Consider the following 72,089-nt stretch of genomic DNA (forward strand, 5'->3'; position numbering starts at 1 on the left):
GGATTTAAGAGGAAGAGAGAGAGCGTAGAGATGTATCATAAATGTAAAAATTGACCTAATATGTCTCTATTTATAGGTATAGTACCCTTAGCCTATTATTTACTTTTATTTTATTATTTTATAGAAAGAAACTCTATTTTACTCCCTATCAAATGAATAAATAAAACATCATTTTATTTTCTAAGAATATATATTTATTTTATTCACCTTAAAATCATTATTTTAACTAATAAAATTATTTCTCATTATTTATTTAATTACAAAAATCTCATTATTTTCCTAAAACTCTATTTACTTTTAAATAAAATATTTTTTTAATTTACTTTACGAAAAATAGGGTGTTACACATCACAACATCCCTTGCTTATTGTCACTCCAGGCTTAGTGCTACTCCCAGGTTTAGTGTCACCCCAAACTTGACATTATCACAGACTAAGTGTCATTCTGAGTTTTTGGGTATTCCATGGCTTAATGCCTAGGGCTTCTTATTAATACAATTTAGGTACCCGATGCATCACACCATAATTGAAAATGTAGTAATGACTAGCATAAAAACATGCATCACATTCACATAGGATGACTAACTTTATGGGTTAGGTAATTGTTTGATATATGTGGATTGTAATGATTTTAGATTGTGTGATGACTAGTGTAAGTACAAATGTTTGTGATATTGATATGTGATTCTTCTTGATATTGATGACTAGCATACTTGCCTACTATGTATTAAATATAGTTTGTTAATTAGTCATAAAGTATGGGTGTACAAATCAATAGGCGCATATGTTAAGGACCTAAGGTGTTATGTGTATGTTTATTCTCCCACCTTTATTGTACTTTACTACAAAACCTCACTCCTCCTTATTTATGTTTTCTTTGTTTTGCTTGGTTTCAAGTAGTGAACGAGTGAGAAGGATCACAACTACCGAGGGTTGTGCGTTGTTATATGTTTTGCTTTGTGTTTTGTTTGTTGTGTATAGTCTATCTGTGGGAGCTTGGATGTCTTAGACTTTTCTCCTACCTTGATGTAAATATTTGTGACTTGTTATTGTGGGTACCTTGTCCTTTCGTTTATGAAAAACTTATATCTCCCAAATTTGTATTATTGATGTTCTTAGTACTCATAAATAGTGAAATGCTATGTACTTTCTTTTGCCATATTCTTTCTTATATAGATATATCCTACTCTATATGGTCTTCAATCAGGTATCTAAGATTATGAGTGGTGTAAAGGCTATGGCCTTTCATTGGTCCCATTATGTCTTATTTTAAATAGCATAATATGTTATTAAGTATTAGAGATGTTTGAATAACCGTTTATATGTTGTTGTGTATATTTCTCAAATAATCATGTGTTAAAAAAATAATCCATCGTTTATTCTTTTAAGATAAGAAAGTCTCTTGTTCAGAAGATTGAAATGATACATTGTCCAACTTGCAAAAAAAATTTCCATCTTTTTCTTACATTTGAGAGCTCCCGACACTTATCAAAAGACATCACTATAAATTATTGATTTTTATTGAGATTTTACACTATAACTCATATAATTAATGATATATTAATAATAATATAAAAAGCATGGAATCCCTCAAAAGTAAGAAGGAAATAGTGATAAAGATTAACAAATGAATACTTGCATCTCAAATCAATTTATCAGTTTAACACCTTCAAGTAATCAATGCACAAGTAAATGCCTAACGAAATGTCACAAATAAGTATACACAATCGATTGTACATCAAAGGGTGAAACGAGAAACAATCCATTGATCTCAGTACAATTCTTACTTGAAGGGTATGTTTAAGTCTCTAGTTTGTTTGCTCAAAACATCTTATCTTTGTAAGTTTCCCTTCTCATGGAAAAGCCTTGTTTGATCAAGCTTTAGTTTAAGATTCTTGACACTATGTCAGGACAATCTTGTGCATGCAAATTTATTGGCCTTAACAACCTCTGAATTTCATGTTAGTGTGGAGTACAAGTAAATGTTAAGAACAAATATGGAAATCCAACATAACAAAAAATTTTCATCCCATCAAAATGTAATTGATCCATGTATCTTAGCCCACCAATAAAAGTAAAAGGCAAGACGATACATTTCCAAGATTTGATGGTTAGGATTGATTTTGATCTTGAGAATTGTGCAAACTGCTATGTTTATCAACTCTTAATTGTTTTATATGAGTTTGGATGTAAAATAATCTTTTGGATTTCATCATGATATAACCATTAATTACAAATTGCTGAAAAAGTCTTGATGGCCTTAACGATGTCTCTCATTCATCTAGTCCAGACTGTAGTATGAAACAAAAAAAAAAAACTCTCTTATGGTAACTTTGTTTCTTTTTATGTCTTGAGATGCATGTATTCATCTTTACCATAGGAAAATAAAAGTGGATATTACGAACCGAAATATCTTGCATGTAACTCATGGATTCTTTGAAGTTGACCATTTTGTGTCTCAAGTATTATAACTCTATTCAATGGAGCATCTATATCACTAGGGATAAGTGCAACTACTTCAAAAACAATTGGTAAATTATAATTTCTCCCATTAGTGGCTTTTTAAATAAAATTATGTGTAGTTGTGGCATTAAGTCTCTCCTTAGTCATTCTTAAAGATTCAGCTAATACATTGTGTTCATCAAGCATGGTCTTCAATCTAGTCACAATTTTTGAATCATGACCACTTTGAAATTTGTATGTAAAGTGTGAGGTGAAGTCCCACATCGGGTAGAAATAGAAAAGTTGAGCACCATATAAGTGAGGAGAAGACCCATAAACCTGAGTCTTAAGGTCTTGGGTTAAAGTGTAGTGTTGAGTTCACTTATATGGTTACTTTTTCTTGATATTTACCCCCCTCGGATTGCACAACACAAAGTTAAAAATTGTTACCTTCAGGTTCATCAAGAGAACGGGTGGAATAAACTTCTAGCACCTTTAGAGATACATATTGACCTTCTCAAATAATAGAGTTAAAGAACAATTGAATGGATTATAATAACAATTACTCTATTTAATGTAACATTTAGTGGGCTTGAGTACTAGTTGGTAACTATTTCAAATTTATAAGTTGTAACATAAAAAAAAGTGTATTGAAATGAAAAAATAGCATATATAATGCATTAAATTGTCTCTCTATTAAGATAAATATACATATAAAAAAATTAATATATGGATAAACAAAATTTAATGTAGTAACATGGAAGGCTCTCAATTAAAATTACTAGTTTCTATTAGACTGGACTTGGTCAAGAACTCACCACTACTTCTTTATCATACTCTTCATCACTAAATGATTGATACATGAAGATATTTGACACAATACAAATGGCCTCACCTTCATTTGAATAATGCATGAGTATTTTACAAATTAAAGTCTCATGTTGACCTTAATTCTTTTATCCTAACCTAGAAAATAACTGAAAATAAATAAAAGCTAGAGCAAAAACACTATTTATACTGGTTCACTCAACCCGAGCTACGTCCACTTCTCCATCACAAATAGTAAAGGGTTCCACTAATCACAATTTATTACAAACAAGTTTTTACTCTACTACTTCTGGCTACAACAAGTATTCCCTATGTCACTCCTAGCTCACCCTTAATCTCCCTGAGATTAATAACATCTAAGTATTATTTGAACACTAAGTCACTCTTGGTTTTTTATACAATAGTTTGAATGAATACAAGATTCAAATCTTTCATAGAGAGGATATATAATTAAGTTTGAATACTACAGATAAATTTGCTAAGCAAATAATAAAACTTTCTAAATTCTAAAGATTTTGGCGTCCAACACTTTTTGACAGAGTCTCGACACTTGTATTATCTCAGTGAACTCTTCTGTTGTTGATTGTTAAGGATGCTTTAATGGGCTTCATAAAAGATATCTGTTGTGGTATCTGCATCTTGCTCAAATAATTGTGTTGTCAACAACTTGTTTTTTCTGTTACGTGACAACTTGTTGAGGAGAGATAGAGAAAGGGGACAAAGGTACAATGCTCTTACAACTCTTTGCTCCACTACTTGTACTAATGATTATGCCATCGATAACATTCTCTTTGTCTCTGCTTTCATACACTTGAAATTCAAATGTCGTAATAATTTTACATCATACATCAAGAGGAGAAATTCAAATAAAAGAATGTTCTATGAGCGGATCATCTTCAAGATTCTTTCACATAAGGCTAACTGTTTGGACGTTAACTAACATAATATAAATCATTGTGTAAGTTACTTATGTCATTTTTGGACACGTAAAGACACAACACACAAGTACTGGTTTTCACAAACCATTGGACATTTGTTTAATAACAACGCATTAGACACTAAATAACATAGTTTAATACAACATGTTCCATTAGTCATTGGACGATCAATTGTAAAAGCATAAGGGTAGAGATTTTTACCATACGAGCTTATATTAATTTTGTCTTGTTACACTTCACATAAACCATTAGTTTATCAATAATTTATATCTTTTTTATCATCAAAATTATAGGTATTTTTAAATCGTCTAGATGTAACATATTGGACCGTCCAATTCTAAGAATTAGTGATGAATGTACCTTGAAATGCAGTGCCACATGAAGAAAAACACACCATGTTACCATTTTATTATATTTTTTCTACCAAATTTATCCTTTTAAACCCTTATCTTACACCCCCCATGTTTGTTAGTTTTATTTTCGTCATATCATTATTGTTTTTTAAATCCTATCTAAAATTTTATTTTCATCCTATCTTTATTGTTCTTTAAACTCTAATTTTGAACCCCATCTTCACCCATATTTCATTATATAATATTGTTTATATTATTTGTAACATTATAAGCTGCAATGACTCTTGAGTGATTTAATTAAGGTATGTTTTATTACTATTAGAAATGTCTTTCCAGAATAACATAAATCTATTTTAGAAGTGTATTTCCAAAGAACTATGATACATAGTTATGGAAATATATTTCTGGAATAGGTATATATTATTTTGAAAAGACATTTTCGGAAGAGAAAAAGGAGGATCTTATGACACTCTCTACCCCGACATACATATAAATAAGAAAAACATATAAAAATGCAAAATTAATTAAAATAATTTTATTCAATTAACATAAAGGAACTTATGTGAGTAAAAGGGTCACATTCGCTTTAATATTACCAAATAAAACTTATTAAAAATATATCCGGCTCAGAACAAGGCTGTCAAAGTTTACAAAAGAAATTTTGTTAAATCAGTGAGGTGAAACAAAATAAAATAACATCATGCAATTAAAATAAAAACTCATTCTCAATATCACATCCTATCAGAACATTGTGTTTCAGCGTCCTCTAGTGCGAGGTTCTTTAAAGTCATCCACCTAGTCGTCTGCTCCCATGATCACACGGTTCGAGATTATCACAGGATCCAAACACAAATAACACACAGGGAGTGAGTTATCACATTTTTAAAAAATACAAATAAACAAAGATGTAATCAAAATAAATTATGGGAGTATTTATAGCATAGCTCAACTTAATACAATCCACGTCACTTCACCACTTTATCATTTAAAATTCATTTTTCAATCACCAATCACATTACACATGAATCACACACTCGGGTCAAAACGAAATAACACTCATCAATTTCATAATAAACAATTAGCAAGCGTTATGCAACAACTATATTAAGACTCAAGCCTATATGCAATGTGATACCATGTGAGTGAAAAACCACAATGGGGCACTTAGGAGTACATAACAAAACACACCATACAATGGGTATGTCAGGTCATTTTCACTAAGTAAAATCATAAGGTGACTAGTTAGGGTCACTCTGTTTTGCGAGAATGCTCCAACCATATGGGACCAACATAGGATTAAAGGAGCACTCAATTTATCAACCAGTTCGCATCAGGACATCAATTGGTTCGTCAAACACAACAATATCGTATTTATAATCATAAAGGAAAAATTATAATTCAATAAAAATCCCAAATAAACCCAATTTAATCCTCTAAGGATCCCTACAAATATTAATTCTAACCCCAATTGCGATAAACTCAACCTTTACCTCTAAGTGGGCTCACGTGTGTATTTTGGTAGTGATAGCAGCATCTCTAGCAGTTGCCCAAGATTCCTCAAGTTTTTCCTCTTGTTGCTCTATTAGGGTTCTAAAGGTGGTGTCCAAATTTCACAACGATCCAACGGTTGAAAAGTCCAGGATCATAGTTTTACTGGAACAGGTTATGGATCTCTGCGGAAAAAGAGAAAACTATGATGTGAAGGGCATTTCTCTTACCTCAGATATTATTTCATAAATTCCAACGGTTAGATTGTTCAAAATGAGTTTCTAATCTGGTGCTCAAATTGCATGACGATCTAACGGTTAACAAGTTCCGGATCATCATTTTATTGAGACAGGTTTGGGTGTATGCGAGAAAAGAGAAAGTTTTGGGAGAGGAAGAAGGAAAAGCGTAGAGACGTATCGTCAGTCTAAAAACTGACCTAACGTGTCTCTATTTATAACTAGGGTACTCCCATCCTATTTTTCTTTATTTTTATTATTTTATAAACAAGAACTCTATTTTATTTCCTATCAAATGAATAAATAAAATATATTTTTTATTTTCCTTCAAATCATTATTTTAAATAATAAAGTTATTTATCCTTATTTATTTAATTATAAAAATCTCATCATTTTTCTAAAACTATTTATTTTTAAAGAAATAAAATCTTTTTAATTTATTTTACGGAAAATGGGTGTTACAATTCCACCCCGCTTAAAAGAAGTTTCATCCTCGAAACTTTGCCGAAAGATTAAGAAGAAAGAGATTACACATCTGGTTCTCAAGACCAAGTTGTGTGCCTAGTTGAAGCTCCTTTCAGTGACTTCAACCACAAGACTCCTCTGCACTTAGCGACTAAATCTGGTGATCCTCATTTACTCAATGGTAGTATCTCATAAGTTAAGCTTTCTCACGAGAGTGACATCTCAACAATAATAGAATGTGAATGACATACTATTTGGAGTGGTAATATCATAGGAGACACTGATGACAATCTGAAATGAACAAGCAAATACAAGGAAACATGATTAATCACATGGCCCACTTTTTTTTTCAAACATGAGACCATTAAAAAAAAGGTATTTGTTTCAAGACTTCAACGTTTAACCAATCCTAGTCCATACGTGACTCTCGAGAATTCATGATTTAACTACCCTTGGATCTAGTTTTTTTTCCTCAACATGATCTTCCTCACTTTGGTATGCTTAACTCATAACTCTCATTTAAGTTCAAGGGATTCTAACGGTTTCCTACCTAATACTAACTGGGTGTTAACTGGATAGGCAAAACAGGCCACTCCCCACTTTCGTAACTTGTTCAAACTTAAGGTAATCTTGACACATCTATACTCACACCACTATATAAATTCGCACGTAAGGTTAAGGGTCTGACTACTGTTTACGATGTCTAGCTCTCTAACTAGGACACTGGTCACATCAAGGGTTTCCTACTCAACCTCCAACTACTAAGCTAGCTCTAACAATTGAAAATAAACTCACAACAAGATTCTTAAGAATTCTACCCATCTATTCTACCTCAAATTTAACTCCAAATATTCTCACGACATATCATACTAACGGTAATGCCTCCAAAACGTGAAAGCGAATACCATGGCTACCAACTTTAGATCGTGCGTATGACAAATTCTTTTATGAGTTTTAAGCTGTCGAGAAAACATTGGCCGCTACTTGGTCTTCTACAAGCACTCCTCTAAACTTAAAACTTACTTTGAATATTTTACTGCTCCAACAAGGACCTACTCGGCTAAGGTAGCACTCAACAGTTTACAGTAGCCGACTTCTCTATGAACTTAGGGTTTACTCCCTACAGGGATCTCACCAGAAAGATTAAACTTACTTGAGTCATCTCTAACAAGGGATAAGGTTAATTCAAGAAATCCTATAACAATGTCCTGGTTCGACTACTAGTTAAGGGCGTCTTATCTTAATCTTAGGTTTTCTCTCATCTCAAAATCTGCCCAAGAAGGATTTATAGTTTGTCATCTAGACGTAGCATACTATAAGGGTCATCCTCATCTAACTAAAATGCATAACAAAACTATTAGCACTAAACGTGATTCCCAAAGGTCTATAACAACCTTAAGATACACCCCATAATCCAACTTAACTGGAAACACACTAAGCACTAATCATCGAAACCACTACAAGAGCTAACTAAGGGTGGGAGATCCTGTCATGCATTCCACGAACACACAGGGGCATCGATCTTGTCAAGACATGACCAGGTACACGTAGAGGCCACGACAAGTACTAAGGTAGTCATCGGAGCATCCTCAGACTTTTCCCAGATTAAGGTAAAGAAAACTAAGATATATCTTGCTAATCATACAACTATCATCACTAATCCTTTAGGTCACCTACCTTACGCAAGAACACTCACTCTCGAACCCTTCCATGCATAGCAATTAACACCCTACTAACTACCTTACACTCTTTTTAAGGTTTCACACTAAACTTCTTAACTATTCTTCACAACTTTTCCAACTACTCTATATTCTTAAACAACTCTATACCAGACATCTCCTAGGAACTACGATTACAAGTTTCTATGGGTACTACACCTACAAGATTCTCAATCTTGCACTTAGGTGGTAACTATGCACATCCTCAAGGAACACAGGTACAAGACTTACTAAGTTTGACTTTTGTCTATAGGTAACAAGGATCGTGTCTACTCAAGTATTTCCTCTCGAAACACCTTAACGTGATTGGCAAGGGCTAAGTCTCTCTCTATTCGTAACAGAAGTAACAACATGACAGATTATCAAGTAGTTTAACAAGACATGATTGGAAGATAAGCAACCCATAACAAGATGAACACTCGATTGATTAGGAAACAATAGTTTTAAATCAAGAAAGATCATTCATTCAGAATCAACAACAAATATTCCAAATGAATTCTATAAACGAAAACATGACCATAATGTACACCCATATGGAGACGTTAACAATCGCTTGATTGTGACAGAAACATCAGTAATAAAAAACTATTTGATGTAGGCTCACAACACAAAGAATCAATTATACTTGGGCTTGCAAGTATAATCGAGTTACTTGACTTCAACACGCAACACAAGAAAATAAGGTGTACTAGAACTGGAAGGTACGGTTAAAAGAGTATTCCTTATGAAATATATCTCGATATGAGTCATCGAACTATAGGGTATTAGCATCTCTAAGAACAAGAAATCACAAACAACCATAATATCTATGTAATTAAGGTAGAACACTATACTACAAGCATACATAGAATTATAAGGTTCCTATAATAAGTATATAATGTACATATAAGAAGTAAGAATTAAACAATCACTAAGGATGTATTAAGGAATCACAAACTTCAACAACTACATTCATGACTACACATAAAAGAAGGGAGTTAAGTAGTCGTGTGTTTACACATCAAGAAAGACACACTCATCCAAGGCATATATACGATTCAAAAGGTTTTCACAACACTAATCCACACATCAAGAGAGAAATAAGCTTATTAACAACATACACGCAAGAAGATAAGGGTTAATTAAGGCATTATCAATCAATATCAAGACTATGCATCACCTAACGGCTTGTCATGATGTCCAACTGCACTTCACAAATTATAGAGATTATCAGTCTCATAACTCATGACTCAATAGTGGATTTATGGTATAACAGACATTAAGGATGCAATGCACATCACAAGCATCATTTAGTCTCATTTAATCATGCAAAGGAAAATACAATTAATAATTCAAGCATGCTCAACAAAAGCATTCATAAGTAATCGCACAGATAGCACACCAGAATATGGTAAGCACATAACACATTGGTCGAAAGGTTCGACCTGCTCTGATACCACTAAATGTGACACCCTCTACCCTGACATACATATAAATAAGAAAAACATATAAAAATGTGGAATTAACTGAAATGATTTTATTCAATTAACATAAAGGAACTTATGTGAGTAAAAGGGTCACATTTGCTTTAATATTACCAAATAAAATTTATTAAAAACATATCCGGCTCAAAACTAGGTCGTCAAAGTTTACAAAAGAAATTTTGTTAAATTAGTGAGGTAAAATAAAATAAAATAACATCATGCAATTAAAATAAAAACTCATTCTCAATATCACATCTTATCAGAGCATTGTGTCCCAACGTCCTCTAGCACAAGGTTCTTTAAAGTCATCCACCTAGTCATCTGCTCCCACGAACACAAGGTTTGAGATCATCACAGCATCCAAACACAAATAACACACAGGGGGTGAGTTATCACATTTAAAAAAATACAAATAAACAAAGACGTAATCAAAATAAATTATGGGAGTATTTATAACATAGCTCAACTTAATACAATCCAGATCACTTCACCACTTTATCATTTAAAATTCATTTTTCAATCACCAATCACATTACACATGAATTACACACTCGGGTCAAGACATAATAACACTCATCAATTTCATAATAAGCAATTAGCAAGCATTATGCAACAATTATACTAAGACTCAAGCCTATATGCAATGTGATATCATGTGAGTGAAAACTCATAGTGGGGCACTTCGGAGTACATAGCAAGACACATTACACAATGGGTATGTCAAGTCACTCTCACTAAGTAAAATCATAAGGTGACTAGTCAAGGTCACTCTGTTTTGTGGGAATACTCCAACCATATGGAATCAACATAGGCTTAAAGGAGCACTCAAACCGAGTGTCTTTACCCCCAAGGCCTAGACTCCGAAGAATCCGTTAGGACCTCACCTTCCTGATTCAGGTCCAACCCCTAAAACAATTTTTGCACGCAACCACTACTCATGAATTATACAATACCCACGACCTCACACTCGTGTTTCAAACACGTTTAACACATTGTGCTACAATTTAACACTTTAGGTTCCTAACTAGGAGTCCTACACTTTTCCTTTAACACTGCGCATAAACACTTTTCTCAAGATAAACATCATTCGGGTTATTGTATAATTCACAGTTCATAATACAAGTATTGTCACATCAAGTGTTAACCACACACTTATTCACAATCAAATCTCATGTCCACAATTTAACATATCATAATGTCACAATCCACCATCACATGTTTACATATATCTCACAAATTAACACATTTTCAACTTTACACCTATACTCAATTTCAATAACAATATTATAATCTCAAAGCAACATGTAATCCCACAATTCATTACATATTCAATTTATTATTTATACACAATTTTAATCACAATTTCATAATCTCAATATTATAATTTATCATGCTCACCTAGTAAATCTTATCCAAAATACAAACAATTTATACAAAAATGTTTCTCGTGACATGAGAAGTAAAACTCCTCAAACAGTTTCACATAATCATATCAAAATCAAGGAATCAAAATCATAGGTAAAAAAAATACGAAAACACCAAGAGCACTCAATTTATCAACTAATTCACATCAGGACATCAATTGGTTCGTCAAACACAACAATATCGTATTTATAATCATAAAGGAAAAATTATAATTCAATAAATATCTCAAAATAAACCCAATTTAATCTTATAAGGATCACTACACATGTTAATTCTAATCCCAATTGTGATAAACTCATCTCTTACCTCTAAGTGGGCTCACGTGTGTATTTCGGAAGTGATAGAGGCATCTGTAGTAGTTGTCCAAGATTCCTCAAGTTTTTCCTCTGGTTGCTCTATTAGGGTTTCCAAGCATTAGAGCGAAAGAGAAGGATTGAAGCCTCCATTTTACTGTCTCTGTGAAAGGAATATTTCTCTCTCTATGGATATTATTTCATAAATCCCAACGATTGAGATGTGAGAAATTGGGTTCTGAAGGTGGTTGCCGAATTTCAAAATGATCAAATGGTTAGAAAATTCGGGATCATAGTTTTACTAGAACAGGTTTTGGGTCTCTACGGGAAAAAAGAAATCTATGATAAGAAGGGAATTTCTCTCACCTCAAACATTGTTTTGTATATTCCAACAGTAAGGTTTTTCTAAAATGAGTTCCGAACCTGGTGCTAAAATTTCATAATGATCCAATAGTTAACAAGTCCGAGATCGTCATTTTACTAAGATAGGTTTGAGTGTATGCGAGAAAGAGAGGGTTTTCGGAGAGGAAGAAGTTAAAACGAAATTGAGAGGAATAGGAAGCGTAGAGACGTATAGTCAACGTGTCTCTATTTATAACTAGGGTACTCTCGGCCTATTATTTATTCCATTTTTCATTATTTTTATTATTTTATAAACAAGAACTCTATTTTATTTCGTATCAAATGAATAAATAAAATATTTTTTTTATTTTCCTTCAAACCATTATTTTAATTAATAAAGCTATTTCTCCTTATTTATTTAATTATAAAAACCTCATCATTTTTTCTAAAACTATTTATTTTTAAAGATATAAAATTCTTTTTAATTTATTTTACAAAAAATGAAGTGTTACAAATCTAATGAATGTAACCCTTTAAGGAAAAAGGATATAATGGAAAATTAGAATATAAAAGCAAATGATGGGGGTGTACTTAGGAAAATTTAGAGATGTAAATAACAAGTGCCCCACATCAATCCAAAGTCCTAATTCCAATCCTTTCCCTATACGGGCGTTGCTAGGTGCACCCAGCAATTCAATGAAGTACCCAAAATACCCTTCATTTAAAAAATAAGTTAATATATTTTAAAAAAAACACTTTTTCTTCCGCGCCTGTTTCTTCTTCCCCTTGCTTCCGCACTTGTTTCTTCTTCCGCGTGCACCTAACAATCTCCATTCGTGCTTCTTCTTCCCCGATATTGGCTTATTCCCTTCTTCCTCCGCACCCTCATTTGCTTCTCCATTTCAAATTTGGTTCCCTTCATTTGAATCTCATTTTGTTCTCCCCTGAAGTTGGCATCCTCCATTGAAGCTGTTGTTCGTTTCTTCTGCCATCAAGGTTAGTCTTCTAACCTCCTCGTATCTGTTTGAATGGCGTAAATGGCCATAGTAACCTTAGGATAGACGAAATTAGTGACCTGTGGTGGTGGAGGTTGAAGACGAAGGTTCTTCCGCGAGAAGAACCTTCTTCCGCGTGTGTGAAAGTGGCTTTTGGGTACTGTAGTGGAAGAAGGTGTTCTTCCGCGGGGTCATGCGGAAGAAATGTGGAAGGTTCTTCCGCGGATTCCTACGGAAGAAGGTTCCGCAGGATCTTCCGCGTGATCCAGCGGAAGAACGTTGTCTTCTGCGGATCCCGCGGAAGATCCTGCAGAACCTTCTTCCGCAGGCTACATTTTGTTGTCGCGGAAGAACCTGCGGAAGCTTCTTCCGCAGGGTACATTTCCTTCTCGCGGAAGATCCTGTGGAACTTCTTCCACGGATCATGTTTTGCTGTGTATTTTGTTTTTTTGCTTTTTTTTAGATTATTCCTGAACCATGATTTTGTTCATATTATTAGCTAGTTTGTGTTATTTAGTTGCTATTAAAAATTGCGTTTATATGTAAATTGAAATTATATTTGGTGTGATTTTTATATGCATTAGGATGTCTAAATTGAATTGTTAGGATGTCTAAATGACTGTGTCCCTGTTGTTGCCTTTCCAAACATTTGTGGACAAAATTATAAAGACTCTACTAATCCTAAAACTTTACAACTGTGAATCTTAAAGATATGTACCTTTTGTACAAAGTTTAAACCTCATACAAGGGCATATACTATAGACTGTCACCATGTGCTTATTATATGTATGATTGGAAGTTCAAAACATAAATTTCAGTCTAAAAAACTGAGTGTTAGGGGAAGAAGAACTCCTCAAATGGAGACACGCCATTAATTATATTTCGGTACTTGATTCTAAATTTTTGTTAGTGACATTCTATATTCTAATCCCCCCACATATATCAGGTAAATGTGCATATGTGTACTTTGGTTAAATAATATTGACATCAATTCACGCGTGACAACATAATGTAATGACAATTAAAAGTTATTAACACAAGTGATTTAATAGTTGAATCTTTTTAATTAAGATCTGGAGTTTGATCTTTGACTTGATCATGAAATCACAATTAAAAGTATAATTTATCTTAAAGTGGATTAACGAGGTGAAACAAAGATAAATTGATTTCTAAAATAAGATGTCTTAAATACTTCATGGGAATTCTTTTGATATTGAAAACAAATTTGTCTAATCTGATACCTACACAATCTAAGCATTGTTATAAGAATGGGAATTCAAAGCTGATACCATATGAGATAAGTAGAAACCGGTGAATCACAAACATGCCCATCCAATTGATTACACGCACCTTACCCATCCAATTAAATGAAACAACATAAACTAAATTGTATTAGTCATGAAATGATACATTTGGACACAGTGACATTAGAATTAGATATGAAGATATATCCTTCTTAACAAGAGGCCCTACAAAGTTTTCAACCTTACATGCAAATAGAGGTTTGAAAACTTAATCTACGTGAGGACGTCACAAAGAGACCTGAGGATGTGCCTCAAATGCATGAGGATGTTCCTCATGTGTCTGATGCCACCCCAGAGATGACAGGCGCCGCCGATGCTGTTCAGACAGAGGGAGTGGCTACTAATGGGAGCTTGGGGTCACCTGCTGCAGATGAGGGTTCCTCGGTGGACCACACGACCCATCGATGTTGACCAGTTTTGTTGAGCATGTCGCACACAACATCTGGAGTGGACATGTACGTAGTTTTTAATGTTGACTAATTACATAAAAATTATTTGTAGTTGGATTGTTTTTTATATACACGTTATTATAAATTGTTATTCAATTTAGGAACGACCCGATCTGAAGTTGGTCTCCCATGGTAGAAAAGTAGATAAAATTGGGAGACCAACGCCTGAGATCGAAGGCATGATTGTTGCCACCGGATTGAGTCCACTGATCAGGTGTTCTGTTATCACCACTGATCCTGGACTCATATCCGCCTTCGTCGAGAGGTGGCATCGCAAGACTAGCACGTTCCACCTGCCAGTAGGCGAGTTGACGATCACGCTGGATGGCGTGGCGTCACTCCTACACGTTCCCATCACTGGCGCTCTGCATACGTTCGAGCCGCTGGTTACTTCAGACACGATTGGTCTACTGACGGAGCTTCTTGAGGTCAGTCATGAGGAGGCTACATTTGAGACCTGATAGGCTGATGGGCCTCATGTCCGGTTGGGGTGGCTTCGGGACTTGTATGAGAGCCAGTGCAGGGCCAGATGATGGGTTGTAGCAGCTCACACGTATCTGGTCCACTTGGTGGGTTGTACTCTTTTCGCCAACAAGAGTTCAACCCATGTACATGTCGTGCACCTGGAGGCTTTCAAGAACCTGGCCCAGGCAGGGGGATTCGCCTGGGGAGCGGCTACATTAGTCCACATGCACGAGCATTTGAACGACGCGTCGCAGGCCTCTACACGGCAGCTGGGCGGTTATATTACACTTCTCCAGGTACGTATTATTACTGATAATTTAAATTGAAGTAGCATTGCATCTTTTTTTTTATTATTGATGTTGACTATGTGTTTGTAGTGTTGGATATACGAGCACTTTCTTACAGTGCATACATGCGTCGTTCATGATGCTTATGATGAAGGGAGCCCACAGGCCTGCAGGTGGCTTACGGGTAAGGCTCATATGACGGGGATCAAGGGAGCCCCGTATCGGAGACGTCTGGATGCCCTAACTGTAACTGACGTGTGTTGGATGTCCTATGCTGAGCACCGGGGAGTCAGGGGCTTTGACTTGATATCGTCGTACACCAGCCAGCTCAGATGGGGTCAGATTGTGGTGTACGTTCGACCTGAGCGGGTTCTTCGACAGTTTGGCTACCTTCAGACGGTCCCTCCGCCGCCGGTTTGTGATTCTTTGACGGGTGATGATATAGATGACCGATGGCTGCATTTTTCAGACCATTTGGTGCCTTTAGGGGAGCTCTGTGTAGTTCCTGGACAGGTGGCGCCAGACTACATGGAGTGTTTTTTTTGGATATCGCACCCATTCGTCACGCGCGGACCGAGGAGACTGCTGAGCCGAGACATCTGCCTCCCTCTCATGATGAGGAGTTCGTCGAGCCATCCATCCCCGAGGTTTCAGTCGCGTCCGATCTCCCTACGCATTCAGTGGTAAGCATAACTTCTGTAGTTTTTCTTAATTTAAATTTTTTAAAAATGTGATACTGACTTTGTTATTTTGACTGTGACAGGTTGACTACCAAGGATGTCAGGGAATGGCTGAGGATTTAGGAGCGATTGTTGAGGATTTGGAGCGGGTCATCAACCTCAGGATGGTCACTGAAGGCACTGACTTATATGACTTCATGACTCGTTGTCTGAGGAGAGCTAGAGGTGACGCCGCAGATGGAAGTCTTAGGTCGCGCCAGAGACGCCGCATAGATTAGGATTTATATTTTTATTGTACTTAAATTATTAATTTTAGTATTTGTTTATGTATGTGATAAAACACATTTACTTACATCATTTATGATTTATGTTTGTCTCTCTATAAATATATGGTTTGAAATTTAAATATAAACCACACACATGAGTCACATTTATAATGGTATTTGAATATATAAAATAAAGATAAAATAATTTAACAAGGAAATAATATCAATATATAAATATTACTTGTTTTAGGAAAAGAAAAAAATTGTCATGTTGAAAATAATATGTTATTCCATTCATTCAAATATGGAAATAAAAAATAAAAATTATGACATCACAATTTTATTAAAGAAAAAAAATATGGTGACTAAGAAACTTTAAAAAAATAATCAAAACATCTCTATTTTTTTGTTTTCAGTACATCTGGTTTATCCCAATTTTGGTCCAATTTGCTTTGTTATTAAAATTTAATTTGTAATTTAAATGTTAAAATTTATAACTATTCTGAAATTATATAATTTAACCATATATACGTACAGTAAAGAATAAAAAAAGTTGGTTTAGGGTCTGTTAGAAACATGTCTAAGTATCCCTGTTCGAGCATTTTTTAAAATTATGTGGGAGCTGCTTGAGACTGTCCAGGGCCACTATTTGGCATGTTTGCACGTCAAGGAACCAAAAAAAAATAAAAGTAGCACCCCGTTCCATCGAATCACACCTCAAACCGAGGCACCAAAAATAAAAAAAAGTTGGTTTTCGGCCTGTTAGAAACATGCCTAAGTACCCCTGTTCAGACTTTTTTTTAAATTATGTGGGAGCCGCTTGAGACTGTCCAGGGACGCTATTTGGCATGTTTGCACATCAAGGAACCCAAAAAAAAAATAAAAGCAGCGCCCCGTTCCATCGAATCGCACCTCAAACCGAGGCACCAAAAATAAAAAAAGTTGGTTTTCGGCCTTTTAGAAACATATAACTAGCATTCAGTTGAACACAAATATAACAATTTGACACACTAACATTTATTCATGGAACAATTCATTAATTACATGAACATAAATCCAATGTAAATATAGATACATAAATATTACAAGTTCAGTGTCCGCTTAGGTCTACGTGCGTTGTATTAATTGTCATTAAGCTTAAGTAGTGTGGCATTCTACCTACATATGCAATTGGCCATTGTTTTGCCTCCGGATACGAATTTCTTGACCACAACAATGCCATAGGCGGTAAGGGACAACGATCTTTCAGATAAACCTGTTGTAAGTGAAATTACAATAATAACTTAAACAAACAAACCAACTCATTCAATAATTGAAATTATTTGAGTAAACGAATTTTCAATGGACCTGAACAAAATGACTGCCAAACACATGACCGACGCATATCATGCGGTGTGCAGAAGAATCGGCCGGTGGTCGACTTCTGAGAGGAAAAAATGTGAAGCTCTGTTGTCGTGACAACGATACAAGGATTACATTATATCTTGACGCAATTACATATCCCATATCCGTTATATCCATCCATTTGTCCATACTAACTGATGCAAGCTCCATTGGAGCTTGTAGGCCTAGGATCTTCTTCATCAATGGATTCTTTTGCTTCTTGGAAAATAAATGGCAGCGGAATGGAGAAGGAAGAGAGAGAGGAGACGCCACTTCAAGGAGAAGATGAGTCTAGAAGAAGCTCACCACCATAGGAGGCCATGGATAAGAGCTTGGAGGAAGAAGGAGATGAATGAAGGGAGAGGGAGAGAAGAGCACGAAATTTTGTGCTCAAAAGGAGCTCTGAAATCTAAAGTTAATATTCAAATGCTCAAAGTTGAAAAAAATACACACACATGACCTCTATTTATAGCCTAAGTGTCACACAAAATTGGAGGGAAATTCAAATTTCACTTGAATTTGAAATTGAATTTGTGGAGCCAAACTTTGGAGCCAAAATTTCACTAATTATGATTAGTGAATTTTAGTTATGGTTCAGCCCACTAATCCAAGATCAATTCCAAAATTCTCCACTAAGTATGCTTAGGTGTCAGGAGGCATGAAAAGCATGAAGGACATGCACAAAGTGTGACTATATGATGTGGCAATGGGGTGTAGTAAGCAAATGCTCACCCCCCCTCTAAAATTTAATTGGATTGGGCTTCTACCAATTCAATTAAATTTATTTCCAACCACACACATCAAATATCCACTTAGTGCATGTGAAATTACAAAACTACCCCTAATACAAAAACTAGTCTAGGTGCCCAAAAATACAAGGGCTGAAAAATCCTATATTTCTAGGGTACCCTACCTACAATATGGAGCCCTATATACAAGGACCAAATATAATGACATCCTAGTCTAATATGTACAAAGATAATTGGACTCAACCTTGGCTCATGGGCTCAGAAATCTACCCTAAGGTTCATGAGAACCCTAGGGCCTTCTTCAGCAGCTCTAGCCCAATCTTCTTAGAGCCTCTTGCTCATGGTTCTAGTGATTGGTCCCTTCCTAGGGAGGATTGCATCATCCCCTTCCCCTTGAAGAGGATTTGACCTCAAATATGTTAGTTCCTCCTCCTCAATATCAGCTCCACCTGCAAAAGGAGTTAAATCAGAAATGTTAAAAGTGGTGCTGACTCCATACTCTTCTGGGAGGTCCAACCTATAGGCATTGTTATTGATCCACTCCAAAACCTGAAAAGGTCCATCCCCTCTAGGGCTAAGCTTGGATTTCCTTTTAGTAGGGAATCTATCCTTCCTAAGATGGAGCCAAACCCAATCACCCTTATTAAGAACTAGCTCTTTTCTTCCTCTATTGCCTTTAGTTGAATACACCTTTGTTTGGTTCTCTATTTGGTTCTTAACCCTCTCATGCATCTTCTTTACAAATTCTGACCTAGATTCCCCTTCTTTATGTATAAAAGAAGTGTCCAGTGGGAGGGGAATAAGGTCTAACGGTGTTAGGGGATTGAACCCATAGACAACCTCAAAAGGGGACTGCTTGGTGGTTCTATGAACCCCCCTGTTGTAGGCAAATTCTACATGAGGAAGATACTCATCCCAAGACTTATGGTTGCCTTTCAGAAGAGCCCTTAAAAGGGTGGATAAAGACCTATTCACTACCTCTGTTTGCCCATCAGTTTGTGGATGACAAGTGGTAGAGAAAAGAAGTTTAGTTCCTAACTTAGCCCATAAGGTTTTCCAGAAGTGGCTAAGGAACTTAGCATCTCTATCTGACACAATGGTCCTAGGCAAACCATGGAGTCTCACAACTTCCTTGAAAAAGAGTTTTGAGATGTGGAAAGCATCATCCACCTTGTGGCATGGTATAAAGTGTGCCATCTTGCTAAACCTATCCACTACCACAAAGATAGAGTCTACACCTCTTTGGGTTCTAGGAAGCCCAAGGACAAAGTCCATACTAATGTCTACCCAAGGTGTAGATGGGATGGGTAAGGGTATGTATAGCCCATGAGGCATCACCCTAGACTTGGCTTGTAAACAAGCCACACACCTAGTGCAATGCTTATGGACATCTTTCTTCATATGGGGCCAATAAAACTTTTCTTTTAGTAAGACAAGGGTCTTGTCTATCCCAAAGTGGCCCATGAGCCCACCCTCATGGCTCTCTTTCACAAGTAATTTCCTAATGGATCCTTGGGGTATGCAAAGCTTTCCCTCTTTGAACAAATACCCCTCAGCCAAATAGAATCCATCTTGGGCCTTTTTCCCACAACTCTCATAAATGGGAGAGAAATGTTCATCTAAAGCATACAAGTCCCTAATATTATCAAATCCTAAAATTTGAGCTCCTAGGGAGCAAAACAATGTGTGTCTCCTAGAGAGGGCATCAGCTACCACATTTGTTTTTCCCTTTTTGTATTTGATAACATATGGAAATTGCTCTAGGTACTCTACCCATTTTGCATGCCTCATGTTTAACTTGCTTTGCCCTCTAATGTACTTAAGTGATTGATGATCACTATGAATGACAAATTCCTTGGAAACAAGGTAATGTTCCCAAGTTTGGAGGGCTCTTATTAAGGCATAAAGCTCTTTATCATAGGTGGGGTAGTTGAGGGTGGCACTATGAAGTTTTTCACTAAAATAAGCAATAGGGTGCCCACCTTGTAACAATACAGCTCCAACTCCCACTCCAGAGGCATCACATTCTAGCTCAAAAGTTTTAGAAAAGTCAGGAAGAGCTAGAACAGGTGCCTTAGTAAGCTTTTCTTTGAGCAAAGCAAAGGCTTGCTCTTGTTTTTCACCCCAGGTAAATGCCACATTCTTCTTCACCAGCTCATTGAGAGGTGATGCAATTGTAGAGAAATTAGGAACGAACCTTCTATAGAAGCTTGCTAACCCATGGAAGCTCCTAATATCTCCCACACTTTTTGGGGTGGGCCATTCTTGGATGACCTTGATTTTCTCGGGGTCCACTTGGACCCCATTTCTACCAACTACAAAACCTAAGAAAACTATATTATCTACACAAAAGTTACACTTCTCTATATTTGCATAGAGGGTGTTTTTCCTAAGGACTGAAAGAACTTGTCTGAGATGTCCTAAGTGATCATCTAGGCTCCTACTATACACTAAAATATCATCAAAATAAACAACTACAAATCTACCTATGAAATCCCTTAAGACATGATGCATAAGCCTCATAAAGGTGCTTGGTGCATTAGTGAGCCCAAAAGGCATCACTAGCCATTCATACAAACCAAACTTGGTCTTGAAAGCAGTTTTCCACTCATCACCCTTTTTCATCCTGATTTGGTGATAACCACTTTTAAGATCAATTTTTGAAAAGATATTGGCACCATGCAACTCATCAAGCAAATCATCAAGTCTAGGAATGGGGTGCCTATACTTTATAGTGATGTTGTTGATGGCCCTGCAATCTGTACACATTCTCCACGTACCATCCTTTTTGGGCACCAACAACACTGGCACAGCACATGGGCTTAGGCTCTCTTGGACCCAGCCCTTCTCCAACAATTCTTTAACCTGAGACTCTATCTCCTTAGTCTCCTGAGGGTTAGTCCTATAGGTTGACCTATTAGGAAGGCTTGCTCCTGGGACTAAATCTATTTGGTGTTCTATTCCCCTTAAAGGAGGTAGCCCAGGGGGTATCTCTTTGGGAAATATATCACCAAATTCATGTAAGAGTTCTTGGACCTTTGGGGGTAAGGTCTCAAATGTAGGAATTGTGGCAGTGCTAAGGGATGTTTCCCTTGATAGGAGAAGGTAGAAAGATTGTTTAAGAAGGAGTGCTCTTTTAATATCACCTTTTGTTGCAAAATGATTTTCCTTCTTAACAATCTTCTTGGAGGAATCCTTTCCCTCTTTTTCCTTCCCCCTGGCCTTTGAAGACAAGGCCTTACTATCTTTCTTTTTCTTTTGTTTTTCTAATTTTTCTTCCTCATCCCTCTTATCTTTCATAGTTAGTTGATCTTTGGCCACCTGTGAAGGTGTTTGAGGATGCAACACAAATTTAGTGCCAAGATGGGTGAGGGTAATCTCATTAGTTAGGCCATTATAAATGATCTTCCTATCAAATTGCCACGGCCTTCCTAAAAGAATATGTCCTGCCTCCATGGGAACTATATCACAATTAACTTCATCCTTATATGTCCCAATGGAGAAAGGTACCTTCACTTGTTGGTTAACTATCATTTCCCCTTGCTCATTGAGCCATTGAAGTTTATAAGGTTTTGGGTGGGGAATGATAGTGAGGTTCAACTTGGAAACTAATCTTGTGCTACAACAATTGCAACAAGATCCACTATCCACAATGAGAGAACAAGTTTTATCTAAAATTTTGCATCTTGTATGAAAGATGTTCTCTCTTTGGGATTGAGATAGATCACAAGATTGACCTCCAAGGAGCCTTCTAACCATTAAGAGGTCACCTTCTTCATGGGGGTAGACTTCCTCACTAGACTCTTCACCCCTTACTTCATCTTCACTTCCACTAGAGGAAGGGCAAGAAGTAGTCTCCTCTTGACTACTATAAATGTCTTGACCCCTCATGATCATGGTTTTCTTTGTGGGGCATTGAGAGGCAATGTGACCTCTCCCAAGACATTTGAAGCATTTAATTTTGCTAGTCCTTTCTTGGGAACTAGTCTTAGGGGTGTATTTCTCTATGGTCTTACCCTTATCTTCCTTGGGTTTTGAAGGTGCAGCCCCTAAAATTCCATGGGCTTGGTCCTTCCTTGGATAAGAGTGAGAGCCATAAGATTTTGAAGAAGGCTTTCTTTTAAGTTGTTGCTCCACTTTTATACAAAGTTGGACTAGCTCATCTAGGTCCCTATATGGAAGGAGTTCAACCTTGTCCCTCACTTCCATATTGAGCCAACTAAGGAACCTAGCTATGCTTGTTCTTTCCTCCTCCCTAAGTCCAGCTCTTAAAAGGAGTAGTTCCATTTGTTGTCTATATTCTTCAACACTCATACTCCCTTGTCTAAGCCTTTGGAGCTTGTCCATAAGCTCCCTTTCATAGTAGGAGGGAATGTGCCTCTTCCTAAGGGCACTCTTAAGATCATTCCAATACTCTACTGGAGGATCCCCATGAATCCTTCGTTCTTTAACAAGGGAAGTCCACCAATAGAGGGCATACCCTTGAAAGCTAAGGGTAGCCAATGGAGCTTTTCTCTCTTCGCTAATATGATGGCAAGCAAAGAGTTGTTCAACCTTCATTTCCCAATCTAAGTAGGCCTCAACATTATCTTTTCCGTGGAAATATGGGAGGCTAATGTTAACCTCTTGAGGCCTTCTATCCTTTTCTCTTCTTTAGGAGTGATGTTTAGTATGTGAACTATGACGCCCTCTATAATAGTCGCTAAGTTCTTCACTTAAACTCTTGCAAGAGTCATGACTACTATAGGAGGCATGTTTTTCTCTTTTCATTTCTTTCATTATTTTTCTTCTTTCTTCCTCTCTTATTTTCTCTCTTTCATCTTGACTTATTTCTTCCACTCTTTTTTTACCTTTTTCTTTTCTCTCTTATTTTTCTTTCCACAACTTAAGGGATCTCAACTCATCTAATATCTTATACAAGGGGTCCTTAGGAGTAGAACCCTCACCATTAACACTAGATGAAGAATGAAGACTCATGTTGGTTCCTAAGTTATGGTTCTTTCTTGTTGGGGGTTTGAAAACAAAAGGTAAAAGAAACTATGGTTGAAACTAGCCAAAATAAACACTAAAAGAGGTGTGAAAGATAAGGTAAAAACTAATTGGTAAAAGGCAAGCTATCTAGGTGGTTTGACAATGGAGGGTAAAAGAAATAATCTATGAAAGTAAGCAAGAAATTAAAGTGCAAGAAATGCAAACTAGGCGGATCCTAAGAGTGTTTGGATGACCTCATTTAAGGTTCCCAACAAAACACTCACTATCCTAAGGGAAAATTGCCTAAAATTATTACACACAAATGGAAGTAGGGTGACCTAGCGGAGGCTCCCAACTTACTTCCAATGAAAGCCCTTTTTGTTACAAAATTTGAAAGCAAAGCAAATTGCCAATTACAAAATTACAAAGAAAAAAGTCCTCAATTGTGGTGGCTATTGTCTCTTTAGTGTTTAACTCAATTTGGAGTGCTTCTTAGTCCAATAGCTCTTAAGGTGGTTGGCCCCTTGCTTCTTGACTCAAATTCTTCAAGATATGGCACCAATCCTCCTTTCCAATTCCCTATATGGCAACTCACAAGCAAGGAAACAAAGAGACAAGCAATAACCAAAGACCAAAAAAAATGAAATGAAAGCTAAACCAATAGAGTTTTAACAAGACAAATTTCCAAGGATTATTCAACAATTAAAGCAATGAAAAGCACAAAAAGCAAGCTAGGACTCAAAGAGAAACCTAGAATGGCTCTAGAGTAGAGTAGAAAAACTCTAAAAAAAAAGACTCAAGAAACCTCTAGTTTTGGCACTTGTTTTCACAATAATTTTCAATTGAAATTTCAGAACTAGGATTGGTATAAAATAGGCACCAATTATAGAACAAATTTTGAGCCAAAACAACAAGCACACTTTCCTTTCACTTTTCTTTTTTTTTCTGGACACTGATTTTTCTGCCAACTTGTGAGATTTTTCTTATTTTTTCCTTTAATCCAAATCGCTTGGTTCTTTTTTTATTATTTTTTTCCAGATGTCTAGAAAATTCAGTAAAAGTTTCAGCTCAAAAAACGTAGCGACCAATTCCCAGTAATTTATACAAGTTCGTATGTTCAAGCAGCCAGCACCAGCGATTTCAACCTAAAAATCAAGAGTAGTGTTTATGTTGCTTAAGGCTTGGATAGTTACAATTTGTGTTTGCTTATGCTCAATTATCTTGAATAACAAAATTCAAGAGAGCTTAAGACTTATTTGATTCACAAATCCAGCCACAACTCAGCACCACAACTCAACTTCATCATAGGCATCATGTAGGAAACTTAGAAAGCAAAAAAAAAGTTCAAGAACAAGACTACTTTTAGGAATTGATTTAGAACATGTTATGAACTAAATAACATGCATGAATTAGACTCAAAATTCAAAAGATAGGCTAAGAATGACAAGAATACATGAACAAATGTATCTAGAATTCAATCAACAAAATAAAATTCAACACAAACTTAGAACATAATGTGACAATTACTATGACTAAACATGACTCTAAGACAACATGGATTAAGTGATTTACACTTAGATTTTTGTGTTTTTTTTTTCTAATCAATATTTTGGAACAAAATTTAGATCTAAAGGTTCAGCACAAGAATATTATGAATGAAAATTGATAGAACCTAAAATCAACACAAAAACAAGATTCAAGAGTAGATCTACAAATTTTGAACCATAGAAATGCAAGAACAAGTGTAGATCTAAGATTTAATCGGTTTATTTTTTTTTTAATCTACTCTAAACAGCACCAAACCACAAGAAAATGGAGGATATACATGGAGAATAAGATGAAGAACAAGGAATTAAAGAGAATTCACCGAACAAAAAGATAGAGGAAGCAAAAGAACATCACCTGGATGAAGATGCTCTTGATACCACATGATGCAAGCTCCATTGGAGCTTGTAGGCCTAGGATCTTCTTCATCAATGGATTCCTTTACTTCTTGGAAGATAAATGGCAGCGGAATGGAGAAGGAAGAGAGAGAGGAGACGCCACTTCAAGGAGAAGATGAGTCTAGAAGAAGCTCACCACCATAGGAGGCCATGGATAAGAGCTTGGAGGAAGAAGGAGATGAATGAAGGGAGAGGGAGAGAAGAGCACGAAATTTTGTGCTCAAAAGGAGCTCTGAAATCTGAAGTTAATATTCAAATGATCAAAGTTGAAAAAAATACACACACATGACCTCTATTTATAGCCTAAGTGTCACACAAAATTGGAGGGAAATTCAAATTTCACTTGAATTTGAAATTGAATTTGTGGAGCCAAAATTTCACTAATTATGATTAGTGAATTTTAGTTATGGTTCAGCCCACTAATCCAAGATCAATTCCAAGATTCTCCACTAAGTGTGCTTAGGTGTCATGAGGCATGAAAAGCATGAAGGACATGCACAAAGTGTGACTATATGATGTGGCAATGGGGTGTAGTAAGCAAATGCTCACCCCCCCCCCTCTAAAATTTAATTGGATTGGGCTTCTACCAATTCAATTAAATTTATTTCCAACCACACACATCAAATATCCACTTAGTGCATGTGAAATTACAAAACTACCCTTAATACAAAAACTAGTCTAGGTGCCCAAAAATACAAGGGCTGAAAAATCCTATATTTCTAGGGTACCCTACCTACAATATGGAGCCCTATATACAAGGACCAAATATAATGACATCCTAGTCTAATATGTACAAAGATAATTGGACCCAACCTTGGCTCATGGGCTCAGAAATCTACCCTAAGGTTCATGAGAACCCTAGGGCCTTCTTCAGCAACTCTAGCCCAATCTTCTTGGAGCCTCTTGCTCATGGTTCTAGTGATTGGTCCCTTCCTAGGGAGGATTGCATCACTAACCTAAATCACAAAACAAATACACGTGTCACTCATGTAAACATTATTTATATAAATAAAAAGCATAAAACACATACCTTGGATAACCCATCCACGTGTAGGGACAACCTCAGCTGTTCATATCTCTCCGTGCCACCAAAGATCTTTATGTAGTCTTGCAACCATTTGCCAAGTTCTTTAATCAATTCGTTATGCATCACAGCCCAACACTCTTCTCCCATACCTAACAAAGCAAAAACTGACTGATATCCACAATTATCATCCGCTTTCACATCAACAACATCCTCAATGAAACCATGCATAAATGGCGGAAATTGATCCAACATGGGGATCATCCTTGCTGGCTTCGGTGGTTCAAAAGATGATGCACTGGGTCTAACTGAGGTGTTGTTGTTTTGAACTGAATGATAAGCATCAACATACTCCCAATAAGATGGATCGCGCTTTGTCGATCTTTCGCTTCTTTTCATTACCTTTTTCGGGACACCTTTCATCTTAACCTTTGTTGGAGGAGGACACATAGAGGTCTCATCGGGAAACATAAATTCTCGAAGTTTACTCTTGAAAGTAGCTTTCCCGCAAACATCAAGTTCCTCGAATCTTTTATATATTCTATCCATCTCTTCCTTGATGCTAACTTCGGCCTCACATAGCCCCTGGTCTGAAAAATTAAGTCTCCTCCAGTACATATGGACTACATCCAGTGGGATGCTTCCACCATCATACCTTTGTAGCTCGCATGCACAAGGAAGACCTAGCGTGGTTCTCAAGACACACCCACAAGAAGATAGATTGTCTTTGAAATGATGTACGCACTCAAACTCAACCGAAATTTCATTTAAAGCGTACCTTGACACCATTCCCAAAAGTCTCTTGTATAAGGTTTTCTTAAAAACATGACCAACGACATGCGTACTTGTTTCGAATGATGCTCCAATTTCAGTGTGCTGCAGCGTCATCATGTTGTTCATTGCATCCCAAACACTACAGAGGTCTCCAATGCTATTCTGTAATACCTTTTTCAGAGACCAATGAGCAGATTCAACCCTACATTTAAAACACACAATAGACAAGACAAATTAATAACAATAATGTTCCAAACAATCATTAAAAGAAACTTGACTAAAATAATAAAACATTTAAATACCTATTTGTTGTTGTGTTGCCTAGGTGCATCACCTTATTCGTCTAGGCCGTGATAAATTTCTCCTTGTGTGGGACAATCCATGTCTCACATACGTAGTCAACGAACATTGGCCACGGGGAACACGCTACTTGAAACCTTTGAAGGTGCTCAGGGAACTCCTATTCCGAAGGACAATCTACCAGGTTACCCCGGCTATCCATTATGTAGTCCCAGGCATTCTTCTGACCAATTAGTGATTTGCACTTTGCCTTCACATTCTTGTCTATGTGAAACCTGCACAACAAATCCGTACACTCCGGAAACACAACTTTCACAGCATTCATTAGGGCTAGGTCTCTGTCTGTGACAATAACAATAGGAAGGTGATCGTTTCTTAAAAAAAGGCCTCGAAACTGTTCCAATGCCCATACAAGATTGTTCACACGCTCACCCTCCAGATATGCAAACCCAGCAGAGAAAGTCATCCCGGTTGGTGTCACCCCCACAAAGTCAAGCAATGGGAGCCTGTACCTATTTGTTTTGTAGGTATTGTCTATCAAAAAAACAAAATGACATGTGTTACATAACTTAATTGCATCTGGGTGACACCAAAACAAATCACACACCACATCTTCATCCTTCAATCTATGCCAATGAATGTATTGGTCACGTTCAAGGAGCCTCATTAGGTGTTGCATTTCAGTGTCATCTCCTCTGATTGAAGAACGATATGCACTTCTTGCATTGTAGATTTGTTTGATTGTGGTGTAACTGTTGGAGTTGTGCTCCTTCAACGTTAGCAGGATGTTTCTTGGTTTCACATTCGACTTCGTCATATCAGCAATGATATTCTTCTCATCATCTGTCAATCTCCCAGCATATGGATGTCCAACTAAGGTCTTCGCCAATTCATGGTTGTGAATCCCACATATCAGCTTCACCGTCCAACCTTCACCTCCATGCACTGGTTTTCCACAAATCTTAAAGGGACAACCACATTTTCTAGTGCCTGTGTCTCTTCTAACAAATTCTTTCTTCCTACACTTGTACTTATCGCTCCTTTCACACCCAATTAACACAAATGAAGTTCTTCCTCTGCTACCAGTATATGTATCAGACCTCATAATTACTGCAACAAAATTGTTTTCATGGGCAACTGTTCGAGCCCACTTCAAAACATCTTCTTGGGTTGCAAAGACCTAGGACACAACCACGACATATTAATTTTTACGCAAATCATACATTAGACCAAACAACTAAAACTGATCGACATGATTACCTGAGAAGTATTAAAAGCATCTGAACAATCAACATGTCCTTCATTCACACCACAATCTTGTTCATCTTGAAAATCCATATCAACTTCTTCAGACATCGAACTGTAATATGCCCATTGATCTTCGTCCATCTTAATTCAAACTATAACTATCACCTGATTCAACATTCAACTAAATAATTCGAACAATACAGCAACCCAAAAAAATTTACAAACTATGAATATCAAACTAATTCAACATTTGACAACCTCACACAAATATTTAATCTACATATACATCAATATTTTAACAACAACCAAATTCAACTTTTAATTACATAATTTCAAAATTATAACCTACAAAGTTCATTTAACCAAAAAATACTTCAACCTAGGCAAAAAAATTAACACTTCAACCAACAAATATATTTTTATGTTTCACATAAATTACAAATAGAATTAACCAAAATAACATTCAAAATAATCTTAAAACTAAAAAATCATAAAACAAATTACTCCACGGAAGAAGGTTTCTTCCGTAGTTGACATTACAACTGCGGAAGAATACTTCTTCCGTGGAGTCTCACGGAAAATGTCTTCCGCAAGACTCCACGGAAGAAGCAGTATTCCGCAGTTGTAATGTCAACAGTGGAAGAAACCTTCTTCCGTGGAGTCTTGCGGAAGACATCATCCGTGAGCACTCACGGAAGAAGTATTCTTCCACAGTTGTAATATCAACAGCGGAAGAAACCTTCATCCATGGAGTCTCACGGAAGACATTTTCCGAGAGATTCCACGGAAGAAGCTGTCTTTCGCAGTTGACATTACAACTGCGGAAGAATACTTCTTCTGTGGAATCTCGCGGAAAATGTCTTTCGCGAGACTCCACGGATGAAGTTTTTTTCTTCCGCAGTAGTAATGTCATTGGCGGAAGAAAATTTCTTGCGTCGAATCTGAAACGCTTACACCATTCTACTACCCAAAATAAACAATCAAACACAGAAAAACTATGTACCTTAGTTGACAAATATCACACCAAAGCAGAGCAGAAGCACAACCAGCACGGACAAATATCACACAGCACAAGCACCACCATGGAGAAAACGAAGAAAGCAACCATGAAATAAAAAAAAAACAGCTTTTTATAAAAGAAAAATGTTCAGGGGCATTTTCGGGTTTTTGAAAAATTGTTGGGTGCCCCTAACAATTCCCTCCCTATACCCTCACAATCTCGATAGTATCTTCTTGGAAATTTATATTTGTCCCTACCCTATTGCTAATGACCCCTACCAATTTTTGAAAATGGGATGAAAAGACATCATTGCACCTCTCTAATTTTCCCCCACCTCCCCAGCTTTTGATTGTAATGGAATTACAATTATGTTGTGTTGGTGACACATGAAATTGCAATTCCGTTGTATTGGGGACACATAAAATCATAATTTTATTATGTTTTTCCAAGCAAAAAAAAAAATATTGAACAAAAATATGTTTTCATGTACAAAATCTAAAACATAAACATATTTTTTACTTTTAGACTTGGTATGCAAAGATATGTATTGGTTGAGTATTTTGTAAGCACTCTTTATACAACAATAAAAATATATTTCTGTTATAATATGAGTGTGTGATACAAAATTTATAACGAAACTATGTTTTCATTGTAATAAGAGATGCATAGAAAATATAAAAACTAAAATAAACACATGTCATGTTTCCGTTTTATATTTTGTTTGTATCTTCATAAACTATAACAAAAATATATTTTTGTTATAAATTTTATATATAATTATACAAGAAAATCATTCATGAGAATATTTTCAAGAAAAAAAAAATTCAAGCACGTGAATAGGAACCATTAGCAATGGGTTAGGCCAATATAATTTCCCACTTTTCTTCTTTTCTCTCTCCAACAGTGAGTCCAACTACACAACAGTGGTGTAAATTTTTACAATTTACAAACCCCCACCAACAGTATTTTGGCAGAATCTCCGCCAAGTATCCCAAATTTTCCCCCAATCTCTTCAGACATTCATCCACTGTCCCTCTATAGAACCATTCATAATCCGAATCCCAAAACCAAAACCTAGGGTTCCCAATTCACAAAATCCACAATGAAAGCCTCTTTGAAGTTCCGAGAAGAACACAAGAAACCCCTCTTCCGTGCAAAAGTCCCACTGAGCATCCTCGGCAAGCCCTTCCAATCCGGCATAGTCGCTGGCGAATCCAAAGAACTCACACTCAACCTTTGCACCTTCTTCGAATCGGGTCCTTCTCTCAAAGTCGCGTATCGCCCCAACGACTCCAAGAACCCCTTTTCCTTAATAGTGAAAACGGGAACTGGACCCTTCGGTTCCCCTCTTAAGAGCTCCATGCTCATGAGCTGTGAGTTCAGTGTTCCCGGTAGAACCGGTTCCCCGTTGTTCATGCTTCATTTCAAACCCCGCTTCGGCGACTTCACTTTCAAGAAGACGCAGTCTTCGATTTTTGATGGGAAAGGGTTTGGGTCTCTGAACACACAAAACGACGCCGTTGAACTTGAGAACGGAACCGTTGAAACGCCGTTGATGGAATCGGCGAAGGTTTCGATTCTCGGCGACGGTGCCTCCGGCGCCGTCGCTGGGATGTTCTCCGGCGTGGAGGTGGCGGCTCGGACGACGCTGCCGGTGCGGGGACGCGCCGCCGTAAAGTTCCGGTGGGGAGTTAGGGTTCCGTCGGAGTTCAAGGGGAACAACGCGTTTCAGAAAATTCCGTTTCTCGTGATGGATAAGATCGGCGTGGAACACATGATGGAGTGCGGCGTTTCGAAGGAGAAGGTTAGCGCCGGAGAGAAGTCTAGGGTTCCGGCGAGCGCTGACGTGGCGGAGGCGTGTTTTGCGGTGAAGCGGCAGATGGAGGTTCTGCAGGCGGAGAACGGGTTGCTGAGGAACGCCGTGGAGGATCTCCGGCGAGAAATCGTCGGCGTTCGAACCTCAAGTTCGGTTATGGGCAAAAGCCCTAATTTGAGAAAGAATGAGAAGAAAACGACGTCGGATTATGGTAATTTTCCCGGGAAATCGACGGAGGCTGAAGCGAGCGAGAAGTTGAAGAAAGCGTTGATGGGAGCGGCTGCTGGTAGTTCTTGAATTTAAATCCGTCGAAATGAAATGCAATCAGTTTGCACTGTCATTGTTTTTTGAGTATATTGTCTATAATTTTTTTGGGGGTTGTAGATTTGCGTTTTTCTCTCAGTTTTTAGTTTCAGTTTTGTTGCTGCGAAATTTTTGTGTAGTTTATATATATTATGATATAGGTTGGTTCGTTAAGGCTTGTTCTTGTATTCAGTTTTGAAGCAATGAATGGAAAGATCATGAAAATAAGCAAATTTGAGATTTTTTTGTAGATGGGACGAAATGGGAATCAAATTGGTGTCGATTGTTGTCACAACTGAAATCTAAATGTTAGCAGTAGATGTTAGTGCAGATGATACAACTGAAATCTAAGCTTGGTTTGGTTTGGTGTAAATTGGGTAATCAAGTTTTGATTGGAAAAGTTCATTCATTTTGATTAATTATTTATATTCTTGTGATTAGAATTCATTTGAGTCCAACATTGCAAGATGGTTTCAAAGCAAGGGCAGTGGCATCTTGTAGCCAAATGTGTGAGATTGATGGGGGCAATGGTGCTTGATTAATTGGTTAAGTGAAAATGGCATTTTAGATTAGTGCTTTTCTTTCTGGGAATTGACAAAATTGTTGAGTCTCAGTGCGAAACGGGTTTCCGGTGTGTTGTTTTCAACTTTTTCAGCTGTTGATGCTCATTGTTAGATACTCTTTAAAGAGATTGAGATTCTTTATGTTGCTTAGAATTTTTTGGTTTGGCAGGGAATTGAATTTTCAACTTTCAGCTGTTGATGTTCAATGATAAATATTGGTTGAAGAGATTGAGATTCCTCATGTGGCTTAGAGATTTTTGGTTTGGGAGGGAATTGAATTATTGAAATTCAATTTGGTGTTACTGTCAGATTTCTAATTTGAAAATTAAATTTTCGCACTGTCCACGCCAGCTATTGCTTCAGATGAGCCAGATTTGTCGGAAGAAATGGCCCAATCATTGATAAATGATAATACAATTTTACAAAGAAGAGGGAAATGTATTGGCTGTGATTTGAATAAACTTGAATCTTTATCATAAAAAAATATTGTCATATGGTAAAATATAGGCAGTGAGCATAATCTGCCAATTTTTTTGGTTGAATAAACTAATGCTATGTTTGTTTAGGTAAAAATAAGAAAAATAATGATAGAAATGGTCAGATTGATTAGAAAATTGTCATTACACTTATTTGATACTACACGATAGAAATTAGCAAGGAAAAAAATTGTGTGGACATTACAAAAATATATTCTCTTTATAGGAGGGATGTTTCTATTTTTTTTCACTTTCTTTTGTGAAATTCATTTTAAAAAATCTATTATTTTTATTATTGATTTGTCTTTGACCATTTCTCTGCATAGAAGTAAAATATTTTTATACATATATTTATTTCTTTTTATCCACAATTTTCACTCACAAATAAATTAAAAAGAAAATTTCTCATTTTTTTGTTTTAATCATTGAAATCTTATTTTATTTTAAATAGATGAAGTTAAGGTTTAATACATTTTTTATCTTTCAATTATGGATAATATGAAATTTTGGTCTCCTTTTTTTAAAAATGATTTTTTAATTTTAATTGTTACTATCAAATCTGTATTAGTTTCTATATATTCAAAATATCTAAAATCCTTACTTTCTACTCAAACAATATGAGGCTTATGATGCAACTGGGATAGGAAATAATTTGAACATTTTTGGAGAAAATATGCTTTACTAAATGACTTGAGTGAGGATAGTATAAAATTATTTAGAATAAATTACAATAATACTCCCTAAAGTTTTGTATAATTATATAAGTATCCATTACTTTTTTAACTCTTACATTCACCTTTCTTGTATGAGATGTTGGTGTATGATTTGGGTGAGATGTTGAGGGAATGTAAGTATAATGTTTTCACACATATAAGGAGGTATTAATACCATGTTTTTGAACTTGAAGAGTTAGTGTAAGAAAAAAAAGTGAGATTATGTGTAATTTAATAAAAGCTTAAGGGTGTCGCTGGAATTTCTTCAACAATTTATAATCTATTTGGGTTGTTATATTTGGGTATTCGTAATCTATTCGGGAACAAAAATCAATTGAGAGAATTGAATTTTTTTATACAATAGTTTTAGATTTTCATAATTAGTTTTGCGATGCATAAAATTATTTTTTAAAAATATAAAAGTTTTGGCTTTTCTGTTTATAAGAGTTCATTATATATGTAGCCATAAAACATACCTATATTCAATCTTCAAGAAACAATTATACATTACTATTCAAATAAAAGGAATTCTTCTAAACTCACTTTTAAAATTACATTCCCAAATAAAAATTATGTTTTAACCTTACTCTTTTTCAACATCGATTCTTTAAAAATTTGTTGGACTAAAATCAAAATAAGCACACTCTTAATGAGTTCAGTTTATAAACAATTTGAGTATCAAACGAGAATTTGAAAATTACATTCACAAAAACTAATTTGAAGACTTAATCACAATGAATGAATTTTTTTAAGAAATTAAAATTAAGTAAAAAATTAATCAAGAGATGAAAACCATACATTGCTAGTAAAGGTGGAAATGAACAGTACTAAGTAAGTCTTTATTTATATAGTCTACTTCTCAAATTAAAGGTTTGAGCCTAACCTATTTATTTTATATAGTTCTTGTTTTAAGATCTAATTTGACATTTTTAAAAGTTTGATCTAACGGAAAAATCAAAATATATTTTACAATAATATTTGTTAAATAAAACTAAGCATACTTTTGAATAGGCTGGCCGAGCTATCCCTACACGAGTCAATTAATTTAACATTTTAAATATATTAACACTCAAAAGAATTGCAATAAAAAATAATTTAACAATAACAAAACTAAACTAATAATCATAGTTAATTGATTATAATGATGAGCTTTGTCCACACACATTTAACAAAAAACAAATAACATTCTTGAAATAAAAATAATAAATACTTTATATCAATACCATAATAATTTAAACTCTAGTGATAGTGACCAAATTCTATAGGTCATCGACGGTTGCCTCTTCCGTCTAGGGTTTCTCCACTTCACAAGTACACCCTCGATTATAACACCGTTCTCAAATCTCTTTGGAGCTCCAAAGGAAAATTGATTATCATTGCTAACAACTTCCCCCAATACTATGCTATGTTGGTAAAGGTTGGAGTTCATCATTACAATGAGAAACAATGTGAATTTAGTCACTGCATGTGGCAAATATTACAGAGTGTTGCTGCCTTAGTATTATAGATCCTGGTGATTTGGATATCATCAAGACACTACCTGGTGAACACTAAAGTCGTGTTGAAGTCCCTTGCTTGTTATTTCTAGTTTTAGTCGATTCAGATTTTAAGAAAGAATATCTTATTGAGTTGTAGATACTATTTCTTGGGTTTGGCTTTTTTGCTTAGGTGGAGGGCAAAGAAGGCCTCCTTTTGGGGGCTACAGCCATAAGTGATATACCACTGTTGAAGAGTTAGAATTTTAATCTATGCCAGGACCTACGGGTGATCGAAGCCGTACCCGAATCAAATAAACATGAAAATGCAGTAACTAGGAAGTGATCCTAGGTCGTTTCCCAACGAGCAGTGACAAACCAAATGCTCATAATATACTTGCAGTAACAGTAACGATTGGGGGGGGGGGGTTTGTTTGTTTTGTGATTAAAGAGCAGAACAAGTAAACTGGAATACGAAACTACTAATGTTAAAAACGGGTTGTCTCCTCTAAGTCAGAAGCCATTCTCTTATCCTGGGTTATGGAGAATTCGTCCCTAACAGTCAACCACTTAATCCAACCCTATTTCAATTTACTAAGCGAAAATCAACTTAGGGTTTTCAATACGTGATTAGGCACCACATACACCAGTTAGCCCTTCGTCCATTAAGCATGAACGCAAGTTAGGCTCAGAGGCAATTAATCGAACACGAAGCGTGCACTGATTAATATTCACGAATTTGGGATAACTGGTGAAGGGAAAACTGCCAGGAAACCACATTACAAGCGAAACCTCAAAGAGAGTTGGGCTTCGTCCTCAAAAGGAAACAACACCAGAAAATCTAGCCTTCCATGGATTCAAACAGAAAACGCAAATGAAACATGAAGCAGAAACGTAACTGAGTAGAAACGTAAATGAACAGAAACGTAAAATGAAAGTAGAAGAAGAAGCAAGAACGAAATTGTAATTAGAAGCAGAAAACGTAAAATTGCATTACGTGAACAGTAGCATCAAAGCAGAAAACGTAAAATCCTAAAATAAAAGCTCTGAATAATGAATAGCATAACAGAATGCCTTGCACGAATCTCAAGGCTACTATTTAAAAAGAGTCACTCAAAGTCATTGGGCCCTGTTACAATACTCTGGCCCAAAACGAAATAAACACTTAACAACATAAAATAAAATTGCGAAATTTCCTAATTAGAAATTAACTAAGGTAAGCGTTGTTTTATTTGCCCTCTTCAAGTCCACAACCAAAATCCAGATTAAGCCCAATGTTTCATTAATTCCTGAAATTAGATTAAAAACATCAAATTAGCTAAATGGGCCCAAATAATAAAATTGCCTAATTAATTGACAATTAAGATCAATCAGTAATTAAAATGGTGCAAAAAGGGTTTAGAAAATAGAAGAAAATGATGGCACATCAACGGACTAAGGGACAATCTCAAGTAGACAGTTTCTATGCGACGAAGGTCTCCCAAAAGGTAACGGAGGCGTGCAAATTAAAGGTTTTCTTGGGCTAGACCGAGATTGGCCCTCGAGTGCAAAGACAGAAAAGTGTAAGGTACATGGTTTTTGGGTGTTCTAGACGAGCATCAAGTAATTTTGATTTTTCAAGAAAAAAAATCTTTTATAGACTAAAGCTTTTTGAATAACTTGAAATATAACATTTTTAACTTTTTTTTAAAAAAGAAAACTTAATTAACAAATTGTTGGTAAACGAGTTTAGAAATTTGGTAACTTAACGAAAGTTAAATACAATTAATAGATAATGAGGCCTTTTGAAAAAATGATTGGTTGTGAAAACATAGGATGTATCGATGTTGAAGCCAATTTGAAGGTAAGTATTGAGTCTTTAGATTGGCAGAAGTCAAATTGATTAAGAAAAGATCAAAGCTGAGTGGAGCTATTGGCGAATATATGATTCCTAGACATTAGGAGTAAGGAAGAATAGTGGGCGAAACCGTTTTTTAGTGATAAGATCTCAATTTATGCAGAACGATATGTTAGTTTATAAATATTCAAAATTGTAACTGAAAAATGACCTTCAACTCAAATTCAAATCAATTTATCTTATTTCTAATTATTATTTGTTCACAATTTACTAGCCTTTTCTTATTTCTGGTTCTTTTTTAATCTCTTTACCGTTTATCCCTTTTATTGTTTTCAATTTAGTTTCTTGGTTAACTACTTCACCTACACCAAGTGTTTTTTGGAGTGACTTGTGAATCCAATGTTAGAAAGCAATTTTCCCTTTCCAACGTTAATTGCTTGAACATTAATTTGGAATCATGTTGATGCTTTACGCCAATATCTTTTGTTTGATTTCACGTGAAGAATTGTGATTTTTAGTGACTAAAAATTTGTGACGAAAATTAAAGTTGTCACTAATAATATATCATCTATGACTAAATTTTATTTTGTCACTTATGTTATTTACAATAGTGATACAAAAGAATTTGTCACTATAATTTTATTATTAATGACAAAAAAAAAATATTTGTCACAAAAGACTTGTCACTAATATCTACATATTTTATTTTCATATTTTAAAATTTCCAGTAATGCACATTTTAGTCAAGTAGTCAACATTATTAAGGTATTCGTGAAAAAAAGAAAAAAAATGAGTTTGTCATAAATATTATATTTCATTAGTCTATTTGTTTTCAATTACAATTGACAAATTATTCATCATTAAAAAGTTAGAACAGTTATGAGATAATAAGTAATTGATAAATAATTTCATTGAAAATTTAAAGAAAAAAGAAGAGTTAAACTAACATCTCACTATAAGAAGCAAACAAAACCACCAAGTCATCTTTGTTTCTTGTAAATTAAGTAACAACTGATTTATTTACATTCTATTTATGTTACAAATATACATATTGTATTATTAATATTGCATTATTAGTATTTATTATTTATATTTTTTAGTTATATAATCTTATTTATTTATGTTTTATTATTTATAAATAATAAAACATAAATAAGGAAATATAAACTAGAGCATATAAATAATAAAAGTAAATAAAAATATAATGATGCAAATATAAAATAATAAAATATAATCAATGAAATATTAGTTATCTTGTAAATGTAAATTTTAAAATTAATTATTAGTCATGAAGGTAAATATCTATCAATATAGTAAAATACTCGATGTGTTAAGATTTTAGATAAGTAATTAAAGATATCTATGATATGTAAAAAAATTAAAATATTAAAATCTTTCAATTATATATTGGATATCACATAATTTATTCAAACTTCATTAGTTTTCTCTATATTAATTATTACTAACCTTTAAATTTTTGCTGTAAAATAAATTTAAATTATTTATTGAAGTTTTAAAGCACATATATTAATTTTTTAGTAACCTTAAAATATTATTAGAATAAAATATTATTTTTTGATTGAATGTCAATAGACCACTAACAAAAAAATTTGGGCAATCAACTTCCATCATGTGGTGGATTTGAAGGTAGTTAAAATAATACCTACCTTTTAATATTAGCCTATTAAATTAAATTTTCCATCTATTATTTCTAGCAAACTAAAAATATAAATTAAAATTTTAAGTTCGATTTTATTTTTATAATTTTTTATTTAAAATAAATGTCAAAAAACGAAAGTATGACCTTCACAATAGTAGTTATTATAGCAAGTAACAAACATAATACATGATTAAAAAAATACTAAAAGTAAGTAATAATAAAGTTTGGTGTACAAAAAATAATATATAACAATACTACTAAGCACCGTCAATATAATCACTTTTGTCATCTTTTGCTAAATCAATAATTTCTTCATCACTTTCTTCTTCTTCTTCACGGTCGAACAAAATTATTCTTATCCAAAGACAATCCTCGAGCATTATCTAGGCATTAGATGTAAAGGGGATCGAGCCAATATCATCATTTTCTTGACATTTCTTGACAAGCCTCAGGCGTAGCTTTCTTAGACACATGTCTAGAGGCTTTGTTTTCACAACAACTAACCAATTAGGATCTTTGGTATCTTTAACATAATATACTTGTTGAGCTTGAATGGCCAAGACATATGGCTCATTAGTCTTCAGTTTATGATTACTATTAATAAGAAAGAATCTATATTTGTCTATCCAATATCTTTTTTTGGAGGACACATCCCACCAATCACATTTAAACAAAACAACATTGCTTCCACCAGAGCAACTGAATTCAATAATCTCTTAAGACACCAAAGTAATCTAAATTAACTGCATTTTCATCACAAACTAAAACTCCATTATTTCGTGATTTCAAATGCATATCATGATCCTTTATATTAAACCTCCAATCATTTATAAGATTAACTTGTGTATCAGAAAACACGTATCAGATCCACAAGCTAAGTTAAACAATGATTCATTCATACTTTCTCTCCCATGCATTTTCAAAAGTGTTGCATTCTGTTGAAAAAGATTATATAAGTGATCATATTCTTAAATTATATAATAATAATTAATAACAACAATAAATAATAATATTATTATTATAACTAGAGGGAACAAGGCACTCCGTTTATATATTGTTATATATTATAGTTATAAAGGGTAAAATAGAATAGATATAGAAATATAGACATCAAAAGGTAGTTACACAAAATGATATCCCCTTTATATATTGTTATATATTATAAACTATAAATTATAGATTATAGATAATGAACATATATAAATTCATACTTACATGATTTTTTAAACCACTGCAAAAATTCTTTTTCATGCCTTTGTTCCATATTTTGAGAATTTGTTTTCTCTAATTCTTCTTTGTGTAGTCTAGTCATTTGAGCACATATATAATAAATATGATGAATTACATACCATTAGAATAAATATAAATATATAATTTAATAAAATTACTTACTTAATAAATGGTGATAGTTCATCCCAATTTTGAAGAGCATAAATTCTTGATTGCATGCATTCTACTAAACTCAACTCAATGTACTTTTTCCCGAGCAATGGTTTGCCAACTTGTGAAAACATAATTTCTTCGTAGTCCATTCAATCTTGTCTTAACTCCATGTAAGTACCTAGAATAGAAATGCAAATATTCTTGTGCAATATATCCTTCAGACATAGATCCTTCTCGATGGGCCTTATTTTTTGACATATGATTTAGTTTGAGCCTACGCATGTATCTTTCAATAGGATACATCCAACGATGTTGCACTGGACCAACAATCCTTGCCATTGCTCATCTACTAAGTGAATGGACAAATGGACCATTATGTCAAAAAAAGGAGATAAGGTTAGAACTATTGTTTTTTGTAACAAGTCTAAGTTCTACAAACTCAATGTCTTAGAGCATAACTCTCTAAAAGAGAAACTAAATTCAATTAACGCCTCACAAACTTCCTTTCCTAGAACATCACACTTATTGCAAGTGGAAGATAATGATGTAAAAACACATGGGAATCATGACATTTCATCCCAAATATTTTTTCATCTTTAACATCTATGCAACGAGAAATATTGGATGAATAACCATCAAAAACCTTTAAATCAACTAAAAATTGGCAAAAGGCGTGTTTTTTCCTAAGATGACATAGTGTAACATGCTTGTTGGAATGTATCTTTACCTTCTTCAACCATGGTTGCATGAAGCTCACGTCTAATATCGATACACTCTATCAAAACGAGACTTTATACTATCTTTTGTCTTCCCTTCAAGATTTTAACTTTAGACATTTCCAATAAAGTAATTTAAAAAAAAATACTTTTCTTCTTCCAATTCCCAAGCAAATGAATCTTTCCTCCCCTCTTTCTTTTTTTTCATATTTACCAAACTTCACCTAACATTTTTTAAAAAATAATAATATTAGAATTTGATGTAAAATTATACATATAAAAAAACCTAGTTGTTCAATGATATTCGATCCTTAAAGATTTTAAATTAGAATTTAACTGAACTTATGTATAAATATGATCCTTTTTCACCTAATAAAATACTAACTAAATTAATTATTCAAAATTTCATTTTATTTAAATAATTAATATTAAAATAATTCTGCATTATTTTTTTATCTATAAAAATTTATAAATGGGATACCATTTTGTATAAGTTCACATTTCTATATTTATTCTACCCTTTATAACTACCCACTATTAATTTTTTTCATATTTTTTAACTTCTTATTTTTCTTTCTTTTTATTTTATTATTATTATTATTATTATTATTATTATTATTATATTTTAATTTGATTTATGTGTTATTCTTTAATCAATATTTAAAAATTGAGTTTTGAATGAATTTGAATTAATATAACTAAATTTGACCGAACAAGTAAGTTTAAATTTTATTACGCTAACAATATATTATGATTAGAGAGTTAGTATAATAAGTAAGTTTAAAATTTTATTAAGCTAAAAAGATTTAAATTTATTTATTATATAATTAATTATAATTGTAATTATTATAAATTTTTGAAAAGTTAAAATTTTGGTTGGAGTTATCTTTTATCATATAATTACTTATAATTCTAACTATTATAAAATTTTTAAGAATTTCAAATTTTGATTAGAGAGTGTTACCTTTTATTATATAATTAATTATAATTATAACTATAATAAACAAATTAAATTTTGGTTTTCTATTGAGCCAAATAATATTGTGTGGTCTATACATGTAATCTCATTTAATGAATATCATTTTTTTTCTTATAGTTATTATTTTTTGTATTATAAAATTTAAGAGTTAAATTTGATAATGTAATTCACAAGTTAAAATATAGTTACGCTAATTTTATAATTTTATTTAAATAAATAAATTTAATACATAACTAAACCTATAAATTAGTATAACTAATTTGTTGTTGTTAATTTAAAAGTGAATATAAAATTTATTTAAAATAATGTTAAAATAATTTTATTTGAATGAGTGTCAACTAATAAATTAATATACACTATAAATGAACCAATTGAAATTCAAGGTAAGCAATTAAAAATACTAACCTAGTCAACATGTTGATATTATTCAATTATATCATCCCAGACAATGGTTTAGAGGTGGATTGTTTTTCTTTATTGTCATCAAATGCTTTTGCATTATTTCTCCAAGAATGATCATGTGACAAAACTCGACAAGAAGTAGTACAAGTTGGACATGTAGATTCCAAATAATCACCTCGGTAAATGATGCAATCATTTAAGCAAGCATCTATTTTAACATAATCTAGCCCAAGTTCACGAGTAAATTTTCGAGCCTCATAGTAAGACATAGGAACTTTATTTCCATGTGGAAATGCTTTTGCCAACAAAGAAAGCAAGGCGTAAGTTGCTTTGTCACTCAAGTCAAAGAGACATTTGATATTCAATAGTTGAACAGTAAATGATAGCTTAGAGAAGTTCTCACAACTAGGATATAGTTCTTGTTTGCAATAACAAAATAGTTTAGAAAACTTATCTTCTTCTATGTTCACACTATTAGTGTTCGTGCTAGTTGTATAAGCTATTTCCTAAGCTCATGTGATGTTTTCAATATTCATAGCACTTCCAAGATCATGTAACATATCACGAACCCATCATTGCAATTATTTTAATCATCATAATCAAAATCATTAGACTCATTAATCACTTCTCCATGATGCTCCAATATAAAATAGCCCCTTTTTATCCCATTTATGATCAAGTGTTGATACATAACTTTTTGACTTCAAAAAAGATCATTTCTGCATTTTCTACATGAACAACAAAGTAACTTTCCTTTTTCAAAATTATTGAATGCAAAATCAAGAAATTCTTAAACTCCTTTATCATATGGAGGAGTTGTTGTTATTTGGATCCAACTTTTATTTAACTTCATATCTATCAAAGAAAAATAATAAATTATCAATATAAACACTTACATTTTTATTCACATAAATAAGAAGTAAAATGACGAACCAAAAGATAAAAAAATATTCTTCTTCATAGAAAATTGTTTCTAATTTTTATAGTAAACATAATATTTTTATTTTTTATTTTACTGTCTATCATCTAAACATAATATTATTATTTTTTATATTTTTCAAAAAAATTTTAAAAAAATCAAGTGTCCATAATATATAGCTTATTTATTAATAAAAATAATAGAAGATAATTAAATATGATTAATTTTCAATACAATTACAAAATTAATTTTGACAATATAACTCTCCTGAAGTCAAAGGAGTTTATGTAAACAAATGAAGTTACATAACAAAATTCAAATGAAAATAATAATAAAATTATTTTTATCAAACATAACTCATAATTTATTCCATTACAATCACTTTTATGGAGATCATTAATTAGAAATCTTCTAACAAAAATATTGAACATAAAATTACGCGGATAAATAAAAAAATGTAAAAGAAAAATAATAATTGATGAGTGAAAAATTATAATTAATAACACGTGATAATTAAAAGTCAGTACAATATTTATGTTAAATTTGCTCAGATATCAAGTTCATTATTTGATATATATTTTTTCAAGAAAAACATTTTTAAACAATGAAAGTTAGTTTGTAAAATGAAACACTGAAAGTATTAAATATGAATTTAATTATTGGATTTTAAATATCCTCAATTTCAATTAAACATTTATAACATCTTTTAAAAGTTAATAACAATTTTCAAATTATTAAAATTACTTAATATGAAATTACTAATTTACATGCAATTATTCTCAATTTTAAAAAACTATAATATTTTAAAATTTTAATAAAATATTTATTAAAATTCATAATAATTGAAAACATTCATAAAAAATTTTAAAGTTTGAATTTCAACAAAGCATTTATGATCATTATAAATAATTAAAATAATCAAATTTAAAATTATTAATTTAAGCTGTAATATTTCTAATTTCATGAAAGTATTTATAAAATTTTATCTTTTTAACATGATATTATATTTTGAAATTTGGATTAATATCATCATTTAAAAAAAATATATGGAGGCAAATTTGTTTATATTTAAAAAGCTAAACCCCAATTGTGTTTTGAAATACTTTATGTATAATTATAAATGTTTTATTATCACAATTTAATTTAATATGAACTATTAATTTTTAAATTAAAAATTCAAATTTAATTAGGGTCCAGGGCTACTGTATTTTGAAATAGAATCGTTTTTATTATACTTTTGTATTGGTTTTTTAAGATTGGAATCTGTTTAAAAACCAGACAAATTTGTTTCTATTTAAAAAGCTAAAAACTTATTGCTAGAGACAAATTTATCTCCAATTACAATTTTTTGAATTTTGATGTAGTTATGAAAAACGAAATTCCAAAGTATATAAATTATTAATTACAAATAAGATTTTTTTTAATTAGGGTTCATTGTTAATATATTTGATAAAATATTTTGAAATCTTCATGGCTGATAAAATATTTTTAAATTACATATCTTTAACGACTAAAATTAGGCGATGACTCAAATTAAGGGCAATAATTATATGTGATTTGCATTATAATATTTATGGCTAATAAAGTGATGATTAATACAATTAGAGTGATTAAGATTAGTGTAATCATAAATACTTTATCAAGATTATATCATATCATATCTTTTTTTAATATGATCGAAATTGATATTCAAATTGAAGATTAAAGATTCAAATTAAAATTTTAAAACTCTTCAAATTCAGAGTAAAATTTGTTGTACTATTTTTTGTTTAGGTTTTGGATTGTTATTTCAGTTAATTTCTAATTATTAATGTATATTTAAATATGATTCATTAAATTTGTTTGTTTAGTAAATGAATAAATCATGAATAAAAATAACTGATGATTTTGTTATACTATTTATATTTATGGACTAACATTTTAAAAATAAATCACCAAAAAAATACTGATGATTATTGAATAAATAAAGAACAAAGAAATAAATAGAAATAATCAGGTAAAAAAATAGATGATAAAGGAAGTAATATATTAGTTAAATAACAAAAAAATCATGAAAATTTGAAAATATTTTAAAATTAAAATATCAGAAACGTTATGTATATTTTTTACAGTTTTTTTATACAATAATTGTTTTGTAATTGCTTTAGAAAACAACCGAAATGTTAAAAACACAATACAGAATGAAATACTGTTGATTTTATTGTGAACATCAAAATACACACAAAAATGTTTTTAATCCTATGCCGATCTAAATGCCTAATGATATTTAGATAAAGAACATAAGGGTCTCCAATCTACAAAATATCCCCAGCGTACAGACTATTATCCTTCACAAAATCAATCATGCACCTAAATATCCCTTTGCATTTCTTCTGCTATCGGTTATAATTTTGCAGTTATAGATGCAGTCATCTTCAGGTAGCAGGTTTACTATTCTTTCATTTCTTTGTGTATACAAAATAATCACTTCAACAAATTTTGAAGGAATTTCCTAAAATAATATATAACAAATAATTAAACAAATAATAACAAAAGTAAAAAAAAAGTATAAAAAGATTCATTCTCAATAATACATTTTGTCCCCTAGCAAGTGCTTTTGAAACAACAGTCAAGGATCTAATATATATATATATATATATATATAACACAAAACAATCTAATTTGATATTTTACAATTTGAATTGGATGAATTATTTCAATTTTTGCATTGTTTTTTTTTTAAGGAACAACTCTTTTATTCTTTTTGTCAATATAAATGAAATTTTATTAACTAGAATAGGAACAAATTTCTAAGTTAATATTCTAAGTACAACACTTATTAAATAAAAAGATCAAGACATAATAAATATTACAAAAAAAAAACTTTGTAATAAAAATTTTAAAAAATTATTAAAAATATTAAATCTTATATCCGAACTTGGTTTGAATTACAAGTCAAAATTTCCTCGAGTTTTCTAAATTTACAAATATATGTTTATAATAAATTAAACAATGCAACAACTTCTATATTAACATTTACTTGAGAATGGAATAGAAAAACTAATATAAATTTAGTATGTTTAGAATTATCTTCAATTTGGTTTAATTTTAAGCATATAAACCAAAAATGAACTTAACCGAATAAAAAAAAACACTCCAGTTTTCTTATTTATTCGATTAACAGTATGTTTAGTTTTCATTTTTTTAATCGATATAACACAGTTTGAAATAGTTTAGTTTCAATCACCTTTAGCCATGACACATGAACTTCAATTAAAATATAACAGCTTAGCTCCACCTAACATGAGCATGCACTAAAAGCTTTCTTAATGAAACAACCGATCAGAAAATTGAATATCATACATGGATATTTGTTGTTACGGAATGGACAAAGCCCTCCCCAATCAGAAAAGAAAAAAAAAAAAAACTACTGTCACATTTCACACTCAAGAAGTTTTTGGTAAATTGAACCTGCATGTATCCTACCTTTTTGTGAAGGTGCACTCAGTGATCAGATCAAGCTATAAATTAACAAAGCAATATTTGATAAAGCTGGGACTAGTTTAGATCAGGCAACTAGTATGAGGTGATGAATTCATTAACCCAATTAAAAAACTGACAGATTTTGATATAGGCACTATTCTACCTCAATACCCCACTAATTGATCACATTCAAAGGACATGCCAAAATCGCCAGTACCAAACTTACCCTATGGAAGTTTTAAAGATGATGAAGTGATGAGGTTCCATACACGGGAGACTAATTTGCTCCCTCCATCTAAAGAGTTAATCATCATAAACAAGCATGGAGTAAAGTATACTGCATTTCAACTATAGTAGTATACTATGAGCTCAGTGACTGAGTGTTATGAAACACAATAATATAAATAACCTGAAGGTCCATATCCATAGCCCATCTGATTCAAGACAACTCACATATGGGCATTTCTTCCTGCATCCCATAAAAACACCCAGCGTCCTCCTTTCATTTCATTCCGGAAAGGATAATCGCGAATGTTAAAACTTCATTACTGATTACCCTTTCTGGAATGGCGTAGAAAGTTTTAGCCCTCACACATAAGTGAACTTTTGCAATCTACAAACTAATTCATAGTATCAAATTGCAATAGATCCAGACTGAAACATCAGCAAAGAAATAGAAATTAGGATTGCCTCTAAAGTGAATAAATGTGTAAAGTGAGAAAGAAAGTAAGGGTGTATCTGCTGTTGATTTATAGTTAATGGCAGATTGCAGAATACTAATGGCAGACTGCAGAATATGGTGGAAGACCAATATTCCGTAATATAAGCAAGCCATTGCGGCCTATGGCACTGCAATAGCAGACCTCTCTTCACAAAGTCCTTACAACGGTTGGCAAAATATCTGCCAGGCCATTCCACCACCATTTAACAACACTGGGACTCTTACTTTCTTATTTCACACATTTGCTTACTTTAGAGAAGCTAAATCCATGAAAGTACTATAAAATATGGCTAGGTAGTGGAGTCAAACCCAAACCTTATGAAGAACAATGAAATCCTTTTACACAAAAAGCATAAACTACTACCAATTGGTGCCAGTGCCAACCTCCAATTTAAAGTTCTTTTTGAACCTATTCAACAAGATGTATCTATCTATCTATCTATATCCTATGCCAATAATTACATACCTACAGCATTTCAATTTGAACTAAAAAAATGGAAGGTTCTCTCAGTATTGTGCAACACTAGAATGAGTCTAAACTTTCAATTTACACATGCTACTAGCTGCTAAACCACTTCCACTACCATAACCTTCAACTCATGATTCACGGCACAATCAATCAACAAATTCCAAATCACGCACACATTAAAAAATTTCCAATAATCCAATGTAACTTTCAGCACTCAAATCAAGAACCAAACGGATCCACACTAAAAAATGGAGACGAATTCCGGGTTCAATTCAAATAGCTCCTCCTCCTCCTCGATCATAACGAAATTCATATAACAATAACAATTAACAACACACACCATTCACCTAAAGTTCTAAGCCTAAACGAATATGAAAAGAAATAGGAAATCAAAACCCCAATGTAACGCAGAACGCCTTATCCACATTCAAGAAAGAGTCAATAACAACAATATCAAGCGAGTCAACAATCTCATCATCATCATCACAATTCAAAATTCAAAACACAGAAGAAAAATAAGAGTAACCAAGGAGTTCAAATTCCAAGAGTTGTATACCCTTATTACAGCGAAGAAACCTTTTTTGTTTTTCCTTTAACAAAACCTAACATGGACGGATCCGAGTCGACTCAGTCCGATTCGTCGTAGGACGACGACTCGCTGTTGTTATTGGTTGCGGCGGCGGCGAGGGAGTTTTCGATCTTGAGGCGCTCGAGGGCTTTTTCGTGGGCCCAGGTTTCGATGGTGAGATCGGGCTTGGCGTTGAGGCCGACGCCGAGGATGACGATAGTGAGGAAGCTGGTGACGTAGCAGGGGAGCTCCCAGTCCTCCCACTTGCGGGACTGGCCCGGGGGCGGAGGGGTCCGATTGAAGAGGTACCCCTTCGGCCTCTCCTCGTGGCCGGGGCTCGTCCACCGGCTCGGCCCGGACTCCGCGCCGCCGCGGGTCCGCAGGGACTGCTGCAGCCGCCGCCGGAGCGCGGCGGAGGCGCTGCTCAGGGGCGTTGGTGGCGGCATCGGTGATAGGCTTTGATTTTCTGTTTTTTGATCGATCTCTCGGGAGAGAGAGAGAGAGTGAGTGAGACCTCAAAGAACGTTTTTAGCTACAGAGAGAGATAAATAGTTAGAAGCATCTCTCGCTTCGTTTTTTGTTTCGTTTTTTTTTTTAGGTTTTTGATCTGGTTTTTGAAACGAACTGCGTTCAATTGGGCCTCCAGAGCCCTCTGGGGGATTTCTTTTACACCCAACAATTTTATTACATTTCCAACACTACTCCTCTTGTTAAGTTCTTCTTGTTCGTTTGTTGGTTTTATTTTTTCTTTATTCACCACTCTGTTTTCTTTCTGGTTGAGATCCTGCTTGTTGTGACTGGTTTGATCAAGGTCGAGGTGGTCGTACGTGGTTATCGTGGTGATGGGTGTTGTAGTGCAAGGGTAGAGGAGGTAAGTTTTTTTTTTTTTGTCCATGAATTGATCTGATTGGTAATAAACATACCTATTGGTAATCCGTATGAATTTTAGGATTAACAATTCGTATGATTCATTCGGATTGATAATTCATAAGTTTCATATGGATTGTTAATCCATATAACTTATACGGATTGTCAATTCGTATACATAAAAATATTTTAAATAATTAAAAAAATATTTTTTTAATATTTTTTTTTATAAATTTAGTTATATGTTTTATAATATGTTTAATTATTCATTTGCTCTATATAGTTTTATAATTTGTACCTTTTAGTTTTTATAGTTTGAAAGTGGTATTTGTAGTTCTTATAAATTATATTTTAATTCTCTTTTAGTCTTTATTAGTTTAAAAGTGGTTTTTTAGTCCTTATAATTTACATTAATTATCTTTTAGTTCTTATAGTTTGAAAGCGGTCTTTTTAATCCTATAATTTATATTTTAATTTCCTTTTAGTCTTTACCATCAAAATATGATTAATATTATGAATTATAATTAACTACAAAAATATTAGCAAGTTATTCGTAAGTAATTTATAACAAGATAACTAGTAATAAAAAAAGAGTTGATAATTTATAATTAATTTGTAGTTAATTATATATATATATATATATATATTGTAACAAGGACTAAAAGGTAATAAAAAAGAGTTGATATTTTTTTAGCAAGAATCAAATGAGTAATTAAAATTTTATAATATTTGTGTAAATATTATTACATTAACTACTTTATGCAAGTCTAAATTGTAATATATATGTTTATCAATTTCAATGTATTATATTATTAAATGCAGTAAAAAATAATTAAATTGTGTGATAGTATATGCAGGCATGGCAACAGGGCGGGTCGGGGTCAGATTTTGTTTACCCCACCCCCGCCCCCGACTCTTCATTTTCCTCCCCGCCCCCGAAATCGACGGGAGTGTATATTTACACCCCATCCCCGTCCCCGATGGGGGTCGGGTTTTCCCCGCCCCGCCCCGCTCCCGATATTTTTATAAAATTTTATTAAAAAATATAATTTTTCATAAAATAAAAAATATAATTTTAAATAAAACATAAATTTCAATTCAACACTAACATAAAATTTAATCTAATAGTTTCATATTTTAATGTGTTATATATATTAATTATTAGCGGAGCGGGTTCGGGGTGGGTATTGAGAATCTCATCCCCGACCTCGAATCCGAATTTGACTATCGGAAAAAACCCGACCCCGACCCCGGTCAACTCAGATTTTCCCTGTCAAAATCGGGGTGGGTCCGGGGCGGGCCCCACGGGTTTGGACCCCGTTGCCATGCCTAAGTATATGTTTAAAAACATATATATTGATATATCGACATACTTATGTATGTTGTCATTAGGAGTCATTAGTTTGTTATTGAATTTTTTTGAATGTTTTGTTGAAATGGACGAAGATTAGTGGATATATGACAACATAATGTCTAAAGAAGTTAATATGAATGAAAAAAATGGATAAGAACCTGGTGTGTTTGAAAATGTTGATTATTCTGATGCCTTCAATACTTCTCAGGTATTGATTATGATTTGTATTTCGTTAAAGTAAATAAATAAATGTCCCTTAAAGACTAAACATATATTATCCCTTTTGTAGGTGTTTACTACCCATGATGATATTTTGCATTGGACTCGCTTTGTTGCGTATGATATTGATTATGAGGTCAGACACAGATACTGGAAATAGAGGAAGGACCTCATATGTTTTAATTGGTTGTGAAAGGAGTGAAAAATATAGTGCATATAGGAAGATTTAGTACGAACAGTTACTAGCAGTAGAAAATGTGAGTGTCCTTTTAAGCTGTGAGCAAAACCAGTGTTGGGAGGTGAATGATGGATGGTAAAGTTAATATGTGAGAGTCATAATCATGCATTGGTTAATATGTCAGAGTCATAATCATGCATTGGTTAAGTCATAATCATGCGTTGGACATCCATATGATGGTCAACTGACTAAGGATAAGAAGATTATTATTGGTGATATGACAAAGTCAATGATCAAACCAACAAATATTCTTCTAACATTGAAGGAGCATAATGCCAACAGTTCTACAAAAATGAAGCAAGTATACAATGCAAGATATACATATCATTCTTCTATAAGAGATAATAATAGTAAAATGCAACAACTAATGAAACTTCTTAAACGGGATCAATATATTTATTGACATAGATTAAAGGATGAAGATGTTGTATGTGATATATTTTGGAGTCATTCTGATGTAGTGAAATTAACTAATGCCTGTAATTTGACATTTCTCATAGATAATACCTACAAAACAAATAGATACAGACTGTTTTTACTTGATATTGTTGGTGTGATACCAACTGGGATGACACTTTTAGTTGCATTTTCCTAATTGGAGGGAGAACGTATAAACAATGTTGTTTGGACTCTGGAACGGTTTCGAGGTATTTTTCTGAGACGTGATTCAATCCCTCAAGTTATTGTTACTGACAGAGATTCAACATTAATGAATGCAGTGAAAAATGTTTTCCCTGAGTCAACCAACTTGTTGTGTCGATTTCACATTGATAAGAATGTGAGTGTGAAGGCAGAATGTAAAACCCTTGTGAGTCAAAAAATGCATGAGATTATGTCATGAAAGCATGAGGGAGTCTGGTGGATTGTCCTTTTGAGCAAGAATTCGATGAATGTCTTATAAAATTTGAAATTGCTTGACAAATGTTTGTTGACTATGTAAAACAAACATGGTTGACTCCCCATAGAGAAAGATTTGTTAAAACATGAACGAGTAAGATGGTGCATATAGGAAACACAACAAGGTATGCAAATTGTAAATATATAGTGGTGTTAGGGTTTAGACATAAATGGATAAAAATATTTTTTTTTTACTTGTTTGTGTTTTTCAAATGCAGAGTTGAGTCTGCACACCAGACCTTAAAGAGATTACTGCAGAATAGTTTTGAAGACTTATGTAGTGTTTGACAAACCATGAACAACATGATCACTCTACAACACACTAAAATTAAGACATATTTTGAGACAAGTATACATGTGGTTAGACATGTTTTTAAAATAGTTATTTTAAAAATAATTAAATAACAAAAAAATTTATACATTCATTTTTAAATAAACAAAATTCTGTAAATAAATTATTTATTAAATAAAATAATTATTAAAAATCAACTTAAATAAACCAGTATAGTTAAATAAATTTATTTTTAAAATAAACAACAATAATTATTTATAAAATGATTAAATAACAACAAAAAATTAATTAAATAAATTAATTTATTAAATTAATAATTTATTAAAAAAACAAAAATACGAATTGAAAATTTGTATAATCCATATTGGCAATCCGTCAATTTGTATGGTCATACGAATTTCCTAAATGGTGAAGATGAACGGAGGGATGAAGGAGGGGAGATTGTGGAGCAAGGGAGCAAGAACAAGAAAAACAATAGAGGGAAGGGATGGGTGTAGGGGATGCTGGTTTTCAATTTTAAGTGAAGTGTAATTTCGCCAATTCACTTACTTTGTTGGGTGTAGAAGAAGTTTATGCGGTATAGGAAGAAAATCCCCCTCCTGGGCGTTGGGTACTAGTACTATCAATAAAATATTTTAGGCAAATGTAATCCAAAATGCCCTTTTGTTCATGTCTCCCCTAATTATCCAAAATGTTAATTACATTAATAATTTTTTAAGAAAATATATTTAAATAAAAGATATTTGAGATTATAAATGTAGGTCATTGATTTCACAATTCATAGATTGAATCAATGATAGATAGAAAAAAAAAGATCTCGTTCATCTATCTTTTTTTTTTCTTCCTACTCTCTCTAAAGAGGAATACAATAGACATCCCCTTAGATGTTTATGTATCATTTATCCCCTTTTTTAGTGTTATATCTTATGTGCTCTCTCTCTAAAAAATGGAGAGAGAAAGAGCAAATGGATCATATCCCCTATATTGAACACTAAATCCTATCAATTGATAGAAAGATCTTCATCAAATACTGGACTTTGCCTGCTTTTTAGGAATTCCTCATACTCATATCCAAGGAAGCTTACCACAAGCACCCCACCCCATATGACTAGTGACTAGTTGGGGTTCGCCGTTTTAATCAAGCAAAGTCGGTATAATATAATAGAAGTAGTAGGGGCTTCATAGCGACTTTCGTTCTAAAGGAAACTAAAGTCATTAATAACTTTCTTTACTTTATAATTAATTTTAGTATTGGGATTCACTCGAATTCATCAAAGAAAGAGTGGATCCCAAGTGAATTCTTACACTTCATTTAAAAAAAAAACACTCAATTCTAAACTATGCACTTTAATCCTAACTTAGAAAACATCTCATTAATTAATTATGTTACAAAAAATGAATTTTGTTACTCATTATACAATAGTAGTCTAGAATCATATAAAACAGTATGGTTTGACCATTGTTCCATGACAATAGTCACGAACTAAAAGCAAATCTTAACAAGTGCAACTTGATATTCAATTACCACAAAAATAAACATAGGGAACTAAGAAAAATAGTTGTTGATGTATCTCGAATATCAAACTTTCAAATCCTTTTATAATGTATCTGACTACATTAGAAAAGATTAATAAATTATATTTAATTCTCAACTCATTTACAACAAATTAATATAAAATGAAGGCAAATAAAGTTTTACAAATATAATTTTTTATAATCTTTAAAATAGAAATAATGAATGATAAACAAATACCATTAAAAAAAATATATTCAAATATTTTAACAAAAAGAGATAGAATATAATTATTTCCTTAGTATGAAGACTATAAAAAATAAACAATACCATTATTTTCATAAAAATAGTTTAAAAAAATAAAATAAAATGGTTTATCAAAAATAAGAAAGAGATAGACAATACTGAAATATTATTATTTAATTCTAAAATAGAAATAGTTATTTTAATTAATAATTTTCTTATAATACATTATTCTAATACTAATATATATATAAACTTTAAAAGAAAAAAAATGGTGGGGGCCAATGCACCCCTAACACATAATGTAAGTCCACCCCAGGTGGCAAGTGTATTTAAAACATAGTTCAAAGGTATTTTGGAGTCAAGGTGGATAAAAAAATATGGAATCTTGTTGTTGTGATTTGTTGCAATAGGAGATGATAATTTATATGTCTTGATGAAGTTTCTCCCATCATTATTGCCTTTATCATTAAAAATGCATAGGGGCATAGATTTTGGATAATTAGGTGAAGTATAAATAAAAGGGCATTTTGGATTATAAGAAATATAAAAAAGGAAAAGAATATATGTTGAATAATTAAGTCAAATACGAATATCACTAGCCATATTTTAAACCATAAAAACTAAAAGGATTTTTTTTTAAATATACAGACCAGATGAGTAATTACCCATAAAATATGAGTTAAATAAAAATAAGATATGTATAAGATCATCTATTATATATATATATATATATATATATATATATATATATATATATATATATATATATATATATATATATATATATATATATTATCCTATACCCCTTTTGTATATCTAAAGATAACATCTTACCTTATAAATATTTGAAGTGGATAAAAAATATCATGATATGAAATAAAATGGATAAGGATCATGTGAAAGGAAACATCATGTTATATATATGTTCAATTATGTTATTAAAAATTCTTGCTAATAGTTGAACATTGGTAAAAAAAAAAAAAATACTTGAAACAATTGGAGGATCGTTTAAAAGTGAAATTTGAGCTTTCTAAGAGAACAACGAGTTAAAAATTTGGAGTTGTAGTATTTTTGTTTTAATCTTTTTTATTCTCTTTTGATACCACAAATATATCCCACAACATTTACATACAAAAGAAATATTTATAATATAAATATATCTTTCAAAGAGAAAATAAATGGATAAATATTCAATATGATAGTAGGCATATTTTTTGGTTTAATATTATATACAATGCCTATATTAGGCAATCCATTATCTATGTGATCTCCAATTTTGCTAACATCAGCTTCGTCCGGAACATGCATTTGTAGCTAGTCGATCCCCAACACAAAATCCACAAACCTTAATTTTTTTTCCTTGGCCTAAGGGAGTACATTATGAACAAACTATAATAAAAAATTATGTAGAACAACTTATAATTGTTATTAGTTTTTTTTATATACAAATCTAATTGTTATTATAATGGTACAAAGATAATTGCTATTATAAAACTGATCCTTAATCTAATTGTTATTTTGTTAAAAATATAATTGTTATTATAATGGTGCAAAGATAATTGTTATTACAAATATAATTATTAATCTATTTGTTATTTTTTTTTATAAATCTAATTGTTATTATTTTCTTACAAATCTAATTGCTATTATAATGGTGCAAAGATGATTGTTATTACAAATATAATTCTTAATCTAGATGTTCTTATTATTTCTTACAAATAAGATTATTATTATAATAATGCAAAGATAATTGTTATTACAAATCTAATTCTTATTATTTAAGATACAGATGCAACCATTATCAAATAGGCTTAATTGCAAAAAGAGTCATCCTATTTTTCCCATTTTACTAAATCGGCCCCCCTATTTTTTAATTCCTTACCAGAGTCTTCCTATTTTTCAAAATTCACTGTCTGAGTCCCCAGAGGAAAAATTAAACGTTGACCGTTAACTTATTTTACACATCTTACATTCTCGTTGCTCAGTTTAGGTTCATGTTGCTGATTTTGGGAATTAAGGATTTTTGGTAATGTAGGTTAGGGATTTTGGGTGGATAAAGTTTACGTTTTGGGGTTGAGATAATTGTTTCTGAGATAATTGTTAGTTACCTAATTACTGATAAGTGTAAATTGAAAATAACATAAATAATCAATCACTTTGGTTACCAATAATAATATTTTCTAAATACATAAATACCTCTTAAACAATCAATTATATGCGAACACGTGATAGTTAATGTTCTAAGCTAACAACCAATATTCAATTTTTCCTCTACGGATTGAGATAGTGAATTTTGAAAAGTAGGAGAACTTCAATAGTGAATTAAAAAATAAGGTGATTGATTTAGTGAAATGAGAAAAATAGGGAAACACCTTTTGCAATTAAGCATATCAAATATTGTTATTGTTAAGTCATAAGATGAATTAGGACCCATAATTAGTTTTGATTAAATGTAAATAAATATTGAAATTAGAAATTGCGTCTTATATGCCATCAGACAATAACATTGATTCTGCATTTGATTCATTAGACAAATGTTAGTATCTAAAAACATTTAAGATTGAGTTAATGCTCTAATATGTAAGATTGTGTTTTTAGGAAATCTCATTATTTTTCCTAGAATTTGTCGAATTGAAGAAAGAGAAGGGAGCTTTAAAGTTCAAAATCCTCTTCATTCTCAAGAGACACACCCTTGTTGCAGTATGGTCATATTTGTAAAATAGTTGATGGGATAACTCAATCCAGCTAGAGAAGTGTTGCTTAAGGAAGATAAACAAAGCTTTTTATCAACATGGAGTTGACTAACATTAGATGCTCACATTTAATGCCCCGCTTACCTCAAGCATCAAACACAATATTAGACTAAAGGAAAAATGTTTTTTAGAGACAATGGACTCCGTTTCAAAGACAACATTCACATCCTTAAGAGATAATGGTCATATTGCATGAAGATTATAAATATGAAAAGTGATAACCACTAATTATGAGTATATTTTGGACTTAAATTATATAGGAATTTGTAATTTTTCTCTCTTAATTTTTCCTTTTTGAGCAAATAATTGTTAAATTAACATCATTTAAGTTTTTGTGCATAAAATATTAAAAGTGATGAATTTATGATGCTTAGTGAGTAAAATAAAGCCCATGAAAATGAGTTAATTAAGGAAAACAAAGATAATTAAGGAAAAAAGACTAATTGAGGAAAGCAGTATGACACCCTCTACCCCACACATATATGTACTAATAATAAAAGAAATAATTAAAAAAAATTAAACTTAATTCAAGTTTTTAAAACATATTTAAATACAAGCCTTTCAAGAGGGTACCAGGCTCACATTCACCTTTCTAACATCATCATAAAACTTTTCTAAATAAATAATAAATTCACTTCGGCTTAAACAAGACCGTCTATAAAATCCTATACCCCAATGTCACATCCTATCAGAGCGTTGTGTCCCGACGTCCTTCAGCACATGGTTCCTTAAAGCAATTCACCTAGTCATCTGCTCCCTCAAATACAAAGTTATGATCATCACAGGATCCAAACACAAACAACACACGGGGAGTGAGTTATCACATTCCTAACTAATAGAGAAACAAGACAACTAGATATACATATCATACAAACCAAATAAAACTTAGTTACACGTAATTCACATAATTCCATCACTTTGTCATTCAAAGTTCACTTTTCAATCATCAATCACATTACACAAGAATCACATGCTCTGATCAAGACATAATAACACATCAATTTCATAATAAACAATTAGCAAGCGCATGAGACAGTTATGCTAAGACTCAAGCCTATATGCAATGTGGTACCATGTAAGTGAAAAACCACCCTGGGGCGCTTAGGAGTACATAACAAGACACACCACACAATGAGTTTGTCAGGTCACTCTCACTAAGTAAGATCATAGGGAGACTAGTCAGGGTCACGATGTTTTGCGAGAATGCTCCAACCATATGGGATCAGCATATGCTTAAAGGAGCACTCAAACCCGGTGACCCCCAAGGCCTATACTCCGAAGAGTCCGTCAGGGCCTCTCCCTCCTGATTCAGGTCCAACCCCTAAAATCATTTTAGCACACAGACACTGCTCGTGAATTATACAATACTCATGACCTCACACTCGTGTGTTAAACACGTACAACATATTGCGCTACAATTTAACACTGGTTCCTAAATAGGAAACATACACTTTCTCTTTAACACTGGTTCCTAAATAGGAAACCTACACTTTCTCTTTAACACTGCGCATTTACACTTTTCTCAAGATAACACTGGTCGAGTTATTGTACAATTCACAGCTTACAACACAAATAATGTCACATCAAGAGTTAATCACACACTTATTTACAACCAAAACTCATTCACAATTTCACATCTTATAATATTACAATCCACCATCACATGTTTTCACGTATCTCACAATTCAACACATGTTCTACTTTAAACTTTTACTCAATCTCAATAACAATATTATAATCTCAAGGCAACATATTATTCCATAATTCATCACATATTTCATTTATAAACACTGCTCATGAATTATACAATACCACAACCTCACACTCATGTTTCAAACATGTTTAACACAATTGCGCTACAATTTAACACTAGTTCCTAACTAGGAACCTACACTTTCTCTTTAACACTGCGCATAAATACTAGTCGGGTTATTGTATAATTCATAGCTCACAATATAATTAATGTAACATCAAGTGTTAAACACATCCACTCATTCACAATCGAATATCATGTCCACAATTTAACATCTCATAATATCACATCAATCATCTCATTTTTACATGTATCTCGCAAATTGACACATTCAACTTTGTATTACTCAATCTTCACTATAATATTATAATACCATTATAATAACTTATTACACCTTATAACTCATACACATCACACAATAATAATATTTGCATGATACATAACGTATATATGTATATGTATATGGTAAATTAAACTACATTGTTTTTAATCAAAGGATTTCTATAACAATTAATTTAATATTACATCAAAAGAAATTACCACTAAACATTAACCTTACAATTTTCTTTAATTTATTATTCTAGTATTACAATAATTATATACACATAACATGTTGATCATCGTCGTAGAAAAATTAGAACAAGATAATAATTTGTATAAAATAAGTCATTGAATAATATTATTTAAAATATAATTTACGTTAATAAAAAGAGCTTAATTTTTCTAAGGGGTTCACACTCAACACAAGAACACATCAATTTCATAGCAATTTCTCATTGGGACATCAATTGATTCGTCAAACATATATAATTCACTGTAATAATTAAAAGGATAAAATGAAAATTGCAAAAATATCCCAAAACTCATTCCAATTGATATCTCTAAGGATCCCTACACATGTTCTCACTAATCTCCAATTGTGAATAACTCATCCCTTACCTCTGAGCGGACTCACGTGTCTTCAGCCAGCGATAGCAGCATCTTTAGCGTTTCCCTGAGATTCCTTCAAGTTATTCCTTCGGCTGCTCCGATAGAATTCCCAAATGTCAGAGAGACGGAGAAGAGATTGAAACCTCCACTTGTACTGTCTTCATGCGATTAATTTTTCTCCCCCCACGAATGTTATTTCAAAAATCCCAACGGTGGAAGTGTGCGTAATTGAATTTCAAACAGCATATTCAAATTTCATGAAAATCCAACGGTTAACGAAACCGGAATCATAGTTTTACCGAGACAATTTTGGGTTTCTGCGGGGAATTAAAAGGCTACAATGCGAAGGGTTTTCCTATAAGATCAGACATGATTTTGAAATTCCCAATGGTGAGAATTCTCGTAATTGGGTTATGAACCTGGTGTTTAAATTTCACGACGATCCAACGGTGAATAAGTCCAAGATCGTCGTTTTTCTGAGACAGGTTTAGTGAGCTGCGGGAAAAAGAAAGGGTTTTGAAAGGAGAAAGGGAAAAACAAAAATGAGAGGCAGAGGAGTCAGTCTGAAAAACCTAGCATGTTGCTATTTATAGCTAGGGACATTTATGACCTATTATTTACTCTATTTATTTATTTATATTATTTTTACTAAAAATTTTTTAAAATTTATTTATGAAAAAAATGGGATGTTACAAGCAGGGCTCATTAAGGATAGAAGAATGATTAATAAAAGTAAAGGTGCACTTAGTGCAAAAAGCCCGTTAATCTGCACCTATAAAAGAAGAAGAGAGAAAAAGGAAAAGACACCCAAAAATTCCAAGAGTATACAATTCCTTATAGAAGACAAATGTTAGAAGGAGAAACAAACATTGGGGGACATTGCTTCCCTCCATTCCCTTTATTATCTTTTCAACCTTTACTAAATATCTCATTCTTGCAATTGTAAAGCCTCCATGACAATGAGAGACTAAACTCCCTTTGTTGGGAACTTGACAGCCAACTACTCTTGATGTAATTTCTCTTCCTATCTATTTATGAAAATTTCATTTGCATTATCTTAAATATTGTTGTTTGTGGCTTGATCACCCATTTGCATGGTAAGTTTTAGGGGTAGCGTTGGGAAACGTTATTTTCTAATAGAATTGGGAAATGATATATAAATAAAGTTATCACTAGCGATAGGTTGATATTTGTTTAGCCTGTTATACATGTATATTCTTAATGCAATTTACTATTTTAGCTCTGCAAAGAGATTTGGAATAAAAAATAGATAAATTAGGCTCTTTCATGCGGGGGACCAAAGTTAGAATATATTAGTAAATGCATGTGTAAATTGAAATATTTATAAATAGAGAAAAATCCTTAATCAAAGAGTAGTTTTCGTAGGCTAAGTTCTCAATATTCTCATCTTCTAAATTTACTTATACAATATTATTGGGTTCTCTAATCTTTCTATCTTTTAATTTAAATTCTTCTTTATTTTCTCTTCTTGTTTAATTTTTTTTTTCAATTTAAATTATTGTTTTTCTACAACCTTTATAAATCTTTTTCTTAATCAAATATTCATCTACATAAGTACAAACAAAGTTCCTGTGGATATGATACTCAAACTTCGGTTTTAACTTTACTACTTGAGACGAATTAGTGCACTTATCAATCCATCAACAAAAGCTATGAAGAATAAGATACACACATGAACTGAACATTCATTACCACAAAGCAACCTTTTAAGACGTTAAAATAAAGATGGTTCTATCGAAATCGTGTTAAAAAAGTATCGAAGGTATTTTTGTAAATAAGTGGTGTAAACACACTCAAATTTAAGACGGTTTTACCTAAAACCGTCATTGTTGACATGTGAAATTTTTAAATATTGAGTAAAGCACTCTAGCTCTCATGTTTCTGAAACTCTTTCATCTCGTGCCAAAATCCCTAAATCCTTAAACCTTTTCTCCACCAGCCTTACACGGTTTTCGACCGCATGGTTGATGGTGCTATCTCGGAGTCTTAGGCCGCCTCTCTCATGAAGAACCTTCTGGAATCCGTCGCACACGGGCACCGCCTCGGTGTCACCCATTGTGACTCACTACAAACTCTCCTTCATTCTCTGGCCCACTCACACCTCTCTTCCCTTTTCTCTTTCTTTAACTCTCCCTCTCTCTCATTTTCAACAAACCATTTTTATTTCTTCTAAATCCTAATCACTTTGCGTAGTAGTTTTGTGTGTGCTCCCTTCAACTCACTCACTCACAATGGACCGGAAGCAAGGGTTCTTCTCTGCGCTCAAAGACGAGGTGGTTCACGGCATCTCGCCGGCGTGGTCACGCGCCAAGAGCCCCGCCAGGAGTGCATCGCCCATATCCTCGCTGCTCCGCTGTCGCAGTAAGCACCATGTGCCGCTGCCTAAGCTCTTCATTGTGAGATCGAGAAGCCTCAGGCCTGCGCGTTATCATTGACCCTTCTTTTGTAATTATCTTCGTGTTTCTAATTTTTAATTTTTAATTTTACCCACTTTCACTTTCTCTTTCTTCCACTAATGTTTTTATTTTTATTTTTATTTTTACCCTTATTTTTTTAGGTTTGTTTAGTGTTGATCTGAGATCAAGTGAATCAATCTATGCATGCTTTGGTTTGGTTTGAATTTTAATGAGTTGTTGTCGTGAGTGATTTTTAGATCTGATGGTGAATGAGTTTGTGTATAAGATATGGTATGCCAATGAATGTCAATGCCTTTTTCCTACAACATCTTTTCAATCAATGTGGAAAGTGGACGGAGTTGGAGTTTTTGGGCACTAGAATGTGGCTTCTCTAAATAAACAAACAAAAATTGGAAAAAAGTAAAAGTGAAAGGAAAAAAAAAGTGGCTTGTATTTATGGCTTGCTTCTTCTTGGTAGTTCGTAGCAATCTTTTGCTGATCTCTCTTTGTCTTTTTGTTTCAGTTTCTTTCTCCCTCTGTATAAAGTATCCCAGTTTTTACCTATATACTTAGATGGTGACATAGCCTTGCCGTTTTTCTTGGTGTTTAGTGGGGTTGGAGCATGCCAATGTTTTACTCCTTTTTACCCCTCACGACTTCCAACATTGTTACCCTTTTGTTTCAAAATTAAATTATAAAATAGGAAAAAACATAATAATAAGGACTTTATTTACTTGTTTGCATATATGACTACTCTGGATATGGGGCATCTACTGGCAAGGTAGGCCATTCTTTGAAAAATGCAACATTATATGTTCTGTTATATTGAAAGGATCACACACACATGCACAATTTTGTTTTGTTGAATTTAAAGGGTAGTCCTTGAGCAGCGTACTTTTTATTCTTTGATCTACAATGCACCTTGCAATTTCATTTTGTTTATTATTATTATTATTATTATTATTATTTTGTCTTGTGTTTGAAGTAAATGTCAATAAGATGCTTGATAGTGGTTCTGGATAAATCCATGCACACTATACCTGTTGGGGGCATGCAACTTACATTTATAAGGCAATATATTGAAGGATATTGACTAATGAGAAACATGCAGCTTACACTCGACTACAAGGACATAATACTAAATAATATATTAATATATAGGCAATATGATACAATGTACTTATAAAAACCGAAGCATGTCACGGATGTAGGAAAAATAAGGACTGCACTTTGTTAAATGTACGGTGGTTCTTTTTTATGTTGACCAAAACATGAAATCAACTAAAACAATAATGCTAAACTATTTAATCTACTTGAATTTAACCTCTTCATGGAATCTTTAGCAAGATTGAAGAAGACTTACTTTTTAAGATGTCATTATTTGGATTAACTAATATTCTGTTTCATGTATTGTTTCATTTGGTCTAATTATAATTTTTTGTTTCAACTCATGCAGCACATCAACAAAATAAAGAAGGTCAAGTGCCTTGTACTTGTAATACATGTAAGTATATGATGTACCAAAATCATGTTGCTTCTTTTCTCTGTATTTGTTTCTGTTAACACTTAAAGCAAGTATATGGACAAAGCAAATTACCCATTATACTAAAGTTCTTTCCCTTTATAGGTAGCTAATATGATAGTCCACTATGTTATGGGAAAGAAAATAAAGAAGGTATGAGAATCGGGGAAATTCTTCACTAGTGATATTATTCTTTAATTAACCTAGTGTATGGTTTAAGTAAACTTGTAATGTGGCTATTGTCTATTCTTGAAAAGAAAATCATTTGAAATGCTTATGCCTCAAACATGAACGAGTAGCAACTTCATAGTGAGAGAGATTTTCTTAATGCTTAACCCAGATTCATGTTTGATTAAATTTTGGTCACCAAGTGAATTGGTCTGATTATATATAATTGTAAAATCATCACAAGTAATCCTCTAAGCTGCAGGCCACCAAGTGAATTGGTCTGATTATCTCTTAAATTAGTTAAAACTTAAAATGATAATGATTTTCTTTTTTGTTGTTTTGCATTTTGACAAATCCTATTGTGTATTTGAGGTTGATTGATTTTCAAAGGTATACTATTCTTCAGGGTTCAAATTGATTTTAGGGCATATAAATGTTTTATCACCTCGCTCATAGATGCTTGCCACATATGTTTACCCTGCAAAATGTCCTCATCTATTTTTGTTTTGCATTATTTGCTTTAATATCTTGTAGTTTGCTAATGAATGACTTTGATCCCAATAATTTGTGGTAAAAATGATTTTTAATAGCATGTTTACAGTTGCTAATTGATGACTTGTTACTGCTTCTGGACTTTCGGAAAAACTTGACTTAATAGAGAGGCAACAAGGAAAAGCAGGCTTAGGAAAAAGATAATTTTTAAGTGATTCCCTAGGAAAATAATTATACCTTCTACATTAAATTTAAACAATCTTTATTCATTTTTATTAATTAATTTAATTAAAATTATCTTTTATCTTATAACTAAATAATATACTTATTTCATATTAATTTATAATTTTATCTTACTTGATTTTAATAATTTATATTATTTTATTATTGAATATATTATATGTTATTGTAATTATTATGAATGAACTATGGTTCAATCACAATCAAAATCAATAAACTGCAACCACACCATAGGTGATGAATTATTTGCACTTTTTGGTTTTCAAAGCAATGGTTGATATTAATTATGAAACACTAGAATTCTTAAAAATGATATATCCTATTAACTTTTTTTTAAGTAACATGATTTTTTTCATGAAATTTGTATTAAATAAATTTTAAGTAAGGTTGTCACATTGAGCATATGTATTTCTGGCAACACCCAACCACCATTCTTTTCTCTGTTTTAAACTCTAAAGCACACCCTGAACTACCTCAGTTCTTTTTTTTTTTTCTTCTCCATGCAACGAACATGCCATTATCTCCGGGACTGATTTAATAGAGTCCTGCTTTCTTAACCTCCTCTTGGGCACTTTTGAAGCCTAGGATGAAATGGAGTAGTTTGAAAATATCAATAAATGATAGGAAGAGTGTGATTTGTGACTTTGGATTTTTTTTATAATTTTGTCTCTCTAGTGTGAGGTATTTTTTATTTTTTTATTGTCTCTTAACCAAATTCCTTTCTATTCTATTTTGTTGATTTGCTTAAGAATAAGAAATATGTTTTTTTATTGTTAAATATGGATGTAATGAATTTTGAGCATTTGTATGTACATGGTATAAATTATTTAATTTGTTTAAAAATTTCAAAATACAAAAATGTTGAGGAAGTGCTTTCTGTTTTAATTCTTTTTCACTTTTAATTACAAAAATGTCACCTTATTTTCATTTTGTCTTTGTTTTAAAAGAAATGTATAAAACAACTTGTTATTGTTTTCATTGTTTCTTATACAATTTGAAAATAGGAAACAAATTGAAAACATAGTTTATTAGTGACATTTTTGTAATTAGAAGTAAGCATTTTCTTAAACCAAACGACTTATTTTTCTTCTTCTCAAACACTATTACTTATATTAGTCAATCCCAGTTTGAATTTTAAATTTTGAATTTTGCCAGAGGTTACATGTGTTGATCTATTCAAATACACTTTTTGTAATTGGACGGTTATGGATTAGTTCACAATTAATTAGTCTAAAAATTATTATTTTGCGTGCAAATAATAATTAAACAAAACCAACCTCTGAACCACGCTCAAGGCCTCATTCTTAGCGTTTTGATATATATATATATATATATATATATATATATATATATATATATATATATATATATATATATATATATATATATATATTGTCTACCTTTGAAAACGGGTGCAGAGAAACGCGAAGAATTAGAACCGGGGAGACGGCATGCAAATCGAGGCAAAATTTCAGCATCCAAAAAGGTCCAGATTTTTCTTCTTTTATGGCTGAGCACATGGTCAAAGTCAAATTAAAGGTGGGCCCCTTTTTGCTCCAATCACAAAATTGCATGTGGAAATGCAATTAAAAAGGAAAAGAAAAAGAAAAAAGAAAAAAAATGTTAAAAGCAAGACCTTCTCTCTCTTTCCTCCAAAAATTTCCAGCCTCTTCTCCTTCTTCCCCTACGTTTTCTTCTTGCTCCTCCATCACCATTGTTAGCCTTCTTCAAGCTGCAAATTCTTCTTCAATTCCACACAAAATTTCAAGCTAAAGCTATTTATGGAGCCTAGGAACCTACCTCTACATCAGGGGACCTTCAATTCCAGGTAAGGGTGGACTTCTCCTCACTTGAAATATGAGGGTGTTGGGTTTTTGGGAGCTATAATGGGTAGTTCTACTAGGTTATCGCATTTAGGTAGTTGTTTGTGAAGGAAATTGTTGTAAATCATGCTAAATCTTGATATGTTTAATTTAAGCAAAACTGCCCATGTTGATTGATGGTTAAATAATGATGTTTTGATGTATATGTATGCTTAAAATGAAGTTAGTAAACTGGTAGAGAAGATTGGTAGAGATAGCTTAGAGTTAAATGTGAGGAAGGTAGTGTTGTAGGTGGAAAAGTGTGAGATTTTGAGGTTTAGAAGGCCAAATTTGGTGTTAGTGGAAATTTGAGTTTGAAGTGAGTTGATTCTAGTTTAGAATGTCAATTAGGACTTGTAGGGAAGCTTAGTGAGAGCAAATGAGAAAAATTAGTAGCAAATGTGAAAAGAGAGCCATTTATAGTGTAAATTGAGTGTTGAGAGGTCCAATTTTGAATAGGTGGAGATTTTACTCTAAAATCAGTTTGAGCAAGTCTAATTCAATGTTATAGACTTGATGAAGATGAGAGTTTACCCCAACATCACTCAATTCTAATTTTCACCTTTCCAACCTTGAAAACTCACTAAATTTTGTTGGTCTTGGATACCTATATTTTGATTTACCTTTGTTTGAGGTTTGTAATTAGTTTGAACATGATAAATATATGGTTTAGGACTTGTAGGATCAAATTTGAGTGGAATTGGATGTATATAAGTTAGATTTTAAAAATCTGCAAAATTATGCAGAAAAGCTGTCAAATTATGCAGAAAATTCGATTGTGCAGTACCAGTTTTCACTGTCGCGGTAAAAAACTTTATATCTCGAGTTTTAGACATTATTTCGCAGATTCCAACGGTCAAAACTTCTATTTCTGTATTAGGAACCTTCAGTTAAAATTTCAAGGTGATCCAACGGTTAACGACTCGGGGATGGGGATTTTACTGAAGTATGTTTGTAGGAAAAACCCATTGAAATTTGAGTGAATCTTGTTTAAAAATTTCTGATTCCAATCTGGATTTTTTTTTCATGGTAGTTTCATTTCAAATTGAATTGTATTGGTTCCCAAGGACACTATTAAGTCTTGTGGATGTGTGTATTGAATTGATTGATGGTGAGGATGAGAGTAATCCGAGAGAGAAACCGGAAGAGACTACAACTATAAGAGCTGATGCATTGTGGTGGTTGACAATGTTAAGGCTTAGAAGGATTGATGGGAACCTGGTGCTGAGAGGAACAAGGAGAAGAACCACGTACGTGTACATGAACTCAAATTAAAGGTGGGCAACTAGGGATGATGTGCTTATGGAAATGGAATATTTGCTTTGCGCCATCGCCCGACCGCCACCTAGTACCACATAATGATGGGTGCCCCATAATCCAATAAACCCTGTGTGAGAAAGTGTGGAAGAGTCATTCTTCCAACTTTTATTAGTTGACCATAGAGTGGTATCTGAGGATATGTCACAGGGGTCAGGAGACCTTGGGGACGTCAGGTGGGGTGTTATTGCCCAAAACCAAGCTTGACCAATCCCGACCTAACCCGGGCATAGTCAGCCAGTGAGAACATGTGATGTACCTCAGCAGGCGAGCTCCTGGCAGTCAACCAATAAAAGAGCAAAAGTCCACGAGGCAGGGAGGCTTGCGTGGCAGTTGGCCAGCTAACTATCTTGAAAATAATTATCTGAAAAATTCCCTCTGGTAATCGATTACAAGACTTGTGTAATCGATTACAGGTTTTAAAATTTGAATCAAAACGTTCAGTAACTGCTGGTAATCGATTACCATTTATGTGTAATCAATAACACAGTGTAAAATTTAAATTCCAATTTGTAATGGCGGTTGTAAATCGTTTTTGGCCACTGGTAATCGATTACATACTTTGGTAATCGATTACCAGAGAGTAAATATCTTGAAAAAGACATTTTGACTGTACACAGCAGTCATAGGTCGCATTGTATTGTTTGCCTGTGTAGTTAGATTTCTTGTGAAAGAGTCTACCCCCTTTCTTTTATCTCTTGTAGATCACGATGGTAGCGTAGCTGATCCGTGATCGCGTCGTGATGAAGTGCCTAGAAGGTGTTTGGGAGACCCTCGAGGGCAACGAGAGGTGCCAATTCCGCGGCATAGTTCGAATCACTGCTACATTGCTTGTACATCCGGAGCAACCCGCACGCATACTTCAGCAGCCTGTGGAGTGGATACTACCTATGCCTACCCTATATCGACTAGTTGAGCCCGTTCAATTGATAGAGGTGTCATCCTCCGAAGAGGATCCTGAAGGGGACCCAGAGGAGTCATCTCCTGAACCTGCTATGGATGCCGCTGACTTACCAGAGGATGATGAGGACCCACTTCCTGATGTCGATTTTCCAGAGGATATTATGCCAAAACCTGAGGCAGACTCTACAGAGGAGAGTGGTCCGGTAGGAATGGTGAATAAAGACGACTCTTCATCACAACAGACGACTCCTTAGATTAAGCGTATATACTTTTGTGGGTGGGTGTATCTAGTTCAGACTGCTAGGTTTACTCTTTAGATTTTTGGGTGGGTAGACCTCTTGTATAGAAATTTTGATGATTTTATATATTGTAGCTGAAGCCACCATAGTTATTACCTTTGCTCTGGATGTCACTGTACTATTTTGCAAACTCCCATGTTTTGGACAGTTTTCGATGATGAAAACAATTATGTTTTATCTTGTTATTTGAAAAAGAAATGTTAATGAACTTTATTTGAAAAGAGTTTACCGAACGCACCTTATTATTTCTCACGTGACGACCTAAAATGATGGCTGCTATTTTTAGAAAAAGAAAAATAGTTTGGAGGTTATAAGTGATCAGAAAGAAATAAATCCGAATAGAGTTGCGAACTGGCCACTCAGGACTCTATAGTGATAATTTTCCTTTTGAAATTAATTATCATGAAATAAATAACAGTGCAAAAAATTTTCCCATGGTTTCTGCTATTTAATTTATTACTATTAAACCAGTCATTAATTTAGGGACGCCACAATTGGTGGTATCAGAGCAAAAGTTGGATTCTAGTGAACCTGTCCATGGTCTTACTGTGTGAATGCTGTGTATCTCTAAAACTTAGAAGTAGGTTTCAGGGAGTGACGTTAAGTCACAAATTGTGTGTAATTTTACCTTCTTGTCTTAAGCGGGAAAGTGAAATTGATTTGGTAGAACTGTTGCGCATATATATATATATAGAGATAATTTTTATAACTGTCATAGCCTATATGGTACACTCTCTCAGTAGGATTTATTTGATACTAATAACTTCCCTACAGGTTAGGTATGGCAGGACGTGGTAGGGATCAGAACCGTGATGTCCTCGACCGCATCACAACTGTGCTGGAAATTCTAGTGTAGGAACATGATGTGGAGCCGGCAGAATATCGGGGACTCATGGATTTCCGTAAGAACCACCCGCCGAAGTTCAACGGGAATTATGATCCAGAGGGTGCTAGGTTATGGTTAGCTGAGACTGAGAAGATTTTCGAGGCGATGGGTTGCCTCGAGGAGCATAAGGTCCCTTATGCGACGTTCATGCTCCAGGGAGAAGCTGAGAACTGGTGGAAGTTCGTGAAACCCACATTTGCAGCACCTAGATGTGTTATTCCTTGGAATGCCTTCAAGGACAAATTCCTAGACAACTATTTCCCACGAGATCTCAAGAAGCGAAAGGTGAGGGAATTCCTGGATTTGAAGCAGGGAAACATGTCCATTGGAGAGTACACGGCCAAATTTAATGAACTTCTACAGTACTGGCCTCAATACCAAGATACTCGGAACGAAGAGGACTTATGTGCTCAGTTTGAGAATGGGCTTCGACCATAGATTCAACAGGCAGTTGGCTACATGCAGATTACAGATTTCAACCAACTGGTAAGTCAGAGGCTTTGGAGGACCACAAAGAAGTCACCCTTTTAGAGGAAACAGTAACAAGAGGATGAAGTCATATTCCAGCAACAAGGGGAAACAACCTATAACTACGTCCAACATGAGCTAGTCAAGGGGGACTGGGGTACAGTGCTATCAGTGCGGAGGACCGCATCTCAGGAGAAATTGCCCACAACTCCAACAGACATAGGAAGATCGTTGCTACCTTTGTGGCAAGGTAGGTCATTGTGCTCGGGAGTGTAGAATGGTTGGGAGACTGACGGTAACTGCCAATTCTAACACAGTCAACCATGGATCTACTAATCCCACGAGGAGCAGTAATGTTAGCAACAACAATAACACTAGTGGTGGAAGACATAAGGTACCCTCCCGGGTATTTGCTATGAGTGGATCAGAAGCTACTGCCTCCGACGATCTGATACAGGGTAAGTGTTTAATTGTTGATAAACTGCTATATGTACTCTATGATTCGGGTGCCACACATTCATTCATATCTCATGCATGTGTGGAGAGGTTGGGGTTATGTACAACGAAGTTACCATACGATATCGTGGTGTCTACTTCGACTAACGAGCCTGTAATCACCTCTCGGATGTGTTTGAAGTGTCCTATAATTGTTGAGGGTCGATCTTTTATGGCGAATTTGATTTGCCTAACTCTAGCTCATCTTGATGTGATATTGGGAATGGTCTGGTTATCTACTAACCATATCTTTCTAAACTGCAAAGAGAAGATGCTAGTATTTGGTGGAAATGTAATTCCAAATGAACCATTGAAGGAGAATGCTGCCAACGATGAAGTGGAGGACGTTCGAACCTACATGGTGTTGTTCTCCATGAATGTGGAGGAAGTCTCTGAAGTTAGCAGTATACCGGTGGTGTCAGAATTTCCAGAGGTCTTTCCTGATGACATTTGTGAATTACCACCTGAGAGAGAGGTAGAATTCATTATTGACTTGGTGCCCGGGGCGAATCTAGTATTGATCGCGCCCTATAGGATGCCTTCAGTAGAACTAGCAGAGGTGAAGGCACAAGTGCATGATCTCTTAAATAAGCATGAGGATGTGTGTAGACTATCGGCAGCTGAACAAAGTCACTATCAAGAACAAATATCCCCTACCGAGGATAGATGAGTTGATTGATCAATTGGACATTATGAGTATTTAGTCATGCCATTTGGAGTGACTAATGCTCTGGAAATCTTCATGGACTATATGAATCGTATATTCCATGATTACTTAGATAAGTTCATGGTTGTGTTCATTGATGATATCCTAGTGTATTCGAGGAATAAGGAGGAGCATGAAAAGCACTTGAGGATTGTGTTGCAGATCCTGAGGGATAGGAAATTATTCGCCAAACTGTCGAAATGCGAATTTTGGTTAGGGAAGGTGCAGTTCCTAGGGCACGTGATTTCTAAAGATGGGGTTGCGGTGGACCCGGTTAAAGTGGAATCGGTTATGGAGTGGCAACAATTGACAACTCCAATAGAAGTTCGAAGTTTCTTGGGGTTGGCCGACTATTATAGGAAATTCATTGAGGGATTTTCTAAATTAGCACTACCCTTAACTAAACTAACCCATAAAAATGAGAAGTTTGTCTGGAATGAGAAATGTGAGCAAAGCTTCCAAGAGTTGAAGAGGCAATTGACAACAGCTCCAGTGTTGATTTTGCCAGACCCTAAGAGACCATTTGAAGTGTATTGCGATGCGAGCGGGCAAGGCTTAGGGTGCGTATTGATGCAGGAGGGAAGGTTAGTGGCTTATGCTTCACGCCAATTGCGTCCTCATGAAGTTAATTATTTGACCCATGACCTGGAACTAGCAGCTGTGGTCTTTGCCTTAAAGATTTGGAGACACTATTTATATGGCACTCGTTTTGAAGTCTTCAGCGATCACAAGAGCCTCAAATACTTGTTCGATCAGAAGGAGCTCAATATGAGGCAATGAAGATGGATGGAGTTCCTCAAGGATTACGACTTTGGTCTTTCCTACCATCCGGGAAAGGCTAATGTAGTAGCTGACGCGCTGAGCCGGAAGTCCTTATATGTTGCGACCATGATGATTCTAGAACAGAGATTGATAGAGGAATTCCGAGATCTAAATCTAGCAATCGAGATGCGACCCAAGAG

At 33.6% G+C, this 72,089-nt stretch overlaps 5 protein-coding genes across 5 annotated transcripts; 3 read left to right on the forward strand and 2 right to left on the reverse strand.

Annotated features, from left to right (window-relative positions):
• Positions 1-17,590: 17,590 nt before the first annotated feature.
• LOC102669237 (uncharacterized) lies at positions 17,591-28,969 on the reverse strand. Its single transcript, XM_014772090.1, has 6 exons — positions 28,841-28,969; positions 28,390-28,760; positions 27,856-28,092; positions 26,513-27,482; positions 17,798-17,882; positions 17,591-17,691 (listed from the first exon to the last, which is right to left on the reverse strand). The coding sequence occupies exons 1-6, from the start codon at positions 28,967-28,969 to the stop codon at positions 17,591-17,593; spliced, it is 1,893 nt and encodes a 630-aa protein (XP_014627576.1).
• Positions 28,970-30,693: 1,724 nt separating this feature from the next.
• On the forward strand, positions 30,694-32,180 carry LOC100797011 (uncharacterized). Its single transcript, XM_003518013.5, has one exon. The coding sequence runs from the start codon at positions 30,931-30,933 to the stop codon at positions 31,939-31,941; it is 1,011 nt and encodes a 336-aa protein (XP_003518061.1). The 5' UTR covers positions 30,694-30,930; the 3' UTR covers positions 31,942-32,180.
• Positions 32,181-48,125: 15,945 nt separating this feature from the next.
• On the reverse strand, positions 48,126-48,873 carry LOC100817993 (uncharacterized). The gene has a single exon (XM_003518998.5). It carries the CDS (start codon positions 48,734-48,736, stop codon positions 48,350-48,352), a length of 387 nt encoding a protein of 128 aa, XP_003519046.1. The 5' UTR covers positions 48,737-48,873; the 3' UTR covers positions 48,126-48,349.
• Positions 48,874-69,464: 20,591 nt separating this feature from the next.
• Positions 69,465-69,896, forward strand: LOC102669372 (uncharacterized). Its single transcript, XM_006575903.1, has one exon. The coding sequence runs from the start codon at positions 69,465-69,467 to the stop codon at positions 69,894-69,896; it is 432 nt and encodes a 143-aa protein (XP_006575966.1).
• A 307-nt stretch (positions 69,897-70,203) lies between these two features.
• On the forward strand, positions 70,204-71,000 carry LOC102669505 (uncharacterized). Its single transcript, XM_041012933.1, has 2 exons — positions 70,204-70,854; positions 70,956-71,000. Exons 1-2 carry the CDS (start codon positions 70,204-70,206, stop codon positions 70,998-71,000), a joined length of 696 nt encoding a protein of 231 aa, XP_040868867.1.
• Positions 71,001-72,089: the final 1,089 nt, after the last annotated feature.

The sequence above is a fragment of the Glycine max genome, chromosome 2, assembly GCF_000004515.6.
Source record: "Glycine max cultivar Williams 82 chromosome 2, Glycine_max_v4.0, whole genome shotgun sequence".
Lineage (NCBI taxonomy): Eukaryota > Viridiplantae > Streptophyta > Magnoliopsida > Fabales > Fabaceae > Glycine > Glycine max.

What these genes read in the sequence shown, in the direction of transcription:
- LOC100797011 (XM_003518013.5), top strand. Translation starts at nt 30,931, where the DNA reads ATGAAAGCCTCTTTGAAGTTCCGAGAAGAACACAAGAAACCCCTCTTC.
- LOC102669237 (XM_014772090.1), bottom strand. Translation starts at nt 28,969, where the DNA reads ATGGACGAAGATCAATGGGCATATTACAGTTCGATGTCTGAAGAAGTT. An exon ending in TGTACGGATTTGTTGTGCAG is followed by an intron (nt 27,483 to 27,855) that starts GTTTCACATAGA and finishes TTTTAAATGTAG; the next exon opens with GGTTGAATCTGCTCATTGGT. An exon ending in CGTCGGTCATGTGTTTGGCA is followed by an intron (nt 17,692 to 17,797) that starts GTCATTTTGTTC and finishes CACTTACAACAG; the next exon opens with GTTTATCTGAAAGATCGTTG.
- LOC100817993 (XM_003518998.5), bottom strand. Translation starts at nt 48,736, where the DNA reads ATGCCGCCACCAACGCCCCTGAGCAGCGCCTCCGCCGCGCTCCGGCGG.
- LOC102669505 (XM_041012933.1), top strand. Translation starts at nt 70,204, where the DNA reads ATGGTTGGGAGACTGACGGTAACTGCCAATTCTAACACAGTCAACCAT. An exon ending in TGGTGTCAGAATTTCCAGAG is followed by an intron (nt 70,855 to 70,955) that starts GTCTTTCCTGAT and finishes CGCGCCCTATAG; the next exon opens with GATGCCTTCAGTAGAACTAG.
- LOC102669372 (XM_006575903.1), top strand. Translation starts at nt 69,465, where the DNA reads ATGGATTTCCGTAAGAACCACCCGCCGAAGTTCAACGGGAATTATGAT.